This window comes from Felis catus, chromosome D2 (assembly GCF_018350175.1).
Source record: "Felis catus isolate Fca126 chromosome D2, F.catus_Fca126_mat1.0, whole genome shotgun sequence".
Taxonomy (NCBI): domain Eukaryota; kingdom Metazoa; phylum Chordata; class Mammalia; order Carnivora; family Felidae; genus Felis; species Felis catus.
In genome coordinates, this window is record NC_058378.1 from 18,648,996 (window position 1) to 18,721,084 (window position 72,089).

Consider the following 72,089-nt stretch of genomic DNA (forward strand, 5'->3'; position numbering starts at 1 on the left):
GTGGAGGGCGGGGCAAGTTTGCAGAGTTCCCAGACCATGTTCTTTTCACCTTGCTCACTCTTAACATAGTTCTATCCAAACATCCCATTTTTTGATGCGTTAAGGGTGAATTTTCACCGGGGTACACGTGACGCCTTATTGGAACCCGGTTTGTTCCTTCTTTCCCCAGAGTTGTAACTTCTGGTTTGAGGATTGCTTTCTACCCACCTTTCTGAAGCCTGGGGCATGGGAGGGGTGGAGCAGGGGGGCTGCTGCGGGGTGGGGGTGGGGGGCTGGGACTCAACCCTCGCTTTTGAGAGCTTCCGGGATGCCCTGTATTAAATGCCCACTTCCATGGGGCGCCTGGGTGGCGCAGTCAGTTAAGCGTCCGACTTCAGCCAGGTCACGATCTCGCGGTCCGGGAGTTCGAGCCCCGCGTCGGGCTCTGGGCTGATGGCTCGGAGCCTGGAGCCTGATTCTGTGTCTCCCTCTCTCTCTGCCCCTCCCCCGTTCATGCTCTGTCTCTCTCTGTCCCAAAAATAAATAAACGTTGAAAAAAAATTTTTTTTAAATGCCCACTTCCTTAAGCTACAGATACGTCCCATTTCTGTCAGCTTCTGCTCATTCTTCTGACTCGGTCCAGAGCCCTGGGGAGTTTCTGCGTTCTCGCAGTCAGACCGTATTTTATACTCGTCAAGTGAGGAGAGCGTTGGGCATGTCGGACATGGACCCTAGACCTTTTCGGCCTTATCTTCGTCCATTCCACAAACATCTACTAGGCATTTACTCTGTTAAAAGACTTCAACTGGCACGACAGAAAGTTCTCGGGTTTACCGTTGCCTTCACCCCCTTTTCCCTTAGCCCCTTCTCCCCCTTTTCCCTACCTTTCCCACCCTGTGAGTACTCGGTAACCAACAAACTGCAACACTTGTGAAACACAGTTCTTGGAAGTGCTGTTCTTAATGGTACCAGGATGGGACCGCATGAACAATCCTTTCATGCCGAGACGCGTGCAACCTGGGACAATCTTCAACTTCATGTTTCACACCAATAAATGAGCAAAACCTTTACCTGACCCAAATCACCAGGACATGCCCGTGTGCCCTTCCTTCCCCCTATAGAACTCCAACCTTGTTTTGACTAGAAAGTTACCTGGTTGGGGGTGCCTGGGTGGCTCCGTTGGTTAGGCGCTGGACTTCGGCTCAGGTCATGATCTCGCAGTTTGTGAGTTCGAGCCCTGCGTCGGGCTCTGGGCTGACCGCTCAGAGCCTGGAGCCTGCTTCAGATTCTGCTCTTTCCCTCTCTCCCCCTCCCCTGCTCGCGCTCTGTGTCTCTGTGTCTCTCAATAATAATAAATAAACGTTAAAAAAAAAAAGAAAGTTACCTGGTTGTCAGGTGCTTCCTGACATGTGTCAGCCTTCAATCTCGATTAGAGTCCCTCCAGTTATTTTCGTTGGACAACCCATGGAAGCCACATCAGGCATGAGGCATGCAAAGGTGGATAAGACACACTCTGGGTGACGAAGACAAACCTCAATGAATGAAAACAATATAGAAATATGGGAGGATTTTTTTTACCCCTTTCTTTAAGAGTTGACGTACGAATACGCCGACTAATCGGGAAAAAGTGACATCTTCTCAAAAGAATTTCCACAAACCCCAAAGGGCAAAGCATCAGAGACAAGATATGGGATGTAGCTGGGGTCTGTTCCAGACGCTTGGCTGTCTGCGTACTACGTCTGTGGCAACCAGGTGTCCAGGTAAGGTCCCCATAAGTGCCCTTGAGTTCTGTAAGGGAACACTTCCTCGTCGCTGGGACAGAGTCCATGGTTCCTATTTCTGCCATACACCGAACACGCCGAGAGATTGCTTCTCTGTGAAATATCACTTGTCTCCAAGCCGTCTCCACTGACGTGCCCTCGGAGGAGAGCCATGGGTGTGCCCGCAGCAGTCACCACGCTTACAGCGGGTTCTGCCAGATTGTATATCTGTATCTGTAGGGATATCTACATATCCCTTACGGAAATTACGTATTAAGCAAAAGAACGAGACAACGATAAATTCTTCTAAATCCCTTGAGGTATCCCAGCAGTTTACTCACGGGTGGACCGGTTTGTTCTGCTGGATGGCACAGCCCAGTGGTTGCCCACTTAATGTGACACTGCTGGGATCCGGGAAAGGGAGTGATTGGCCCACGAGAGAAACATGGTCCAATTGTGTCTGTGTCGCCATGGATCTCAAAAGCCAGATGCCCTGAAGAGGCTAAGAGGCATAGTTGCTTTGGGCAAGGGGACAGAATGTGATTTTCCTGTGGAGCAAGGAAATAAGCAAAATTTTACCCAAACCAACTCTCAACAAGCTCATAATAGAAGGCACCGTAATTGCCGAAAGAGAGTCTTAGAATTCAATGGTGCAACTAATCACGGCTCCAGCAGAGAAGACATGGCAGCAAACGCTGGCCCAGATCCTTCTCATGCAAGAAAATGGCAGCCGTCCTAGAAATATTCAGAATAGCTGTACTCACTAATCTACTAGGGCTGGTTATCAGATTGGCTACAAGACACCTTAAACACATGAGTAGAATTAGGACCAGTCGGTGGTTAAAGGGCACTTGGCTTCCTTTCTAAGCTAATCAAGAGCCTGCTGACATGCCTTTCAAATGCCATGTAACCGCACTAAATCAGAAGTTTCCTTCTGGGACGAAATGAGCCGCCACCCAGAAGAGTCCATGAGTTTCCTGGAAATGGCGTCCTACCTTCACTTCCCTGGGCAATAGCTTGCAAAATATTATTTAAGTCAACAAATGGCGTGGAAAGGAGGCAAAGTGGACTTCTCTGAAAGGGCATGGGCTGTGGTGGCTCCTGTGTAGGTTTTCAACCCCGACAGAGGCCCCCGCCGCTTCTCAATTCACCCTCCCAGAAGTTCCCAGAGCAGAAACCCCATGACTAATCCAAGTAAAGGGGTGGGGCTGGGCTTGTGAAGATAGAGAGAGCTTGCTGGAATCCTGTTAATATCGAGACCAGATGAGGGTCCCCCTCCTTCTCAGCCCAGTGACTGCACACAGCAACATATGGAACATTGACAACATTTTTTAGCCTGGGGCCCCCAATCTATCTGTGAGGAAGTACTACATTCTGGTTTACGACTCTTTGAGATCCGTGTCTATGGCAGACAGGAGAGGAGAAATGTGATATGTTTGGTGTGGAAGGATGACCATCACATCTTTCGACAGAGAGATTTGTTGCTCTCTTTATGAGCTTTAGGGTAAGAGTGAGCGACAGTAGAACTCAGCTTGGAAATCTTCTCAGAGATGTACCAGTGTTTGCTTATCTCTTGGTGGAAGATCCTTCTTATAGGGCACCATTGAAAAGCGCCTTCTCCTAGACCTTTCTTGGTGTTCTTACATTCTTTCCTTCTCTACTTCTCCACCGCCAAAAATCACCGTGTGCTTAATTTTATAGGAAACACCAGGAAAATATGATGCATCATCCTTGTTCTTGACCTCCTTACTATCTGGTTCGGGATTCAAGAGGGTAACACGGGGGCACCTGAGTGGCTCCGTCGGTTAGGCATCCAACCCTTGATTTCAGGTCATAATCTCATGGTTGTGAGATCGAGCGCCACATCAGGCTCTGCGTGGAGCCTGCTTGGGATTCTCTCCCTCTTCTCTCTCTCCCTCTCTGTCCCTCCACCCACCCCCTCTCCAAAAAAATTAAACAAACATTAAAAAAGAGGATAATACAAATTAACATCTTATGGAATACTCAGCCTGAGGGTTCAGATTTAAGTGCTACCAAATATTAGAAAAGAAAGAGATCACCAGAAATCTGACTGGTGAAATCTGATCATCATAATAGCACTAAGACTGAGGTGAGCATCCATTTACTGAACGCTTTGCATGTGCCAAGGACTCTGCTATTAAATGCCATGTATCTGTCTTAAATTTGAATCGTCACAACAGCATTTGGGAATAACTATTATTATCTTTATTCTAAAGATAAGAATATTTTTTAAATATTTTTATTTATTTTTGAGACAGAGAGAGACAGAGCATGAGCAGGAGAGGGGCAGAGAAAGAGGGGGACACAGACTCCATAGCGGGCTCCAGGCTCGGAGCTGTCAGCACAGAGCCCGATGCAGGGCTCGAACTCACAGACTGTGAGATCATGACCCGAGCTGAAGTCGGACGCTTAACCGACTGAGCCACCCAGGCGCCCCTAGAGATAAGAGTATTGAAGCTCTTAGATGTTACCCAACTTGCCTAAGTAGACCTTGGTTAGATAAGAGAGAAGTGGTCATTCCTAATGGGGAAACTTCTGAACACTGCCCCTTTACTCTCTCTCTCTCTCTCTCTCACACACACACACACACACACACACACACACACACACACAGACTCCTCAGACTCCCAGGGATCAAGGGCACTAGCCTAGCAGGTTCGGAGCTCAGCAGAATTGGGTTAGGCGTTGGTGTCTTGGTAGAGAAAAATCAGAGCTAAAGAGCTAATGCCCAGCTGAAGCTGCCTGGGGAATGACCACGGATGAACTGGAAAATGGAGACAGAAACTGAATACAAGCCACAGTGGACCTAGAGAAAACAGGAAAACGAAGAGAAAACAGGAAAACCCTAGAGAAAACGAAGCAGGGTGAGTTCATGAGTAAAAGATTCTATAGTCAAGCTCTTCCAGTAGAGCGAAAGGGGCAGATGTTAATGGGTCACGCAATCCTTACTGCGTGGGGGACAGGAAGCCAAAGGCAAGGCCAGATCGGGAGGAGCCTTGAACACCAAGAGCTGGGATTCAAAGCACGTGGCTATAGGAGGCCCGTGGAGAGAAATGTGCTTTTGGTTTTTCAACTTCTAAAAATTCATCCTGAGGTGTCTGGGTGGCTCAGTCAGTTAAACAGCTAACTCTTGGTTGCAGCTCAGGGCATGATCTTGGGGTTCATGGGATCGAGCCCTGTGTCAGGCTCTGTGCTGACAGCGTGGGGCCTGCTCTGATTCTCTTTCTCCCTCTCTCTCTGCCCCTCCCTTGCTCACTTGCTCTCTCTCTCTCTCTCTCCCTACCAAAATAAACTTAAAAAAATAAAAAATAGGGGCGCCTGGGTGGCGCAGTCGGTTAAGCGTCCGACTTCAGCCAGGTCATGATCTCGCGGTCCAGGAGTTCGAGCCCCGCGTCAGGCTCTGGGCTGATGGCTCAGAGCCTGGAGCCTGTTTCCAATTCTGTGTCTCCCTCTCTCTCTGCCCCTCCCCCGTTCATGCTCTGTCTCTCTCTGTCCCCAAAATAAATAAACGTTGAAAAAAAAATTTTTTTAATAAAAAATAAAAAATAAATAAAAATGCATCCTGGACCTGTATTTTTGACAGAGTAACCCTCAAGTGTGAAAACATTGCTAATACTCTCAGAATTAAATTTGTTTTGCAGTTTGATCAGTGAACACGAGAGAGACCATTTATCGGCATCAAAACCCAATTTCCTTGTGACTTAACATCTCTAAGTATTAGAGATAGACCAGACTTGATATTCAGATGAGACTTCTACAGCTAATCTTCTGTCACTCTAAAAGTAATTTACTCTCAAGTGGATAAAACTACATATGTTTTTGGATAGGAATTTAAATTGTCAAATTCTCTGCTTGTGTAGTCACTCAAAAACTGCTCATTTCTACTTTCGTGATGTGATCTCTGCTTTAAGTGACCATATGCCACAGATTTCTCCCCCAATATCCTGGGCCATGGTCCACAAAGTAAACTCAACGTAAGAATACACAAAAGTCTTGATTTCAGCTCAGGTCATGATCTCATGGTTTAGGAGATGGAGCCCCATGTCAGGCTCTTTGCTGACAGCACAGAGCCTCTTGGGATTCTCTCTCTCCCTCTCTCTCTGACCCTTCCCTGCTCTCTCCTCTCTCTCTCTCTCTCTCTCAAAATAAGTAAAAACGTTAAAAAAAAAGAATATAGAAAATATGTAAATGATATTCTATCCTGGTCTTGGACGACGAATCCCTAGAAAGCTGGACACTACTAAAAGCTCAAAGCTACCCTTTTTGTGTGTGATGAGTCAAAAATCTGTCCTAGGTCCCCCTGTAGACTCTTCGAGGATATTAACATTTGCACCTTTGATCAGGAGACTTTGGAAGGGCACTTGCCCTTGTGAGAGATGTCCACGCAGGCTTACCAAAGGAAGAAATACTGCTTTGCATCTTTCTCCCCCAGGAGGAACGTGGAAATTTAGGCTTGATGATTGTTCCAGGTTCAGCATGACAAAAAGCTTCGTGGCCCTGTGCTTCTACAGCACCTTCTTCTTTCTTCTCACCTTCAAATCATTTCTGAAAATGTGGGCTTCCCATAAATCTCCTATTTTCTCACCACTTGCTCATGTCTTAACTCTATCCGGTCAGATTTTTGGCCGTGATTCAACGGAGCTCACTTGTGACCTGTGGTCACCGTGTCAATGTGTTGTTTCCCTTCCCCTCCACCTCCTCTCCTCCTTCCCCTCTCCTCCTTCCTGATCTCTAGGCAGCATTTGTCACTCTTCACTGCCTTCTTCATGAAGCTCTCTCCTCTCTGAGCTTCCCGTACCCTCTGTTCCCCCTGGTTCTCATGGGGTCTTCTCCATCCTATAATCCTGGGCGGCTTTACTGACCTCCTTTCCTCTTCTGTATCTATAATAGGGATACTGCCCCCAAGGTTATCTCCTTGTCCTTCCTCTCTTCTTACCCCATCATGTGTTTCTTGCCCATGCCTACAGGTAAGTCCTTTCATGAGGATACCTCCTAAGTCAATAATATTCACTCTCTCTAATCTTGGCAGCTTCATATTTCTTGACTGCCTGACACATATCTCTGCATGGGTTGCCTTTAGGACCTCAAACTCATCACATTCAGCTTGGTCCTGCCTGCAAGATATGCCGGGAGCTCACCTTTAGAAGAAGGCAACCAGAGGGGGCCCTTCTGCAGCAACCATGGAGGGAGGGCTGGCCAGGCCAGTTCGGGCAGGTGCCCTCCTCAGGAGAAGGAGGCAACCCGAAACCCAGTCAAAGCCAACATAGAAAACTCCAGTCGGCTCCAGACCTGCGTTCATAGCCCAGGAAGCTCTGATGTCGCAGATCAACACGTGGTCCGCCCAGGTCCTAAACCAGACAGAATCATCTGGAATAAAGTGAAGGATGCCCAAAGCAAAGTCCAGGCCGGTGCGTAAAGGGGCAGACAGAAACTCCTCAGGGGGACCAGGACACTACAGAAAGCTAGAGCAGAAGAACCACAGGCATTACATATATGGCGGGTGGGTTTAAAGAGACTAACGGGGGGCGCCTGGGTGGCGCAGTCGGTTAAGCGTCCGACTTCAGCCAGGTCACGATCTCGCGGTCCGTGAGTTCGAGCCCCGCGTCAGGCTCTGGGCTGATGGCTCAGAGCCTGGAGCCTGTTTCCGATTCTGTGTCTCCCTCTCTCTCTGCCCCTCCCCCGTTCATGCTCTGTCTCTCTCTGTCCCCCAAAAAATAAATAAAATGTTGAAAAAAAAAATTAAAGAGACTAACGGTCAGTATTTACATAAGAACCCGGACTCTGGGAGGGCAGATCAATTCCGGACACCACTCACTAGGAAGGGGCAGCTTCAGATGGACACCAACCCATTTTCGACTTGCATCGTTCCGGAGTCCAGAGAAGGCTCAGCTTTGCCGGGAGCCGACACCACTTGGCAGCTGGGATTGGCAAGGTCTGGTGAAACTCCCCCTCCCGAAATAGGATTCATGTTCAGAGACAGCCCCACACCAGCCTGCCTCCAGATTCCCTTTCTCTAATGAAGGCTTGGAATCATCTTTGACTCTCCAGAGTCATACCCCTTCCCTCCCTCGGTTGTCAAGGTGCAGCCGCTTGTTAATCTACGCACATCCCACCGTGTTCCAAAGAGGATTTGAAGTAGCTCAAAAACGAGTAAGTGAGGAAAACGGGGAGGGAACATGAGGAAGAGGAAAATAAGATAAAGACAGGAATCTGACACAAAACACGTGTGCCGCGATGCCACTCGCGGGAGATCTGGACACGTAGTTTGGAGATCTGAGCACCCAACACAACGAGGCAGCCGTGCTCCGTGTTACCAATCACCATGGCCCAGAGAGGAAACCAAGGAGTTGTTCAAGAGAAGCATGGCGACCCTTGGTACCGAGACCTAGGACAGGAAGCACTCGTGAAGTTTCAGACCAAAAGCCCGCGACGACATGGGAAAGAATGGGAAGGATCGTAAGGCTACGCCTCACGTCCCTCGGGGTAGGTGCATGACATACGACCAGAGCACTGCTCGGGAAGACGTTCTTCGATTGTAGCTTCTTTCTTTACGTTGACACTTGCCTCCACCTTCACTTTTCATGAATTTCTTCCTTAAGCCACCCCCCACCTGCTCCCCTGGGTCCGTCCTGAACCAGCACCAATAACCCCTTAATCCACGGCACACCGCCTGTCTCCACTTCCTCACAAACATGGCCCCGTGAGGCATACCTCACCCCCTTCACAGGCCTGGTACTCCCCAACCCCCACGCCAGCCTCCCCTCCTGCTGCATGGATCACTCACTCCGCCCAAAACGCCCGCACTGTCTCACTTCGTGAGAAATGTGTAATGGTTGATTTCATGTGTCCGCTTGGCCGGGCCATGGTGCCCAGATGGTTGGTCAAACATTCTCTGGATGCTCCTGTTAAAGTATTCTTTTGGGTAAGATCTACCTTCAAAGCCGTGGACTTTGACTAAAGCAGATTGCTCTACATCGTGTGGGTGGGCCTTATCTAATCAGCTGAAGGTCTTAAGAAAAAGGCTGAGGTCCCCACCCCCCATCACTAAAGAGAGACCCAAACTGCAATTTTTCTTCGGGTCTCCAGCCTTGTTGGCCCTACCCTGCAGATCTCAGATTCACCATCTCCTCCCGCCGCATAAGTGAATTTCTTAAAATCAGTCTCTACCTCTCCCTCCACATACATACACACATCCTATCGGTGCTGTTTCTCTGAAGAACCCAGACTAACACATTCTCCTGGCTCCTTCTCTCTCCAGTACTCCCTTCTACCATTCTTGTTGGTTAAACTCTGATCCATGCTTTTCTGGGGGGGGCACCTCCCGATTCCTTGCGACACGTGTGTGACCAGCCCCCTTTCCCTTCCCAGGATGTCTTGTGCCTCTCTCTGCGATGAGCTACAGTTTATGCTCTGCCTGCCTAAAAATGATCAATTTCTGGCTCACGGCTTTGATGGTGCAGCAGCCCCTTGAAGGCAGAGGTTCTTGGCCCGGAGTTAGGCACCCAGTGAATATACAAAGACACTCAGGAAATTTCCCCAGCAAGAGCCAGTTGCAAGTGTATCTTCCCAGAGCACACATCAACTGTATCCCAAATCTACATTTTGTAAAGGAAATTTAGAGCAAGACAGGCGATGTTCATTTAGCGATTCAGTCGTAAAAATGAATAAAGGACACGGAAATTTCCGACGCATTTTTCGGCACCACTGGGTCATCGTACACGGGGGCAAACTAGGATTTCTTCTTTCGTGGATGAATAAAAACTCTACGTGGCGAGACAAAGAGCATCTGAGAGAACCAAAATTAATTGCTCCCACCAGAAGCCCAGGCAAGGTCCCAGCGTGTGCAGTCACCTAGCGGCCTGCGACACTCCCCCATCCCCCCACCCCACCCCCGCAGGCGGGCCATCAGGAGTCGCCTGGCCGCTGTGCAAACCGCATGCCGATCTTCCTGCTGGAAGAAGGGGAGCCAAGGCAGCGAGCAGCCGTGCAAATCCCCGCCTGGCAGCCGAGCTTGCGGCCTCGCAGCTGCAAGTTCGGCTCAAAGGCTCCTTTCGAAGCGACAGCCTTGGCGCCTCGTGGAGAGTGTGGCCCGCCACGGAGGGCGTGAAATTAACAATGCATACTTAGCATTTAGGTACCACTGTCAGGTCGGCCAAATCAGCAGGACTTGAGTTTCCGATTTCTTCCAGGGGTTGTTTCCCAGAGAGATTTCGCGTGGAGCTGCTGCTGATGAAGCCAGGGCTCAAGGGAAGCGGCGAGGCACGAGTCAGCCTCCTGGCAGGGGCCGAGAACAAAAACCAGCTGGAGTCTGGTCCCAGAGACGCACAACGTGTGCGGCCATCAACGAGCAGGGGAGGGCCGGGGGCTGGCAGTTCCGGGCCCGCCGCCCCTGATCCAGCCTGCTTCTTAACTGAAGATGAAAAGCGTGGACCGTAGGATCTTCAAGTCCCCTTCAGGTCAAACTGAAGTCGCAGGCACTTCCTTTCGGCCGAATGGAAGATTCGGGCAGAGTCCATCAGCTCTCGGGACTGTTTTTCATTCGTGCCTCACGCACCAACCTCAACCGCGAGGTCGCGGCTTCCTTCCTGGGCTCTGAGTGCCCGTGTCCAGGCAGGCGGGACCCCCGAGAAGGGACACGTAGAATTCTAGCACATTCAGGCAGGTCTGGACCCTTTGATTTGCTGTCCGGCCGGCAACAAACAGAAGTGCACCAACAGCTTTCGGATGCTGGTCCTGTGCGTGGAGGGTGTTTATTCTTCATTCAGGTCACCGCTCTCCTGCCGCGCGCCTGGGTCCCTGCTGCCCAGGAAGGACAGGTAAGCTGATAGACACTGACAGCATTTAGGTTCTTTGCAGAGGAGACCATCCGCAGTGGCCGGTCTCCCCCCCTCCCCGCCCCCAGCGCTCCGCACCAGCAGATCTGTGGTTTCCACGGCCTCCCCAATTCCAGGTGGAAACATCGAGACGCCCATCGCTGGGAGGACAAGCCTCAGAAGCACGTAAAGTAGAAAGTCTTTGGAAATGCCTCCTCCCCACCTTCCCCATCGGCGCAGAGAGGAATGACTGTCCCCTGCAAACCCCCACCTCGTCAGATCCGCGAGGACGAGACCACCAGGGCTCCCTCAGACCACAAGCACCATGGTGTGCTAGGGCCGAGGGACTAAGCTCTTGGACCCGAGACATAAATAGAATTGTGTTGAGAAGGACACCTGGGGAGGTTCCTCGAAAGAGAGACAGACCACGGAGCAGAACTCCTTTGCTCTGACTCCCTCTCCCTTCTCCCCGGAAGGTGCATGAGAGCACCGGCGGTCCAGCAGCCCACCTGGGCCACGAGGTGACCTGAAGAATGGGCGCCCACAGTGGGAGGCGCGGCGCTGAAGGCGGGAGGTGCCTCGGCCCTGAGGTCGGTGCCCCAGAGCGGCCTGGCCCCATCTGCCCCTGAACCTCCGTGAGAGGAGAATCAACTTCCATTTGAGAAGATTCACAGTCCATTTGAGTCTTCCGTCAACTGTCACCAAACGCAGTCCTAACCGCTGAGCCACCCGATGCAACGGTCACACGCAGGGGGGCGCGAGCCAGCCCGCCTCTTCTGTGAGCTGGAACGGGTGTTGGTGGCATTCTAAAGGGTCCCCCCACCTGCTCCGCTCCGGGGTGACCCCGACCAGGCCACATCCTGCTCGGGGCTCCTCCACGGCCCCGCCTTCCCCTCCTTCCCAGGCAGGCGGACCCTGAACTCCGTCAGCGCCTGGCTTTTGCCCTGTGTCTTTAGTTTTTACCGGGACGGGTGTGGGCCCCTTGTACAGGCAACAAGAAGGTGCTAGAATCGGAATCGGAACGGAGGTGTGAGAGGCACAAAGCTGGGGCACGCAGGAAGGAGACGGTACACAATAGATGAAGCGGATAAATAAGGCACAGGGGCCCTTTGAAAAAAAATACGCCGCAAGTGACAGGAGGTAAGGATTGTTACCATGGTGACGCGGGGCTTGGGGCTGGGACCGCAGAAGCTCTGGCTGTGAGCATGTGTTGAAAATGCAAAGAGAGGAGGAGCCCAGCAGAGGCTCCCAACCACCCCGAGCTCCCTCCTCTCCCACCTCTGCCTGCCCAAGACAGATTAAGACCCTCGAAGCCCAGCAGGGCGCAGGATACCCTGACCCTTGACCCTCCAGGCCCTTCAGTGAGCACAAGACTGACTTTTGTATGTTTGGAAAAGAGAGGGCCGGGCCAGAGAGTTCCAGCCATGCTCTCCCACCGTGAGCCTCTGGGGTTGGTCTCTTCTGGGTCCGCCATTTGGAATCAGGCTTCCCTCTCTGCCCTACTGCTGGGGAAAGGAATCTCACTCTCCCTGCCTGCCTCCTTATCTTTCCATTTTATTTTTGGCGACAGAGTCCCCGATTATCAAAGGCTGTGCGTCAGGAGTGAAAACTCGGTGAGGACCGGCCTCGGACCCGGAGGTATGAACCGAGGCCTCCTGGGGAACATTCCTCGGGCTCCGTCCCTGGGCATCCCGCTAGCTGCTCAGGTCTGCAGGGGAGAGGCCGCGGCCAGCCCCTCACGCAGTTTGCACCCGGCGGGTCCCTCTCACTCACCTACCCCCATTTCTACCCCCTCAGCCATATACCCCGGTGAGCCCCGGCTCAGGCCACCACCCACAGCCTCTGCTGCGGGGTCACCTCATACCTTGCCACTACAGCTGTTCGGCAGGCTCCCCATGGCTCTCAACATTCAGTTTCCTTCCACCCACAAATGAGCATGCTCCCTAGCTCTCCCTGCCCTGACGCATGATCCTGTTTCTTTAAGGCCATGACCTCCGGATGTTGCCGCAGGCTGCAATTATGTTGCAGAGTCCCATAGACCGACCGGTGGGAGGGGCCCCTCTCCTGCTCTCCTTCGGCCTTCCTGGGATGGCCACCTTTTACCAAGATCTCCCCTGGCTATTTGTCTGGGAGGGAAGAGGCGGGACCCTCATGCTGGATGGTGACTAGCCCTTTGCGTCAAACCAGAGGACTTCCACTCGGCCTTCTGTCTGCAGGGGAGTAGGGATTTACTCTCCGTCATAGCCGCCTCCTCCCCTACCCCAGGGACCTCAGCGGTGTGAATGGTACCCCTTCAGTTTCTCTGGGATTTCTCGTGGCTGAAGCTAGACGGCAGAATGGGCGCAATTTAGGAGGCCACGCAGACATCACAGCCTCTCAAAACTGCTAATAATTTTCTGGGAAGCAATACTGAATCACGATTATAACGCCTATGAATTAAAGGGTCTGTCGTTTAAGAATCCGTACCAGGATTGGCCCATGCCACTAATTCTTTGAACGTCTTACAAACCGGAAACTTTTCTAAACAAATTCCTGTATGTTTATACGGCTAGATACCTTTTGTAAGACACCGAAATCCTACGGGTCTAAACAAGCTGGCTGGGCATATTGGTCAGAAATTCACTTGCTTCTAATGGAAACCTAATTAAAGGGCCTTCAAAAACTCAAAAACGAGTGCTGATGGTGCTCACATATCACAGAGTCTGAGCCTGGGCAGTCCGGGTTGGAGCACCTGCTCAACAAATCTTTGGAGACCAAGTGTCATCCTAACTTCCTCTTTCGCCATCCCCAGCATGTTGATAATTCACCCTTAAGCTTGTTGCCTCTTAGCACAACATGGCTGCAGCACCTCCAGACCTCACACCCATGTTTTTGGCCAGAAACATGAAGGAAGAACAAAAAAGGAAAGAGATGCCAGAATCAGGAAAATAAATCTTTTTAGAAACTCTCAAGAAAAAAATCTTTTTAACCAAACAAAACATTTTTATTTGGCTCATCAGAGCCTAAGTCTGGAAACCACCTGTGGAGAATCATCCCACGGGGCTGGGGACTGATGGTTGACAATTCTAACACTGTCTCTGTGTCAGAAGAGCTGACCATATTGATAGGGTTAAAAATATTCACAGCTCAGAGTAATAGAAATAAAAAGGTGGCCCCCAGGGGGAGAGTACAGAGCTTCCTCGCATCTCTCTAGGTATAAGAAAATCCAGAAACCCAGAAGCGAGGGATCCGGGGCTGGGCCACTGGACAGAACTGTATTGAATGGCTGTTCCTAACAACAAGGAATTCTGAGAAAACAAGTATTTTTAGCTACTGCCCAGAATATAACTAGGATTTATGTAGTTTGAAAAGGGGGAGAGGGAGGGTGATGGGAGGGGGGGATGGGCCATTAGAGGAACAGAATGAATATTGGGTAGGCAGCTAACATTGCCTGCCAGGCGTGGGATTAGGACATATTTTATCTTTCAGGGTCTCGGTTTCTTCAGTTATAAAACGAGTGTTGGGCTAGATATAAAAATACCAACATTTTTCATCCAAGAGCTCCTAACAGTAGATGATACCCAACTCTTTACCCCAGTCCCATTTCAGAGAGAAAGCCCACAAAAGAACCACAGAATTTCACTGAGCGCTCCTATTTAATACCGAGGGGCACCTGGGTGGCTCAGTTGGTTAAGCATCCGACTCTTGATTTCCGCTCAGGTCACAATCTCACAATGGGCGTAGCGCCTGCTTGGGATTCTCTCTCTCCCTCTCCATCTTCCCCTCCCCTGCTCACTGGCTCCCTCTCTCTCTCAAAAAAATAAAATAAAATAAAATAATAAATATTTTTAAAAAAAGGGAAAACTCATGAGCTTTTCATTCTAGGTCGCATGTTAGTATAAATATAATCATAAAATATAAAAATAATGTTTTTAATCTACAAATAAAATGGGCAGATGTTTGTCCTGTGACCTTGCACACACCCCCTGCTCAGGGCACGTGTGCACAAGCTTGAGAAACTCTTAAATGCAATGCTAAGCATGACGGGAGTTTCCAGTTTCCACCATGGAAGGCTTGTGAGCCAGGCATTTGGAGATCAATGTGGAACGGGGGAGAGCGGTTGGCTGGTCCCGCTGAGGTCTGACCTCGAGCTTCCTTTAAAAAAACAATAGACCAGTTGGTCTCGATGGATGCGCACCAAAATACGGCAGCTGTCCTCCGGGTCCCAGAAGTTGGGTCGCCGCCTCATAAACGCCCACCGCTTTGGCTGATGCTCTGTTGGTTGGAGACATCTTGATTTGGTGTCGCAAATAGCGATGGCCTTATTCACCGAATGACCGATGGCCTTGTTCCCCAGCTGCGCGGGTAATACCCAAGAAACACCTGCTCAGGTGTCCTCAAGCCCGGTGTCAGAGAAGCACATCTGAAGGCTCGGCTTCTACTTGGCCCACTCCCTTTAGTTCCTTCCTTCCCATCCACACACCCTGGAGGAATTGTTGCAGGGGGTCCTGGGGACAGGAGTGGGGGGTGAATGCGCCCCTCCCCGGGTGCATTCCGCCTTACCTGATGGAATCAAGTCAAGCTCATCGTGCGAGGCTACCTCAAAACGTAGTCATCTCTCCCCAAGGTGAAGCGTTGTTTAAATACCCATTTTAGGTACTCGTGATGATAAGAAACCATTGATTTTGAGAAGAGGAGGGTCCATGAATATTCTTTGAAACTGTGTTGCACAAGACCATGGGGGAAGGGAAGGAAGAACAAAAAAAAAAAATTTAGAGAGGGAGGGAGCCAAACCATAAGAGACTCTTAGAAACTGGGAACAAACTGAGGGTTGATGGGGGGTCGGAAGGAGGGCAGGGTGGGTGATGGGTATTGAGGAGGGCACCTGTTGGGATGAGCACTGGGTGTTGTATGGAAACCAATTTGACGATAAATTTCATATTAAAAATAATAAATAAGTAAACTGTGTTGCACAGAACATCCGGGAGATGCTAAGAGGATACTGGGGTAGGGTCGGGGGAAGGTACCCTGGGGAGAGGCCCAGAATTCTGTGGAACCCCTCAGGCAGGCTCTCCATGCATATCTTCATGCTAGAGACTCCGAGAAATTCTGTAGGAGGGAGACCTATTTAACTTCAGTGAGCCCAGAATGTCCTAAACTCAGAGAGATGAGCGTGGAACTCTTTTTCGTCGCTCCCCCGTTGACCACAGAAGGAATGTGTTTTTGTGAACCACCGCTTTAGGAGCTACCGCTTAGGCTGGCGGGACTTTTGTGGCCATTGATCCATTGTCACACATGTTGCGCAGGCTCCCACGAAGCCTTCTCTCCTGTCTGAGATTATGAAAGGAAAAGCCACGGGCTGTGTACTTTATTCTCGGCAGATGTTCTGCCGCACAGCGCCTTGCATGAACTCTCTCTTATTTCCCCCCACCTGCAAAGCAAGGGGGCCAATACTCACCGTACCAAAACATAGTGGAAGAAGTTACTTGTAAAGTGTTTTAAGAAGGAAATGCCGATCGCTTATCGAAGGGACGTGTGGCAAAGAAAGAACGAGAGAGAAGCTGGGGCAGACGTCAGTCTCATAGATACACTCGGGCTGTGGGTGACGTACATCCTGGGTTGCCCGGTTCCTAGCTACCTTCTCTGCAGCAACAAAGTGCATATGCGTGGGTTTTTAATGCCCTTTAAAAGTAACAAAAACCAGGGGCGCCTGGGTGGCGCAGTCGGTTAAGCGTCCGACTTCAGCCAGGTCACGATCTCGCGGTCTGTGAGTTCGAGCCCCGCGTCGGGCTCTGGGCTGATGGCTCAGAGCCTGGAGCCTGTTTCCGATTCTGTGTCTCCCTCTCTCTCTGCCCCTCCCCCGTCCATGCTCTGTCCATGCTGTCTCTCTCTGTCCCAAAAATAAATAAACGTTGAAAAAAAAAAAAATTAAAAGGGGCTGAGAGTAACATCAGGTGCTGCTCCGGGTGTGTCAGGAAAGATTCCCCCCACCCCGCAATCCGATCGAATGAGATTGGATGGGGGATGCTCCAGAGGTGCCTGGCAGGGGGGTGCCTCTCAATCTGGGGTGCCGGCAGCAGGAAGCCACCGGGAGGTAGAGGAAAGCAGATGGACGAGGCACAGACAGAGGACAGGGTGATGCTGGTGAGGTCACTGCCCACGGGAATCCCTTCTCCTTTTTCCTGATTTGGAGGGGGGGTAGAAACTAAGAAGTTCTAGTTCATGAAATTTAAGGCAGCCATTTATCTCGGAGCCCTTTCAAGTCCTCTTTTTTTTTTATTCTTTTTTTTTTTAATGTTTATTTATTTTTGAGAGAAAGAGAGAGTGTGTGCGTGTGCGTGGGGAAGGGGCAGAGAGAGACAGAGACACAGAATCCGGGGTCAGGCTCCAGGCTCTGAGCTGTCAGCACAGAGCCGGACGTGGGGCTTGAACTCGAGCCGTGAGATCGTGACCCTGGGCCGAAGGAAATCAGACACTTAACCGACTGAGCCACCCAGGCACCCCTCAAATCCTCTTAAAGCAAAAAGGTCAGGGATGAATGAGTAATAAACACAAGGGACAAAAGGAGCTAGCACGGAAGGGCACGGGACACCAGGTCAGAAGATTTGGGTTCAAACTCGAATCCTGGCAGCGAAATCCTGCCCTGCCTGGGATCCCCACGCTTCCCAAGGCCTCGATTTCCACATCTGTGCCATGAGGGTAATGCACATTTCCCACAGGCTCGTGAAAAGCAGTTGCGATCCCAAGGGCACACATTTACTGTCTCCCCACAGGCTACAGTAAGTGGGGTGAGGGGTTTCCTGTCGCCTCCTTACCTGCTGTTCATCGCCAGACGGAGGTGAGGAAAGCTGCAGTGAGGTTTAAGACACGGCAGCCCTCCCAGGAGTGGTTTACATCGTGTCACATCGCTCGTGGCAACGCCGTCCTGCTGCTAAAGACCATAATCATCTCGACGCTTTTTCTGCTTTTAAACATAAATATTTTAGAATAGGGAACATTACAAGCAGCCAATTCTTTACAGCCTCCCACGTGAGGAAAGCAGCTAGTGAAAGAGATTTGATAACACATGAACTGTGCTGAAAACATTGAAACATAATGAAGCTACCAGCCGCTTCCTGATCTTTCCTACTATGCGGGCTTCTGATTTTACTACTTCCTTTTACGTCGGCTCAATGACAGGCTTAAAAAAAAAAAAAAAAACCCTACATTTTCAAAGATAACTAAGGTTAGCATTTTGATGTATTTCCTTTTCATCAAGAACCAAAGGGAAGGGGTGAGCTAAAGAGCTAAAGAGTTAGCTGATGGGTTGAAGGTGATGTGGTCCTTCCCCGAGAGAACCGGAGTCCCTTTCCTTGGTTCTCCCCCAGGCTCTCTCTTATCTGGAATCAGATAAAAAGCCATTCTATGAGGCCATGGCTTTCAGTTACGATTTCAGGCGATTCTTGAGTCTTCCTCTCCAGCCTCCCCTCTCAGCTCACGCCCGTCCGCCGGCAGATGCTCGACACCTGCCCAATCTCAAAATGACACGCGTCCAGGGTAACACTTTGCTCTCCCGCCGCCAACTCAATCCTCCTCTGGGTATCCAGTCTCAAGTCATCTTCCTGGACATGCCCGAAATCTGACAGTGGTTTTGGAGCCCTTCTTGCCTTCCCCTGGGGAGCGTGGTCTACCCGTAACCAAGTCCTGTTGAGTTTGCTGCCTACCTAGCTTCTGGAATGGTGTGCTTCTTGCCGCTCACACGTATTCCACCCTGGTCCGAGTTGCAATCATGTCTCGCATGGGCCGTTATAAAAGCTTCCTTCAGGGGCGCCTGGGTAGCTCAGTCTGTTGAGCGTCTGACTCTTGATTTCGGTTCAGGTTGTGTGATCCCTGGGTCATGGGATCGAGCCCCACAGCAAGCCCTGCGTCAGGCTCCATGCTGAGCATCGAGCTCCTTGAGATTCTCTCTCTCTCTGCCCCTCTATTCTGCTCATCCTCTCGCTCTCTCTCTCTCTCTAAAATAAAAAAAAAAAAATTAAGCCTCCTTCACTTGCCTTTCTCCACCCAGTAGGTTTCCCTCCATTCCATAGTAGATAACACAGCCATAGCCATCTTTTTTAGAACATAAAATTGTATGATCACATTTTATACACACACACACACACGCACACACACACACACTTAAGAGCCTCCTTTTTTATTGAGGTATAATTAACATACATTATATTAGTTTCAGACATAATGATTCAGTATCTATGTGATCACTGTGGCAAATCTAGTTAATATCCATCAGCATACACAGTTACAAAAAAATGTTTTTTCTTGTGGTAAGAACTTAAAAAATCGACTCTCTTAGCAGCTTCCAAATGCTCAATAGAGCATGATGAACTGTACTCACCATGCTATATATCGCATCCCCAGACTTATTTATTTTCCAGCTGGAAGTTTGTACCTTTTGATTCCCTTCACCCATTTCACAACACCCCGCCCCTGCCTCTGGCAACCACCAATCTATTCTCTGTTATCTATGAACTTGTTGGGATTTTTTTTTTAATGCCACATATGAGTGAGATCATAGGGTTTTTGTCTTTGTCTGACTTATTTAGCAAAATGCCCTCAAGTGGCATCCGTGTGGTCTCAAAGGGCAAGCTTTCATTTCAAGAGCATTTTTCTCTTTGTTCTAATAAAAATTCCTTCCTATTACTCATACGATAAAGACCAAAATCCCTAAGGGGGCTGTGTGGACTCCTTGAGGACACAGATTGAGTCCTTTCTTTTTCTGCCCTGCCCTGTATTCCTAGTACTTGGCACAGGCTGCCACAGTGAAATATTAATGGCAGATATTTCCAAAGGGGGTCGTGTGGCCTTGGGAAGATGTCTGTAGCCCTCTACCGTGGGGCTCAGTTACTCCTTCTGTAAAATGGGCATGTTAACAGTGCTTCCCAGGGGACTGTAATTACAAAAGCTGCGCAGCTCTGTTGTCAATGTTTTCTTGCACAAAAGTTCATGCGATGCACCTGAACCCTTTAAATGTGCTGTTTTTGATTTCTGCATTAAGTGTTTCAACTATATGTATTTTAGCCTTATCGACATTTCGAAGTACCAACTGTGCACCCAGAATTGTCCAACGTGTAATGGTTATGATTTGTGTCCAGGAAACTTACAATCGCGTATAACTGATATTAATCCCAATGGAATCAGATAACAATATTTAGGTCTTCTGAGGTACATACATTTATTTATTATCTACCTCTCTTTTTAAAGTGCCAACCTAGGTAAGAAGTCTCTATTATCTCCACTCTACAGATAGAGAACTGGGAGCAAATAGATGTGGCATGACGTGCCCAAGGGCAGAGTCAGAAACAGAAGAGGGAATGATACTCATAATAATTTGCATTTGTGAAGCGCTCTTCCTCCTGAAAAATCCAAAGCTCTTAGCAACGCACAATGGAATCCGTCATTACAAAAATGCTAGGAGGTTAACCAACAAGTATTGATATCCCTAAGAGAGAAAAGTTTTAAAATGTAGTTGTGTCGCTAACTTCATAACCATGCAGTTAGATTGGATCAAAAAATCGTATTTTGCATCGCACTTGAACAGGGATTATTAGGAACTCAGAGAGAGTTCCAAGGCAGAGTGAATTGCTGAGTCAGGGTTCTGCCAGCTATGTCTCTTGCTTTCTGCTCCCTGAGGTTAAACCAGAACAAAAGACACAGGATATGCATTGAAGGGAATGCATGTGAATTTGGAGTCAGTCAAACATGACTCTTTCTACTTAGCACTGTGATCTTAGGCAAGTAACTTAACCTTGAATAACCTTCTTTTCTCGTTAGAAGGATAGGTGTAATAACTCCACTACATATGGAAATTAAATATGAAAAAGAAAGAAGGCCTCCGGCGTGGTGTCTGGACCAAAGGGTTGTTTAACAGTGGCTGATATTGACACTTGTATCTATCAGTGATAATAAATGGTTTCTTCCATTTTTAAAACGTCGTAAGCAAATGGCCAAGTTAACTAGGCAAGAAATTCTGAAGACTAAACATGTGCATGGAATTCGGGTAGAAGTGAAGATGGGGGTCAGTTGAGACTGATTAGCAAGCTCCCTCCTTCTACGAGCTCCCAAATTTTCATGGGAGGGCCCACTCCAGTTCCAATGGCAGATCTGGGGCCAAAGCTGAAGGGGGCTTTCTCCAGGTTGGACCTCAAAGATAGGGAGCAAACATGGAGAAAGATGGCAGAATCTTTCACGTCAATCCAAAGAATACGTCAAAGAACAAAGCAAGAACAAGTTCTAAACCTTGGGGATCTGCAGGAGATGTCCCTGGGGGAATATTCCTAGGGAGTAATGATTAAAGAAGTAAGAAGCTGAATAAAAATGCTTTTCTGAGAACACTAAAGCCAAACCTTCCCTGGAAGACAACCAGGAAACTTCCACACCACCCAAGATGTAGCACATTGTCTGAATCTCCATCTGTTAGGGAAACTCCTATTAGGCAAACAGAATGCCTCCTTTAAAACACTAAAATCTTTGTTGGGCAGAAGTGGGCACTCTACAGTTTACTGCTTACTGCCAAATAGTTCAATCCCATGCATTTGTCTTAATATCTTGCTGAGAATGGAAGTTTCAGGGAATCAAGTCCAGGAGAAAGAATCACTTTGGAGGTGATGGCACCATTTGGCAGGAGTCCATGGAACCAATACACCTTGAACATCAAGGAGGGAGTCAGTGAAAGCCCAGGAGGCTGCATCACGGACCAGAAACTTCCTTGGAGTATGAAGGACTTTTTCATATAATTTCAGCTGGAAATTGTTTTCTTGTAAAGCAATTAAAGAAGAAATAAGAAAAAGAAATAAAAAGCATCCAAATTAGAAGGGACAAAGTAAAATGATCTCTCTCTCTGCAGATGACACAATCTTATATGCAGAAAACCCTAAAGATTACACACACACACACACACACACACACACACAATTATTAGAATAAATGAATTCAGCAAAGTTGCAGGGTACAAAATCAACACACAAAAATCAGTGGCATTCTTACCTATTAACAATGAGCCATTAAAAAAGGAAATTCAAAAAACAATTCCATTTCCTGTAGTATCAAAAAATAAAATAATATAAAATGCTTAGGAATAAACTTAGCCAACGAGAGTTGTCCACTGAAAACCACAAAATGTCTCTGAAAGATAGTATCTTCTAAAGAAGATACAAATTAGTAGAAAGGTATCCAGTGTTCATGGATTGGAAAGCTTAATATTGTTAATATGACAGTACTAATCGAAGTGATCTACCAGTGCAGTGCAATCACTATCAATCTTCCAATGACAATTTCTGCAGAAATAGATAAATCCGTGCTACAATGCATATGAAAACTCAAGGGACAAAACAGTCTTTAAAAAGAAGAAGGAGGGGCGCCTGGGTGGCTCAGTCGGTTAAGCATCCGACTTCAGTTCAGGTCACGATCTCGCGGTCCGTGGGTTCGAGCCCCGCGTCAGGCTCTGGGCTGATGGCTCAAAGCCTGGAGCCTGTTTCTGATTCTGTGTCTCCCTCTCTCTCTGCCCCTCCCCCGTTCATGCTCTGTCTCTCTCTGTCCCAAAAATAAATAAATGTTAAAAAAAAATTTATAAAAAGAAGAAGGAGGGGCACCTGTGTGGCTCAGTCAGTTAAGCATCTGACCCTTGATTTCAACTCAGTTATGACCTCATGGTTCATGAGTTTGAGCCTTGAGTCAGGCTCTGAGCTGACTCTGCAAAGCCTGCTTGGGATTCTCTCTCTCCCCCTCTCTCTCTGCTCCCCTCCACTTGTGCGTGCACACATGCACATGCACGCTCTCTCTCTCTCTCTTCATCTCAAGTAAATAAATAAACTTCAAAAAACTTTTTTAAAAGAAGAAAATTGGAGGGCTCACACTTTAAAACTTATTACAAAGCGATGGTAATCAAAATAGTATGGTTCTGGCATAAAGACAGACTTACAGACCAATGGAATGGAATAGAGAGCCCAGAAATAAAATCTCGCATATGGGGTCAAATGATTTTCTTTTTTTTTTTTCATGTTTATTTATTTTCAGAGAGAGAGAGAGAGAGAGAGAGAGAGAGAGAGAGAGCACATGAGTGTGAGTGGGTTAAGGGCAGAGAGAAAGAATCCCAAGCAGGCCCCTTGCTGTCAGCACAGAGCCCAACTTGGGGCTCGATCTAATGAATGATGAGATCATAACCAGAGCTGAAATCAAAAGTCAGACACCCAACTGACTGAGCCATCCAGATGCCCTGAGGGCCAAATCACTCTCAGCAAGAATGCCAAGACCATTCCATGAAGAACGGGCAGTCTACAACAAACGGGGCTGGGGAAACTGGATATCCACAGGCAAATGAATGAAGCTGAATCCAGACCTTACAGTGTACTCAAAAATTGACCAAAAATGTACCATAAATGTACCTATAAGAGCTATAAACCATAGAACTCCGAGAAAAGACAGGGGGAAAGCTCATGACATTGTATTTGGTAATGATTTCTTGGCTATGATACCAAAAGCACAGGCAACAAAAGAAAAACCTTAATTGGACCCCATCAAACTTTAAAACTTCTGTGCATTGAAGGATAGAGTCAATAAAATGGAATGCCAACCCTCTCGATGGAGAAAATATTTGCAAATCATATATCTGATAAAGGGTCAGTATTCAGAATATACAAAGAACTCCTGCAACTTAACAACAAAACCAAATAAACTGATTAAAAATGGGCAAAGGATTTCTCCAAAGAAGATAAACAAATGGTCAATAAGCACATGAAAAGATACTCAACTTCACCAACCTCTAGCGAAATGCAAATTGAAACTGCGGTATTTTTATAAAGGAAAAAGAAGGAAGGAAGGAAGGAAGGAAGGAAGGAAGGAAGGAAGGAAGGAAGGAAGGAAGGAAGGAATAACCAATGTTGATGAGGATATGGAAAAATTAGAGCCTTTATGCTCTGCTGGTAAGAACGTAAAATGATGCAGCCACTGTGGAAAACAGTTTTCCTCAAGAAGTTAAACCTAGAATTACTCTATGATCCAGAAATTCCACTTCTGGGTATATAACCAAAAGACATGAAAGCAATAATTTGAACAGATATTTCTACCCACATATCCATAACAGCCTTATTCATAATAGCCAAAGTGTGGAACAACCCCAGTGGCCCTCAGTGCATGCATGGATAAACAACATGTGATATAGGCACGCAATGGAATGCCATTCAGCCTTAAATAGACTCTGAAATGTTGACACTTGCTACAACATGGCTGAATCTTGAAGACATCATGCTAAGTGAAATAAGCCAGTCACAAAAGGACAAATACAATTTGAGTCCACTTATATGAGGTACCTACAGGAGTCAAATTCATAGAAACAATAAAAATCGAATAATGGTTGTTAGGAGCTAGAGGAACAGGGAAATAGGGGGACAATTGTTTAATGGGTACAGAGTTTCAGTTTGAGATGATAAAAATAGTTCTTGAAATAAATAGTGGTCATGGTCACACAACATTGTCCGTGCACTTAATGCCAATAAGTTATGCACTTGAAATGGTAAATTTTATGTTATGTATATTTTATTAGAATAACAAAAAATTTAAGGAAACATTTAGGTGTAAATCTAACTAAACAGGTACAATACTTGTATACTGAAACAACACAATGCTGATGAAAGAAAATTTTAAAACATATAAATATGTAGAGAAATATACTATGTTCATGGATTAGAAGAATCAACACAATAGAGATGTCAATTATCCCCAACCTGATACGTAGATTTATCATAATGCCTATCAAAAGCCCTTCAAGAGTTTTTATAAGTATAGATAAGGTTACTCTAAATTTTACAGAGAAAAGCAAACAAATTTGAAGAACCAACACAATGTTGAAAAAAAAGAATAAAGTTGGAGGAATCAGTCTACCCAATGTCAAGACTTCTAGCTACAGTCATCAAGATTCTGTGGTTTTGGCAGAAGCACAGATCAATGGAGCAAAACAGAGAACTCAGAAATAAACCTATACAAATATGCCCAGCTGGTTTTTGACAAAGGTGCAAAAAGCAATTCAGTGAGGAAGGATAGCTTTTTCACCGAATGATGCTGGAACATTTGGACATATAAGCATTTGAACCACCAGCAAAAAACAAAACAAAACAAAACCAACTCAAAATGGATCACAGATTTAAATGCAAAACACAAAACTATAGGAGAAAACCAGCAGGATCCAGGGCTGTGAGCAAAGATTTCTTAGACTCAACTCAAAAAGCATGATCCATAAACAGAAAAAATTATACCTTTTTAAAAACTTTCAGCAGAATTATAAACGTTTGCTCTGTGAAAGACCTTGTTAAGAAGGTGAAAAGACAAACTTCAGCCTGAGAGAAAATACTTGCAAACCACACGTCTGACCAAAACACCTAGCATCTAGGATATATAAAGAACTCGGAAAAATAAATCACTTTAAGAATGGTCAAAAAATATGAAAACACATTTCACCAAAGAGGATACATGGGTGGCAAATAAACACAAGAAATGCTGTTCGACATCACTAGCAATCAGGGGAGTGCCAATTAAAACCACAATGTGATATCACTCCACATCCATCAGAATGACTAAAAAAAAAAAAAAAAAAAGAAAAAGAAAAAGAAAAAAAGTGGTACAACTGGGTGGCTCAGTCAGTTAAGTATCTGACTGGGGCTCAGGTCATGATTTCACAGTTCGTGAGTTTGAGCCCCGCATTGGGCTGTCTGCTGTCAGCACAGAGCCTGCTTTGGATCTTCTGTCCCCCCACCCCACCCTGCCCTACCCTGCTTGTTCTCTCTCTCTCTTTCAAAATAAATAAATAAACTTTTAACGTTTATTTATTTTTGAGACAGAGACAGAGCATGAACGGGGGAGGGTCAGAAAGAGAGGGAGACACAGAATCTGAAACGGGCTCCAGGCTCTGAGCTGTCAGCACAGAGCCCGACGCGGGGCTCGAACTCACAGAGCGTGAGATCGTGACCTGAGCCAAAGTCAGCCGCTTAACCGACTGAGCCACCCAGGCGCCCCATAAATAAACTTTTAAAAAGTCTATGTATATACTACGTTTTTTCCTACACATTCATCTTACAACAGAGTTTAATTAAAAATTAGGCACCATAAGAGGGGCGCCTGGGTGGCCCCGTCAGTTAAGCGCCCAACTTCGGCTCCTGTCGCGATCTCGCGGTTCGTGGGTTCGAGCCCCGACTCGGGCTCTGTGCTGACAGCTCAGAGCCTGGTGTCTGCTTCGGATTCTGTGTGTGTCTCTCTCTGCTCCTCGCCCACTCACACTCTCTCTCTTTCTCTCTCAAAAATAAACATAAACAAAATTAGGCACCATAAGAAATTAGCAACAGTAATTAATAAAATAAAATAATTATAATAAACTAATAAAAGTTATGTGAATGTGGTCTCTCTCTCTCTCTCTCAAAATATCTTCTTGTACTGCACTCACCCTTCTTGTGAGGATGTGAGATGAGAAAATGCCTGTGTGACGAGATGAAGTGACGTGAGTGACGGAGGCACCGCAGCATTAGGGCTACTATTGACCTGACGATATGTCAAAGAAAGGATCATCTTCTTCCAATCCGCAGTTGGCGGTGGGTAATTGAAACCACAGGAAGTGAAACAGCAGATAAGGCGGGGGCCGGGGGGGGGGGGGGGCGGGTAGTGTCTTACTCAAATTTACCTTGAATAAAAAGAAGAGAGACCTGGAAAAATTCTTTGGCCTGATACTTGTCATATCATCCTGAGTTCCTAGCTCCCTGCTTCATGCGACAACCAATAAATCAATTAGGGCCTGGCCAACAGAAGGGAGTCCTCTCTGATCAGCATTCTCAAAGACAGTCGGCACCCAAACACAGGAAAAGACCTTAATCCTTTCTGCCAAACAACCATCCTCCACCACGGGCGATCAGACGCTTGGAAAGCACTTTTCGATGAAGTCAGCGAGCAGAAAAAATGTGCGGGAGAGGATTTTACTACACGTCTGCACGCCAGCAGAGCGGTGGTGTGCTGAACCAGATCCAAGACAATAGGATACGGGTCTCGTCGCGGTCCTATACAAAGAACAACAATCATGGGGGCTATTCGCCCTCTTGAAGGACGCCGGCCCTGCCGGTCACCTTGGCCGGCAGAGCAGCTGCTCCGGTAGCCTGGGCACCTGTCACTCCGTCGGCCGTTGCTGAGAAGTCCAAGTGGGCACCCTCCTAATGGCAACAATTCTTTAGGCTGGCCTTCGACCCATGACTTGATGAAAAAGAGTTGCCTCCGGTTGCCTCCGCCCCCATGTCTCAGGAATCTGGATTAGGAAACGCTGAGGAAAAGAAGCGATTAGCGGAGGAAGTACAACCCAAAAAGTTCATGATGGCAAAAGATGTGGGGCAGACCCAGGAGGCCACGGGAAAGCCAAAGTTGCCAGCACCTGGAACTCTGGAGCAGCGAGAAGAAAGTGAAGCAGACGGGCAGAGGGAGGTTGGAGGTGCCAGGATTAGAGCCTGGAACCCTGAAGGAAACGGGGGGCTTAGGCAGGCCCTGGCACAGCCCACGGCAGCCTAACAGCTAACCCCTGCCTCGCCTTGTGCCCTCCTTCGGCCTCTAGCAGCTTATCATCACGTTTTCTGGAACAAAGCTCTCTCCCTCAGAGGAATTCTGGTGCCAGCTGTTAATGTGCCTCTTTCTTACCCCCCTACAAATTAAAGCACCGCCTACCCTCTGCCTCTAAGTCCATCAAAGGGATTAAAGGTCTGCTGCTCCGACTACCAAAAAAAAAAAAAAAAAAAAAAAAGCCTACCAAATCGATAACCAGGGTCAATTCAGCACGATCCCGGTTCCCACTGGCCCATCTGACAGAGTGACGGCCTCTGTAATACACAGAAGGTCTCAGTCAGTTGTGGCCACGTACTGAGAACTTCCGTGTCAGCCGAGCATTAGGACTTTGCTTGTGTCAGATCTGTGCCCCCCGTGGGCCCCGTTAACTATGACACCACCTGCACACCAGCGAGGACAAAACACGCCTGCTGTCAGCTCTGTCCAGGTCACAACCTCCCTGGGCCTCAGTGTTCTCGTCGGCAAAACAATGCACTTGGACTAGAACAGCGGGTCCAGAGGAGACACCAGAGAGCCCAGGCAGGGAGCGGGGAAGCCTGCACAGCAGACGAGAGGGAGTGGGGCTGAGTACCCGCCCCACCTGCACCCCCGCTTCTACCAGAGGCAGCTCGACTCTCACCCCTTCTTCACACTGGGCTCCCTGCTCAGAATGCAGTGAACGAAATGTTTCCACTGCTGGAAGTACTTGAAAACCACTTGTCTAGCTGTTCTCTAAATTCCCATCAGCAGCTTCTATTCGGCTACAGTATCGCACTTGTCATTCCAGGAGCGAATGTTTCCGCTACACTTAACAGACCCATATGACTCCAAGTCAGAATGTATATCCAGGAGGATCTGATCCAGGAGGCGGAGAGCTGCTGAAAGGGATTTCAGGGCTAAGGCAAAGCACAGCCAGGTCCACGGCAGCTTGTAGCCCACACGGTCCTTCTGCTAAGAGCGGGCCCCAGCGTGTAACGGGGGAAAGGAGTGCTAACCCTACCCGAACTCCCTCATTATCTCTCAATAGTTACTCCCTCTTCTGCACTAACAGAATCCCATATCGTGTCCACAGGTACCACCCAGGATAAAAGACGACAGGGGCGCCTGGGTGGCTCAGTCGGTTAAGCATCCGATTTCGGCTCAGGTCATGGTCTCTCTATTCACAGGTTCGAGTCCCGTGTCGGGCTCTGGGACAGCTCAGAGCCTGAAGCCTGCTTTGGATTCTGTGTCTCCCTCTCTCTCTGCCCCTCTCCCCCTTCTCTGTCTCTCTCAAAACTAAAAAAAAAAAAAAAAAAAAAAAAAAAAGACATTTCCCAGCCCCCTTGCAGCCACTTGTGGATAGATGAGTGACCAAATTCCAGATGGTGACATTCCAGCAGGAGTATTGTCCGGGACTTCTGGGAGGCTTTTTCAACAAGGGGGATGCGTTTCATGCTCAGCAGCCATCTTAAGTCATGGAGACTGAGGCTAAGAACAACAGGTTAGTGGGAGCCTTGGTCCCCGATGACCTTGGAGGCACCATATCAGCCTGGGCTATGCTTCTAGAGTCGCTATGGGCGAGAGACATAAGCTTTCACCTTCTTTCAGCCACTGTTATTTTGAGTTTGAGGTCACAGTCAGCTTGACCCAATCTGGCAAATAATTAATGCCCCAAAGTCGCAGTCAGTAGGGACGAGAGAGCCTAAAATGTAACAATTTTTGGAGGAGGTCAGGTGGCAGGCGATAACGACACAGATGGTAAGCTGGAAACTGGGTGAGCCTTGTTACGCCGGGACAAAACGTTTGGTAAAACTGTCCCCCGTGGTTCCTTGGGTCAAAGACCACAAGCTGAGATCTGTGCAGAGAAGGATCGATGGAGAGAATTCAGTTGGCAGGTGGTGGCCATTATGGCTTCGTAATGGGCCAACCCGCCCAGGCCCAACTGTTCCCAGAACGCCTGGCCAAAGGCGTCCATTAGGGTGGGTCTGAAACTGTTCCACTTTCCTCTGGATTCCCCTCCAGAGGTAGACCTCCAGCTTCCCGGTGATGCGACCCACGCCAGGCCCTTACTTAGAAGTACCCTGCTCTGGATGCTCGGCTGCTACCATCTTGGAATTCGGAATTTTTGAACAAGAACCCTTGCATTTATTTGCACTTTGCACGGTGTCCGGAAGATTATACAGGCGTTCCTGCTCAGTGATTCTGCACCTCTGGCTAGACCCCGATGCAGTCTTCTATGCTTCCCTTTTAACAGAGTCCTGGGAGAGCGAGCAAGCTCACACAGAGTGATCCAGCCCCAGGCAGAGTAGAGAAGATAGCAAAGCCGAGGGAGGAACTATCTGCCTGCAGTCCCTGCTCTCGGACCCCCAAGGAAGCACGGAAGACAGCCGTCCGAGGAAATGAGATGGTGATCTCCGCACGGGGCTGGTGATCTGCCGGCAAAACCATTAGCCTCACAGCCGAGTGCTCTGTTTCAGATGGCCTCCAACCTGAGACATCAGGTTGGAGGAGAGAGCAAACAGTAAACGACAAGAGTCCGTGGGCTGGAACCCCACAGGTAGGAGGGAAACTTACCTCTGAAAATCCCCTGCAGTTCACCTTTCCCTACTGATGCTTGCTCCACTGGGAAACACCTCTTCTTCTGAAAAAGGAGAAATTGAGCTTTTCTGGAGACCTGTCTTTACCCTGTCGGATCTACAGCTCTTTCTTTTTTCCACGTTCTCCTTCTTTCCGACAGGCAGACTTCCGGGCGTATCGGACATCCTGAGGTTGCGTTGATCACAGGGCCAGATAATCCGTGGACGGGAGGAAACCACGAGGAAGCAGGAAAGGACTTTCCAATTCTCAAAGCCAAGCATTTCTGGAACCAGCTACAGTGAGTGACAACCACAGTAGGTGACGTTGCACCCTGGTGACCAGAACCAGGTCAACAATTTAGCCAAGCAGTGATGATGGCAAGGCTGGTATCAGATGGGGGAGTGGACATGGGTGAACCAATAGTGGTCTTTTGACCCTGAGACTCTGACCTTGGGACTTCTGCATAGCAGGTGGGGACGGGGGCGGGTGCAGATCCTCCCAGAGCCAATCTGGAAAGCACAACTGACAGAAGCCAGATGGTTAACGAAGCTTTCTTTTGGGAAAGCACAGAGAGTGTCGACCTTCCACAGGTCACCAGGTAACTGCCCATGTTCAAGGTAGATCTTTTCTGTTTGCTAGCCCAGGGCAAAGCCTGGGAGGCAGAGAGCTCACATCGATCCTGCTCTTCCTGAAACTCTTGGCACTTCCCCTTCCCAACCTCTAGAGTCAGTGCTACTAATCACCCTCACTGTGATGATTGAGTGTGTGTGTGTGTGTGTGTGTGTGTGTGTGTGTGTGTGTGTGTGTGACAGAGAGAGAGATAGAGACAGAGACAGAAAGAAACATCCACCCAATCTCTCAACTGACCCTGAATCACTAAATGATTTAGAACCTACAAGGAACCATCTCATTCTTTTCTGAATTCTCACTACTAAGAGCAGGACTTGGCATCATACTACTGCTCAGTAGACGTTGAGCCTCGGGTGGCTATCATATCTACAGTATCTCCTCCTCCTCCCTTGAAGATTGGGGTGGGGGGTGGCAGGGTCCTGGCAGCTTACCGGCTCCGCCCCACCTTGTCAGGAGTGACGGCCTGGGGACCCCCTTCTCTTCCCGCTAACTGGGTATAGCCGTGGTTCTTTATCAGCACCGGCCAGGCGGTCCTGGGCCGGGCTCCCACGCTCCAGAAAAATGCAGCATCGTAAGCACACCGTTTGTAATTCAGACATCACAGTTGTGCCTACATTTAAATTGCTGTGTTATAACCAACTTGTATCCTCTTGTTATGATTTAAAGCCTACCAACTTCAACCAATTAAAAAAGCAATCCGGCGGGCTGAGGGGGAAAGTCTTGCGACGTGTTTCGCAGTGGTGCGGTGGGCCCCAAATCTGTGTTTTCTCGGTGATGCTCATGGACACCCCAAGGGTCTGTGCAGTCCCGGAGTCCCGAGAAGTGGTTACTAGACATTTTAGGTCACTGATAGGTAGTCACGTGTGAGGGGAACAAAGGTCTTTTCCTTTGTCACCAGGCCCTTCCTCAGGTACTCTATATGTGCTGAGCGTAAGTGCACCCCCAGCATCTTGCAGAACGGGTGGTCCTAAAACGTGGGCCTGTCTCTCCAGGGGCTTCTAGCTGAGCTCAAGAGAAAAGACAAACCCAGATGCGACGATAGAATTAAGGACTGGGTTGCATGGTAATGACAATAAATGCATTAAACACGGCAACGTTAAAAACAGCGCTTCGCAGGGAGAGGTGAGAGGAAAGCGTTTGCTCACATCACACCGTGCTTAGTGGCAGAGGTAGCACTGAAACTCACATCTCTTTGGCACGTGGGCCGTACAAGTTCAATACTGTCGAGTCACCATATTGTACACCTGAAACCAATCTAACGCCGTCTGTTAACCAGCTGGGGTTGAAACAAAAACTTAAATTAAACCAACAAACCACCAAATGAAAGATCACAGAGCCCAGGTTCAAATCCGGATCTTCCAGCTCTAAGATCTCCGTCCGTTCCACCACAGCATATTTCACGGATGCGTTAGAAATTTAAAGAGCTGCTCTTCATTCCGTTTGGGAGAGGGAAAAAGAGAGTTTCAGCCTTCTTCGATAGGACAGTTACATTCACGGAGTCCACATTTATGGACCAAAAGAGGGAGAGGGTGCCTGGGTGGCTCAGTTGGTTCAGCGTCCAAACTCCTGATTTCAGCCCAGGTGATAATCTCACGGTTTGTGAGTTCAGGCCCCGCATTGGGCTCTCTGCTGTCAGCACAGAGCCCACTTTGAATCCTCTGTCTCCCTCTCTCTCTCTCTGTCTCGTTGCCCCTGCCCCACGCATGCTCTCTCGCTTTCAAAACAAACATTTAAGAAAACATAAAACAAACATTTAAGAAAACATAACATTTTTGTTATGCTACGTCATGTCCCTCACCTCCACCCTCGGGGATGTCCCGAGAAAACAGGAAAACAGCCCCTTCTCTGCAATTTTCTTCTCCCCCAAGGAAGCTTCCATGGGTTGGGTGGAGCAGTCCAGGTTCCGTCTCGTGTGTTCCACTCAGCCAACGACCACACTTCTGTTCTCTCCCTCGGTGCTGATGGCCGTTCTGTTCCTCAGTGTACCAAAGAGTGTTTAGATGACCAGCGGCAAGCCCTGTAAGCCCAGCAGTGAAATGGAAAGTGTGACGTTGGAAGATTCGTTTGGATCTGCCTGAAAATGGTGTGACTTGTTTCCAAAATCTGTGGTTGAGGGCATCCCATTTTTAACCTAAATCTTCCACCTTGTGACCGCTAAAACTTTTCCTTGCAGTCAGAGTTTAAATGGGGACTCTAGTCAAAACTGTTCCTGTGGTTCAGTCTCTCAGCTGATTAACTTTTTCAAAAGCGTATGTCCAAGGGGCAATTCAAGATGTTGTGTTGGCATTAGCTCAGTGTCGGAGGCTGTCTGCTGGTCCCTTATGTGTGCAATAAAAACTTTTATACTGCATGTTCAGAAGGGGAAAAAATAAATTACCCATAATAGGAAATTAAGAGGAATTGCCATGGAATTGCCATCATAAATTAGATGGGCCGTCAGGAAAATATGATGGAATGGGCTGCTATGGAAAAGCTTATTTCTCTGGGCGCATTTATTTTGCATGAGTTTTTATTATTCAGTAGCTTTAGATTCAATCAATGTGCCTCCATCTGTCTTAGATGGCCAGGGTTTTTTCCCAGGGAAGAAATGGGGGAGGCTGCCCACCCAGACTCTGCCTGAAACCACGAAAGGATTTGTAGAGGAATGTTTTAAGAAACCAAAAAAGCATTTGCCTCCAAGAAGTTAGTGCAAAGGCATGTTAATGAACTTCCCAAAGAGCCAAGATGAAATTTAGAAACTTACAGAACTGAAACGTGAAGCCTGTCAATACGGTAACTTTCTTGGCCACTCTAGCCTTGTGCCTCTAGGTCTGGAGCAGTAAGGGAGTGGGCGATCTTCTCTCCTTGGCCTTGGTGAGATTCATCTTATGTTTTCCTGTCTCTGGGAAAGATTGTGCTGTCTTGGGAGACATGGCCACCATTGCTGTCCTCGGGAAGATGCTACCTCGCCGGGACTGGGTATCCAACACTCAGGATGGCTTCTTTATCCTGTCGTAGAAGATATATCATCCCAGCTTGTGAAGGACAGAAAGCAAAAGGCTGCAGATGGAAAAATGGGTTATCGTGGCAACTCTTCCTCCTCGTATGAAAGCTGTCTGACCCACTGAGCTCATGGGGATGGTTGTTCTTGGGTGACCCGACACCCTGAATTTTCATAGAGGTTAATTTTTCCCCCCAGACATTGTACTTGGTGATATTGGGACAAAAATGATAACATAGCCACTGCCTTTAAAGGACTTTGGTACAGAGGCAAATTTTAGATGAAATTCCAAGATATGATAAAAATAGGAAATAAGTACAAAAACAAACTAAAGAGCAATTTTGCCGTTCTCCCCACCCCTTCCTCACATCTTCTCTCTACCCCCATTCCTGGGAAGTCTGGGAGATTTATCTGATGATACTGACAGAGTAACAAAGCCAAAGACCTGGCTTCGGAAGTAGGAGGCTTAGGACCTGGTTCTGACTGTTCTCATTATGGGCCTCTTGGTCCTGGAAAGTCATCCAACAACTCTGGGCCTGGCTCAAAAGTGATTGGTTCTGCAAATAAGTTCTGTGAGGTTTTAATGTTCCTTATACATCTGTGTCAAACCTGTTCTTGCATTGGGCCTTGTGTAACAAAAGGAGGAACACACTTAACCCCTCGTTCATTCATTCATTCATTCATTCATTCATCCAACAAATATTTATTAATCACATAAATTTTTAATAGAAAAAAGAATAGGAGGGGCACCTGGGTGGCTCAGTCGGTTAAGCGGCCGACTTCGGCTCAGGTCCTGATCTCGCAGTCCGTGAGTTCGAGCCCCACGTCGGGCTCTGTGCTGACCGCTCGGAGCCTGGAGCCTGTTTCAGATTCTGTGTCTCCCTCTCTCTCTGACCCTCCCCCGTTCATGCTCTGTCTCTCCCCATCTCAAAAATAAATAAAAGTTAAAAAAAAAACTTTAAAAAAAAAAAGAAAAAAGAATAGGAAAAGAAAGCAGCAGTTATTACAGTCATATAAAGAAAATGTACAGGGGCGCCTGGGTGGCGCAGTCGGTTAAGCGTCCGATTTCAGCCAGGTCACGATCTCACAGTCCGTGAGTTCGAGCCCCGCGTCAGGCTCTGGGCTGATGGCTCAGAGCCTGGAGCCTGTTTCCAATTCTGTGTCTCCCTCTCTCTCTGCCCCTCCCCCGTTCATACTCTGTCTCTCTCTGTCCCAAAAATAAATAAATGTTGAAAAAAAAATTAAAAAAAAAAAAGAAAATGTACAGTAGAAATTGGCAAGGAAGAAGTTAAACTTTTACTCTTCACAGACGCATGATACTCTATGAGAAAAACCTGAGAGACTCTGCCAAAAAATTGCTACAACTAATTCATGAATTCATCAAAGTCACAGGATATAAAATCAAGTACAGAAATCGGTTGCATTTTTAGACACCAATAATGAAGGAGCAGAAAGAAACATAAAGGAATCAATCCCATTAACAATTGCACCAAAAACCATAAGATACCTAGGAATAAACCTAACCAAAGAAGTAAAAGATCTGTACACTGAAAACTGTAGAATACATATGGAAGAAACTGAAGAAGACACAAAGAAATGGAGGAACGTTCCATGCTCATGGATTAGAAGAACAAATGATGTTAAAATGTCTATGCTATCCAAAGTAATTTACACATTCAATGCAATCCCTACAAAATAACGCCATCATTCTTCACAGAGCTAGAACAAACAGTTCTACAACTTGTATGGAACCAGAAAAGACCCCAAATAGCAAAGTAAGGTTGAAAAAGAAAACCAAAGCTGGAGGCATCACAATTCCAGTCTTCAAGCTGTATTACAAAGCTGTAATCATCAAAACAGTATGGTACTGGCACAAAAACAGACACATAGATCATTGGAACAGGATATAGAACTCAGAAATGGACCCACAAATGGATGGCCCGCTAATCTCCAACAAAGCAGGAAATAATATCCAATGGAAAAAAGACAAATGAGGTTGAGAAAACTGGACAGCGACATGCAGAAGAATGAACCTGGACCACTTTCTTACACCATAATAAAATAAACTCAAAATGGATGAAAGACTTAAATGTGAGAAGGCAACTTTCAAAATCCTAGAGGAGAAAACAAGAAGCAGCCTCTTTGACCTCAGCCACAGCAACTTCTTACTAGACATATCTCTGGAGGCAAGGGAAACAAAAGCAAAAATGAACTATTGGGACTTCATCAATATAAAAACTTTCTGCACAGCAAAGGAAACAACCAACAAGACTAACAGGCAACTGATGGAATGGGAGAAGATATTTTCAAATGACATATTGAGTAAAGAGTTAGTATCCAAAATCTGTAAAGAACTTACCGAACTCAGCACCCAAAAACCCCAAATAATCCAGTGAAGAAATGGGCAAAAGACATGAATAGACACTTTTCCAAAGAAGACATCCAGATGGCTAACAGACACATGAAAAGATGCTCAATATCACTCATCATCAGAGAGATACAAATCCAAACCACAGTGAGATACCCCCTCACACCTGTTAGAATGGCTAAAATTAACAACTCAGGAAACAACAGATGTTGGTGAGAATGCAGAGGAAAGGGGAACACTTTTGCACTGCTGGTGCAGCCACTCTGGAAAACAGTGTGGAGGTTCCCCAGAAAGGTAAAAATAGAACTACCTTATGACTCAGCAATTGCACTAGTAGGTATTTATCCAAAGGACACAAAAATGCTGATTCAAAGGGGCACATAGGATCCCAATATTTATAGCCAAAATTATTGGAAAGAGCCAAGTGTCCATCGACAAATGAATAAAGGTGTGGTATATATACACAATGGAATATTACTCAGTGATCAAAAAGAATGACAACTAGAGGCTATTATGCTAAGCGAAATTAGTCAGAGAAAGATAAATATCATACGATTTCACTAATATATGGAATTTAAGAAACAAAACAGATGAACATAGAGGAAGGGAAGGAAAAATAAAGTAAGATAAAAATAGAAAGGGAGGCAAACCATAAGAGACTCTTAAATATAGAGAACAAACTGAGGGTTAATGGAGGGGAGGTGGGTAGAGGATGAGCCAAATGGGTGATGGGCATTGAAAAGGGCATTTGTGATAAGCACTGGGCATTATATGTAAATGATGAATCCCCTGAAACCAATACTACACTATATGTTATCGAACTTGAATCTAAATTTTTAAAAAATGTACAGTAATATCATGATTCACGGTTGCAAACAAAATCTCCACTGAGTTTTATTTTAAAGAAAGGGATTTCTTTGAGGGGTTTATAGACATTCTGCAACCGGGAATTGGCCAGGCAACCCGGAAGGGCTGCTCTAGCAAAGCCTCACCACTTTTCCCAACAACACCTACCTCCATACTGGGCGCCAACTGCACAACTCACATTGTAGGACCATGGGTCAGATGCCAAGAGCTGCCTCAGGACAGGCAGACCTTCCACTGACCCACTCGCCCAATGGTGGCAAATCCCACGGCCAATAAATAAATAGACAAGCGTGCATGAAGATGTCTTTGGGAAATCTTTTGCCAAGAGCCAGTTGTCAATTTTATTTGGAATTCAGTTGGGAGTACCGGAAACTTGTGACACAGTCTTCATCTTTTTAAAAAATTACTATAAGAAACATATTCATTGTTAAGAAAAATAGCAAACAGAACAACATGATATAAAGTAAAAACAACAAAACTATTTCCCATCCCACCCATGTCCACTCCAAGAGTTACATTATTTAAAGAATATTTTATTGTGAAAAGTTTTTAGACTATGTAAAAGTAGACAGTGTAATGAAACAAAATTACAAGCCCGAATTCAACACAATCTATCCTGATTCGTTTAGATTACCACCTATATCTCCTTCCACGCAGCGTATCAATTCACCGGTAAATATATTAGTAGATATCTCTAAAACAGGAGTCAGTTGGCAAAGGGCCCCAGAAGGTATCCGTCATAGCTACTCAAATTGGCCACTGGAGTGCACAAGGGCCACAGACGATAATGTACACAAAGGGGGCCGGCTGTGTTCCAACAAACTTCATTTATATTACATGCTATGGGCCAGATTTGGCCCACAGGCCATAGTTTGCCAACCCCCTGCTCTAAAAGACACAAACTTTTTTCTTTCATACACAACTTTTCTCCGTCATACTAAAAGAAGTTAATAAAGAACTCCAGGGGCACCTGGGTGGCTCGGTTGAGTGTTCGACTTCAGCTCAGGTCGTGATCTCGCAGTCTGTGAGTTCGAGCCCCACGTCGGGCTCTGTGCTGACAGCTCAGAGCCTGGAGCCTGCTTTGGATTCTGTGCCTCCCTCTCTCTCTTCCCCTCCCCTGCTCATGCTCTGTCTCTCTCTGTCTCAAAAATAAAATAAAAACATTAAAAAAATAAAAAAAAATAAAGAACTCCATTCTTTAATATCCTCAGACCTAAAAATGCTAATAATTCCTTACTATTATCAAAGTCGGTCAGTGTTCACTTTTCCTGGATTGTACTGTAATGTTATTTACATTTTGTTTATTTCTGCGTACAGTTCCTTTAAGTCAGAATCAAAATAAGACACACATGTTCCAATTGCTTGTTATATCTTCTAAGTCTCTTCTAACCTCCAATGTATTCCCCATCTCTTTCCTCCCCTTAAGATATTTGTTGAAGAAACAGGGTCTCAATTGTCTTGTAAAGTTTTCCAGTTTGGGTTTTTTGATTATACCTCTGTGGTAACACTTAGCATGTTCCTCTGTCCCTTGTATTTCTTATAAGTCACTAGTAAGATTTAGAGTCTTGATCGGATTTAACTTAATTTTTTTTTTTTTTCTTTTTCCCAGGACTACTTCTTCAGGAGGCACGATTCTGATGGTTTCCTTCTCTGTAATGTCATCAACCACGGATAGTCATTGTCTGGTCATATCTTAAGTTTGCTATCCCTTTTTCACTTATCAGTTAAATTCCTTTAAAGAGGAACTCTACTATTTGGTTATTCTGAAATGCAGATCATACGAGAAACCTGAAATAGTCCTCTGCTTCTTTTCTTTAATGTGCTTGTTTTTAAAATAACGAAATGATTCCCTGAAACCCTCCAAAGATATCCAATGAACGTTTCTCCTTTTTGATGTCATTATGAGCCTATAGATTTAAATACTGCAGTCATGATCCTTATTAATGTTAAAATTGTCCCATCTTTGATTAAGAACTTGTTCAAGTTAGGTCTTCAGTCCTGTGGACATCATTCTAGTATTATTTCATAGCGTCTTTTCTTTCCTGTATGACAAAATTTCCAGGCTCATTTGCACCCCAGACCTAGATGCAGGCATTTCTCTGAAGACTCCTGGTTCCTTCTAGTGACATTTAGAGAACATAATCTAGATTGGAGGGATGCTTACTGCTACCATGTTGTCTTTGTGCCTAGGGTTTGGGATGGATAGAGCTAAAAAACACGTTTTGTGTTGTTGAGGATAAAACGCATTGTGAGTTCATACTGATGTGTCCAATTCAAATTTAGGGCTATGGGGTTTGTACATAACATCGTCAGTTTTACATGTGTGTTTCTTTTCAACCATGCCAAAAAATTTCAACTTTCAACACCACCAGCATAATTACTTCTCCTATAATAACGCACACAAAATCTCCAAATAACAATATCAACCTATCAACAATATGATTACTGAAACAGTATATTGGGGGGTTTCTTATTTGGTTAGGTCCTTTGGCTTGGTGCCTATCCCCAGAAGGGATCTACAGTTAAAATGTTCTGCTTCAGAGTCAATTGGAATAGATCCTTTTCAGAAGTACGTCCCACCCAGGAACAGGTTCATTTGTTTTCCTTTACTTTCAATTTCCAGCAACTCATTTTTTTTTAATTTATTCAGCTTTGTTTTAGAATTCTCCATAATATTTACACAACTCCAAAATTAACTATACAACATGAGGTACATTCAAAGAAGTCTACTTTCTATGCTCTCTCGCTATTGCTTCCCTCTCCTATAGACAACCATTTTTAATGTTTTCCCCTGCCATCCTTTAAAACATACAGAAGCAAACGAATAGCTTTTGCATTTTTTTCTTTTCTTGGTTGAATCGCCTTCTGCGTACATCTACAAGGAAGACAGAGTTGGCAGTCTTCCCCCAAAATCTGATCATGAAACTCTTTTCCAAAGGAGCATCGCACGGGGTAAATATTGGGCAAAACTCATTTGGGAAATGTTGCTACAATGCAGAGAGAAAAGAAAAATAGATAATCTACAGATGCTCCATAAGTACAACTCTTCTGAGAACATAGACCTGCTACTGACAGTTTGCAACTGTGATTGCAAAGTCCTGAGCATTGCAATTTCTTGACTCCTCACACGGCAGGTTGGTTCTCCACTGACATTTTTTCCCCCCTTTACTGCCAGTCACCTCTGAACAGGGTTACTTCCCGGCACTGTGAGCGGTACTCAGTCACCAAAGATCACAAAATAATCCACGAAGGCATTTTCCCGTTGTTTCACCTCTATTCTCTCTTCTTCAATGTCATTAATCCAGTGTTTCCTCCTTGCTCACAGATCCAAGCGCACCTCCTGCTCTGAAGAAGCCACACAGTAGGCCTCTTTGTCAGAGGACTCATTCTTTGTCCCCACGGATTCCTCTTGTGTAGTTCCTTTATCTGTAGTTAAAAGGCTTCTGTCTTTGCTCCAAGCCCCAGTGGTGGTTAGTGTTTGGACAGAAAATAGGAAGATTTGACTCCTCACTGGTGATACATCAAGGGGGAATTAATAAAGGATTCTGAGCAGCACTCAGTCGACCCGAATTCTTGAATTCTTGCGGAGATAGGGCTTTTAGGAACCCTGATGAAGAGATCAACCCCACTCTCTGTTTCTACCGAGCTCTTCACCACAGCACTAAGGCAAGTTGGCCAATATAACAACCCAGCGTGAATGACTACAAAGCTACAATCGTGTCCCTAGAGAGCTCACTGGGATGGAGACGAGTATTTCATGAAAAAGGCTAGATCACTGCAGAGGTAAAGGGTTCATCTAAATCAGTATTTGGAGTTGCCAGTGTGTCAGCCAGCAAAGTGAGGTTTTTATTTTGCTTTGACTCTAGCTATTCTCCTCCAGGGCTTCTCTTGTTCCTGTGTCTGAACCTCTCCCTGTAGGAGGCCTTCAGCCACCTAATCCTGAAGCATACTTTCTATACGGTCTAAGCAGCCTACCAAGGGAAAGTAATTCTTGTGCCCAGTACCCTGTCACCTCTCACACTTTCCTTATTCCTTTACATTCCATCCGGTCCTAAAAGACAAGTGTTTTCTCGTTGGCCCCTGCCCATGTGCCTGGGATCCGTAGCTGGTGTTTGTCCAAGAACAGTCCATATAACGCCTGTATCAAAATCACCTTAGGGTGCCTATTAAAATGCAAACTATGGGGCACCTGCGTGGCTCAGTCAGTTAAGTGTCTGACTTCAGCTCAGGTCATGATCTCACAGTTCCTGAGTTTGAGCCCTACGTTGGACTCTGTTGTCAGCACAGAGCCCGCTTCAGATCCTCACCGCCCTCCTAGAGAGGGCTCACTCCCTCTGTCTCTCACTCCCTCTGTCCCCTGCTCACTCTCTCTGTCTCTCAAAAATAAAGAAACATTTAAAAACATGAAAATGCCAATTATAAGGTCCTATCCTAGACCTTCTGAATCAGGATCGCTTGTAGGAGGCTTGGAACCTGCCTTTTGGCAAACACTTAAATGCTTCTCTTTGCATTAGAGGTTAAGAGTCACTGACCCCGCCCCTCCTATTTGTAGATCTAGCAGCTGGGCATCACCTCAGCTAATCTCTGTTTCTCTAGAAAGCCTTTTATATATTTGCAGAGTAGCCCTATCTGCCTCATGCACATAGGCTCATACTATTAAATACATTGCTGTAAATTTGCTTTACCCCAAACAGTCCCATGAACTTAACACATCAAATCTCTCTAGTCTTATTTAGCTGTCATCAAAAGAGACTTCCAACTATGTTTGTGTGTGTATATATATATATATATATATATATATATATATATGTGTGTGTGTGTGTGTGTATATGTGTGTGTATGTGTATATATATATATATATATATATATATATATATATATATATATAAAGAAAAAGAAGAGTCCAAAATTGCCTTCTCCCATTAAAAAAAAAAAGAAAAAAAAACTGAACAAACTATTTTCAGACCTTGGAAATTGGACTAAATTAGCCCTAGAATAAACACTCTAGACTCTAGACCTAGAACTTAAAAGTGAGCTTGGAAAGGACCAAACTGACCTATGAATATTTGATTGCTTGTCAGATCAAACTCTACCACTCTTTAAAGGAATAAAATAATATTTAGCATTCAATAATAAAAAAATTGCCATGTCCTACAGCCAGTAAAAAAATTACTAGACTTCCAAGGAGAAAAATGTGATACATAATCCGTAAAGATCAGTCCATAGTAAAAGTTTCAGGAATAATAGGGAAAATGGAATAATCAAACAAAAACACTAAAGCAGACATTATAAACGTACGATAGCTCAAAGATTTAAAGGAAAACATGAGTATAATGAGGAGAGAAGTGAAAGGTATAAAAGGGAAGCAAATGAGAAATACAATACCCAAAATGAAAATTTTTCTAAGTGGAATTTACAGATCTGACATCTCAGGAAAAAAAAAAAAAAAAACAGCAAGGAACTTGAATGCAAAATGAAACACAAAAAGAAAAAAAGTACTTAAAAAATGAAAAGAACCTCAGTGATCTGTGGAACATGATCAAGTATATGTATATACATATATATTATATGTATATAACATACATATAATTACAATATAAATATATAATTAGAATCCAAAGAAAAAGTAGGATTGAAAACAAAAATTCTTGAAGAAATAATGTCTGAGGGAGATTTCTGAGAACGTGTCCAAGTAGAAGGACCCTAAATCACCTTGCCCCGTGGACAAACCTAGATAACAGCCACATCAGGGACTCTAACCCAGAAAACGACCCAAAGACCGGCAGAACAGACTTGCCACGGTGAATTGTGAAAGGAGGCCCTGTTGAAAAAGGCAGGAGGGACAGAGACATGGTGAGGAGCTAAACTGGCCAGACGAACCACAAGTGCGTGGGACACCACAAGCACAGAGCAGAGGAGCAGACCCCACACCAAGCACCCCAGACAGCTGCACTGGGAAGTCAAGCCTTCATAACGCTTGGCTTTGAAAGCCAGCAGGGCTTAACTTTGCAAGTTTTCGCAATCAGCAGGGCTTAACTCTGGGTACTTTAAAAGTCAGCAAGCTTAGCTCTGGGGAAGCTGGAAGGCGATAGGAAACTGAGTCCCCACCCTTACAGAGACAGCACAACCAACAACTCAGGAGATACAGCATAGCGGCAGCAGTCTGAAAAGTACCTGGGGTATACATGAAGGAGATTTATTTATTAATCTCAGAACATGTGCTGGAAGGACAAGGACCTTTTTTTTTTAATGTTTATTTTCGAGAGAGAGAGAGAGAGCATGAACAGGGGAGGGGCAGAGAGAGAAAGAGGGAGACACAGAATCTGAAACAGGTTCCAGGCTCTGAGCTGTCAGCACAGAGCCTGACACAGGGCTTGAACTCTGAATGCGCGGGGCTTGAACTCTGAATGTCAAGATCATGGCCTGAGCCGAAGACGGACGCTTAACCGACTGAGCCACCCAGGCGCCCCTGGAGGGGAGAAGGACCTTTAAGAGTGTTCTTCAAGAACGAAACAGCTGGCAGGTGCTATTTCTCTCCCCTCCCCCAGCCTTGGTGGGAACAAGCACAAACAACCTACGTTTACCTTGCCAACACCACACAAACTGCCCCCATGTTCTCCTACGTATCGGCCCCATTCAACCCACCTCACTCAGCAACCATCTCTCCAAAGTGGCTCCTGCTATGTCACATCCAGAAAGCAGCCCTGGCAGGGACCTGAGTCATTCCAAAGTGACTCCTGCCCTGGGGAGAGGGGAATATAACCACACGTACACCAGGTCAACTGCAGCCCCAGCAGACAAGTGATCTGACTGCTGGCCCTGCCCACCAACAAAAACTCTCAGGGGCAGCACAGGGAGAGAGCCTGCAATTGGGTATGACTTCAGCCCCAGCAAATGGGTTGAGGGTAGGCATCTGGTCTCACTGCTGACAATGACCACCTACAAGCCCATGGTAGCTTCAGACTCGTCTCTTAACAGAACAAGGACCAAACCCTGTCCTCAACAGGCAAACTGGGCCATTATAGCCAACTGGACTGAAGGCAAACCCAGCTCAGCCACAACACTCGGGTGCATGCACACCACATAGGAAACACTCCTCAAGTGCCTGGTTCTGGTAAACAGGGGACATTGTGCTACAGGACACCATAGGACCTCTTTTTCATAAGGCCACTACTTCGAGATCAGGAGATATCGCTGATTTACCTAATGCATCAAAACAAACAGAGAGTAAGACAAAATGAAGAGAGAGAGGATCAGGTCCTAAGTGAAAGGACAGCAAAACAGCAGCAAAAGTGCTAACTGAAAAAGATAAGCAATACGCCTGATTAAAAAAAAATCAGAGTAATAGTTGTAAAGATACTCACTGCACTTGGAAAGAGTGGAAGAAAGATCTCACTGGGAACACCAACAAAGAGATAGAAAATATAAAAGAGAACCCATCAGAGACAACGAACTCAGTAACTGAAATTAAAAAATACGCTAGAGGAGGGGCGCCTGGGTGGCGCCGTCGGTTAAGCGTCAGACTTCAGCTCAGGTCACGATCTCGCGGTCCGGGAGTTCGAGCCCCGCGTCGGGCTCTGGGCTGATGGCTCAGAGACTGGAGCCTGTTTCCGATTCTGTGTCTCCCTCTCTCTCTGCCCCTCCCCCGTTCATGCTCTGTCTCTCTCTGTCCCAAAAATAAATAAACGTTGAAAAAAAAATTAAAAAAAAAAATACGCTAGAGGAAATCAACAGCAGATTAGAGGAGAAAGAACGGATCAATGACCTGGAAGAAGAGTAATGGGAAGCAACTAGCTGAACAGCAAAAAGAGAAAAAGACTAGTACCAAAGAAAAATAGGCTAAGGAAATCCAACGACATACCTGCTGAATGGGAGGAGTTATTTGCAAATGATATAGCCAATAAGAAGTTAAGATCCAAAATATCTAAAGAACTAATACAAATCAACATCATAAACACAAACAATCTGATTAAAAACATGAGCAGAGGACCTGAATAGACATTTTCATGCAGCAGATATACAGATGGCCAACAGATACTCGAACATATGCTAAATATCACTAATCATCAGGGAAATGCAAATTAAAACCACAATGAGATACCAGTTTACACCTATCGGAATGGTTAGAACCAAAAAGAGAAGAAACAACAGGTGTTGGTGAGGATGTGGGGAAAAGGAAACCCTCATGCACTATTGGTGGGAATGCAAAATGGTGCAGCCACCATGGAAAACAGTATGGAGGTTCTTCAAAAAATTTAAAACATACATACATACATACATACATACATACATACATACGTACATACATACATACATAAAAATAGAATTCCCATATGACCCAGTAATTCTACTACTGGGACATTTACCCAAAGAAAATGAAAACATTCATTCAAAAAGATACAGGCAGCATTAATGATTGCAGCATTTTTTATGATAGTCAAGATACAGAAGTGACCCAAGTGTCCATCAATAGACCAAAAGTATTAAAAAAAGGAAGAAAGAAAGAAAACCACACCAACGCAAATTATAATCAAACTGAAAACTGTGATAAAGAGAAAAATAATAAAAGTGGTAGCCAGAGAAAAAAGCCACGTTACAAACAAAGGAATAAAGATACTAATTACTACAAACTTCTTGCCAGAAATTATGGAAGCTAGGAGACAATAGAGTAATATATTTTAAGTACTGAAGGGAATAAAGGAAAACTGTCAACTAGAATTCTATGCCCAGTGCAAAAATAAAGGTGAAATAAAGAGTCAGATGAGGAAAAACTGAAAGAAATTTCTCAACAGGCAGACACAGTACAAGAAATACAATTCTTCATGAAGTTCTTCAGGCAGAAGGAAACCAGATGGAACTTGGATCTACACAAAAGAATGAAGAATGCCAGGAATGGTAATATATAGGTAACTATAAGGCATTTTTCTTACTTTTAATTTCCTTGAAAGATAATTGATCATTTAAAGCAAAACAGTGACAATAAATTATAGAAGTTCAACATATTATATAAAAGTAGAATCCATTAAAATGGTAGCATAAAGGATATAAGAAGGAAGCGGAAATACACTGTTGTTAGTTTCTTACACTATACTTGAAGTACTATAATATTATTTGTAAGTAACCTTTGATATGTTAAGAATGCATATTTTATAACTCAGAGCCACAATTAAAAATGAAAGAGAAATATCTAACAAGCCAATAGTGGAGATAATCAATTAATCAAAAGAAAGTAGGAAAAGTAGGGAAAGAACAGTATAGAATAAAAAGAAAACAAATAGAAACATAGCACACTTAATTCCAACAATATCAATAATTATTTAAGTTTATTTTTGAGAGAGAGAGAGCATGGAAGAGGGGCAGAAAGAGAGGAAGAGAGAGAATCGCAAGTAGGCTCCCCACTGTCAGCACAGAACCTGACATGGGGCTAGATTTCACCAACCAAGCGATCATGACCTGAGCTGAAATCAAGAGTCAGAGGTCTAACCAACTGAGACACCCAGGTGTGCCACAATAATTATATTACACAATCTAAACTACTATCAAAAGGCAGTTACTGCTTGACTAGATTTTAAAATTTTTTTTTAATTTTTTGAAAAGTATAACTTAATTATATTCAGCCTATAAGACATTCAGATTAAATATAAAGACACAAGTAGATTAGAAATAAAAGAATGGGAAAATACAAACCATCCAAATACCACCCCCCTCCAAAAAAAAAGCTGACAAGCTGAAGTGACTATATTAATATTATAAAAATAGATCTCAGAACAATAAATACACCAGGAATAAAGAGGGACATTTCACATTGATAGAGGGGGTCACTTCATCAGGAAGAGATAACAATTCTAAATACGTAAGCACCTAAAAAACAAAGCTTAAAAAAACCATAAAGCAAAACTGACAGAGTTGAAACGAGAAATAGACAAACCCACAATTACATTAGGAGATTCCTTCACTCTTCTTCCAGTAATTGTTAGACCAAGTAAACAGAAAATCAATAGATACAAGAGACTTGAACAATACATGAAATAGGATGCTCACTAGGACTGTTGTCTCAGAATTGACACTAGGGTCTATATCTCAAAACAACAGGCTCTAAGTATGTAATATTCTAAAGAAATCTGCCAAGGATTGGAGCCAGCACTGCCTTATTAGGAGACAGCCAAATTAGCCCTACTCCTCCCTCCCATTATTCTAACTAACATCCACCTATCTCATCACCAACCCATATGAGAAAACAACTGTCAAGGGGAAAAATGAAAGTTGTACGTCTCTCTCTTGGGAGGAATCTGAAGTTCACATTTAAGAGGTTTCCCCTAGAACAAAGCTCAATTTTGGGAAGGGACCCCAGGAAAATCCCTTACAGAGCCTGAGAAAGAAAGACTACCATCTCTCCTCTGCCCGGATGCTTGCTGAGCTGTAGAACGGCAGACCCACAATGAGGCAGCCACCAGAATGGAGAATAATGAGAGAATTATTGAGAGAGCTTGATCAGTAGCCCTGGGAGTTGTGTGGCCCTTGTGAGTTTGATAAAGGCACTTTCTTCTCCTCTGGAAATTTCTGGAGGCAAAAAGCTTTGGAGTAGCTAAAGGCAGAGGAAGAAAAAGAAACTGATAGTGGTCAAGACGAGGATTCTTAGCATTATCTCTCAGTTCCTGAGGCAACTGAGAGTCGGAAGAGAGAAACTCAATCCCCATGGCCCCACAGGCAAGGAAGGAGCCTAGAGGATAGAGGAGACAGGGATATGGATGCTAAGGTGATGACCAGCAGCCATGTGCCAAAAAAGTCCACTCTCAAGTCAGGGTCATGAGATCTCTGCCTCTCTTCCTCTTCCAATCCCAACACCACAGGAGCTGGGCTTTGAGAATGGGTAGGAGTTGAGAGGCTGATTCTAAAATCAGACCTCCAAATAAGCCTTCCTTCTAAGCTGGCTGCAGTGAGGAGACTGAAGTACCAGCCCACATCCTCACCCTCTTAAGTGAGGCCCCTGGGCTCTGCTGAGGCTGGGTGGGAGAAAAGGATGTCGATTTCAGATTGAGATCAGATCTAAGCCTGGAGTTTGAATAGCTGAAAGTCCCTGGAAACCCATGGGATTGGCCAAAAGTGTTGCTAATGTAAAAAAAGGGGGGGGGGGGGACTCAACAGAGCACAGAGATTGGAAAAACATTAAACTATTTCATGTTAATATCCCACTGAGTTCCTAGTGCTGAACAAAATCAGACTGAGCATTTCTGTGTATCCAAACAGTGCACACATTTGTCAACTTAAATGGCTTTTCATCATATTGGTATGTATTACATTATATTTATAGGCCATGATGTGCTTAATAATGTACCCATTATTGAACATTCGGGTTATTTCCATTTTTTTCCTCTTAGGAAAGAGGTTGCTATAAACGTCTTGGTATAAATTGCTCTATTTTTCTTCTTAGCTCTTTCCTTAGGTATATGCCTCAGGACTCCCTTCCTATGCAATGCCCAGACTCACTTCTTCCCCCCGTTACTCCATGTGACATCCCGTCAGTACACCAAATGTGTATGAGTTGACTTCCCTTCTGTTGTAGGTGACAGCCTGCGATTCAGACTGGCTCGTACATGAAAGAGAACTTACTGGCTGACACAACTGAAAGTCCGAGGAGAGAGCTGGCTGCAGGTCCTTCAATCCAGAGGCTCAGAGGACACCATCCATTTCTCTAATTGTTTTTGCTCTGCCTTTCTCTAGAAGTCGATTTCATCCTCCCGCTGACATGCCCCCGGGAATCGTGATGGCGGCAGCAGCTCAAAACCTCACACCTTCATAATACAGGAGAAAGAAACATAGTATTTTCAGAAAGCCCGGCAACCATCTTTATTCATCTCATTGGCTCCACACGAGTTATGTGCCATCTCCGAACCAATCACAGAGGCCAGAAGGGTAAAATACAAGAATAGACTTATATTTGTAGGTATGGATGGGTGAGTGGTCAATTCATTCACATGGTAGAAATGAGGAAAGATGTTTCCTAAGGACGATTTGGACTATTGTTATCAGAAAATGGAAATACGGGGGTGCCTGGGTGGCTCAGTTGGTTGAGCGTCCAACTTCCACTCAGGTCATGATCTCACGGCTGGTGAGTTCGAGCCCCGCGTTGGGCTCTGTGCTGATGGCTCAGAGCCTGGAGTCTGCTTCAGATTCTGTGTCCCTCTCTCGCTGTGCCCCTCCCTCACTCATGCTCTCTCTTTCTCTCAAGAATCAACAAAACATTTTTTAAAAATTAAAAAAAGAAAACGGAAATATGGACACTCGGTACCAAATAATATATGTCCCTTACACTCATGACTGTGTCTGTTTTTCCCTCTAAGACTGTAAGCTTTGAGGACAAGGATGATGTGGACATCAATCGCCACTGTGTTCACCACACCCAGAACTTTCATTTATCAAAGGTAAATGTTTAGTGACTATTCATTGAACGAGTAAATTCACCAAACTAGAATAACCAGGTTGAGGAAATAAAAGATCTTATTGCACGTTGCCACATTCTTCTCCAGAAATAAAAAAAAAAAAAAAAGTGTCGATGTATAATAAAATTGTAATAAAACAATAGTATAATGGTAATGTATATTAGGATAGCTATTTCCCCAAAATATTGCCAACATTGAGTAATATCATTTTGATTCATTTCTAGTAATACAGTAAGTCTTCAGCATATTTTTTAAGCTGCTTTATTTTAGATGCATTTAGTCGTTAACACAGTTGATCATTTGCCCAGCACTAAAATATTATATATAAATTTGGTCTGTAAGCTTTCAAAAGACATTCAGTGAGATTTTATAAATCCCTTTTCCCACGTTCCATCTTCCAGTATATTTTCACAGTGATTGATCGATGAAGATGTTTTAAGTTGCTGTAACATACACATAATATACAATTTACCATCTTAACTATTTTTAAGTGTAAAGTCCGTAGTGTTAAGTACCTCCACCTTGTTATGAAGCCAACCTCCAGAACTCTTCTCAACTTGCAAAACTAAAATTTTATACCTATGAAACAACTCTCTATTCCCCTGCCCACCCAGCATCTGGTGACCACCATTCTACCTTCCATCCCTACGCGCTTGACCACTCTACGTACCTCAGATCAGCGGAATCGTACTGGGTTTGTCTTTTGAGGCTGGCTTATTTCACTTAGCACAATGTTCTCAAGGTTCATCAATGTTGTAACATGTATCAGTTTCCTTCCCTTTTCAGGCTGAAAAATATTCCATTGTATGCATATGTCAACATTTTATTTCTTTATTCATCCATCGGTGAACACGGGGGCTGTTTCTACCTTTTGGCTGTTGTAAATAATGCTGCTACGAATGTGAGCGTGCAAACATCTCTACAAGACTCTGTTTTCCATCGTGACTACACCGTTTCACATTCACATCCCACCAACAGCGCATAAGGATTCCAATTTCTCCTGATCCTTGCCTACGCTTGTTGTTTTCTGGTTGTTGTTGTGGTGGTGGTGGTGGTGGTGGTTTTATTTTACTATAGCCATCCTAATGGGTGTGATCCGAGTCGTTGATATCCCATAAAGATGTGGAACACAAGGTGGGTAGCAATGTGTTAAAGGTGGTAAGAGGGAATTTCTGCCAAGAAAGCAGACAATGATGGTCTCTCCTCAGCAGCCAGGTGGGGCCCTCTCCCACATTTACATGCGAATTCTTTTTTCTAAAAAAAAGAACCATTCCTGTTCTTGTTCTCAGGAACTAGAAAATCCTGGAGAAGTATGGGTTGTGTCCTGTTGGAATTACATTCCTGATGTCATTGCCGGGAAGCCAGACATTTTCTGGAGATCAGAAAGAGAGTAAGCGAGAGGAGCGAGAGTAGCAAAGAGAGCATAACGGGAAAGAGAAAACAAACAAGAGGGTAAATGATAGGAAATATCACACATTTCAAGGGGCTGTTCCTATTTTATACAAAAAGATGAGGAAAGGATCCTCTGTGACAGTAACGTTTGAGCATAGATCTGAAGGAAGGGAGAGAATGAGAGGCGGTGTGCCGTGCAGATATCCGGGGGAAGAAATCCAGGCAAAAGAAAGAGAATGTGCAAAAGGCCTGGGGCAGAAAGCAGCTTAAGCATGTTGGAGGGATAGTAAGGAGACCAGTGTGGCTTAGAGGGATGGGCGAGGAGAACGTGATGGGAATGGTGCCGGTGAGTAGGAGGGTGCCAAGCCATGCTAGGGACGTTGGCTCTGATTCTGAGTGAGCTGGCAAGACATTAGGGAGTTGGAATGGAGAAGACGTGTGACCTGATATAGGTTTTTTAAATATCATTTAGTCCAAATATCATTTGGACCAGAAGAGAAGACTGTCTAGGGCTGGATTAGAAGCGGAAAAAACTGTTGGGAGGTGACTGCCATCATCCAGGACAGATGGTAGCTGGGACAAGGGCAGAAGTGATGGCTGCAAAAGGAAGCTGTCAGAGCTCAGCATGTCTTGAAGACTGAGCTGTCAACACTGGGTGATGGCTTAGATGGGCGGTAGGAAGGAGGGGGGTTCAAGGAAGAGTCTGGACTTCTGTCTGAGCAACTGGCAGGACTGGGTCACCATTTGCTGAGAAGATGAGAGGAGGAGCAGGCCTGGTGAGAGAAACCGGGAGTTGACTGGATGTATGGCGGTTGGATAGGCAACTGGACGCAAAAGCAGGCCACCCAGGGGGAAGGTCAGGGCTGGAAAAGCAGCCCAAGACGCAGCCCCAGCCACCTGGGACTGTGAACTGTTGCCAGCAACCTGCATGAGAAACGCTGGAGGCTAGAGCACGACTCACATCCTTTACATTTATGTGTTCTAAGGTATCCAACTTACTTGCAGAAGTTCAAAGCTCAGAATTTGGTAACAATTATATATACATGTTCTATATAAGGGAACAAAATATTTCCGAGGAATAGCTTCCAGTAAAGACTAGATTCTCCATGTGAGCCACACCTTGCCTGCCTCTCCACCCTCTTCTCTGGGCACGCCATTCATATTGTCTTCCTGCTGGCTCCTCAAATTCCCCATGTTTATTCTCACCACAGGGCCTTTGCACATGCTGCACTCGCCACCCAGAGCCTCACTGGCCAGGAAACTCCTCCTGCTCATCCTTCAGATCTCCGTTCCTTCTCCGTCTCTTCCTTAAGAAGCCTCACCCACACCGTTAGCTTATGCCAGGTCCCTGCACTCTAGGCCACCTCGGAAGTGCCTTCCCTCTTTCCAATGGTAGCTTAATTATAGTCGTTCATTAATTACTCGAGTAATATCCCTCTCCCTCATTAGAATGTAAGCATCGTGTAGGATTTTATTCACAACAGTTTCTCTAGGAAATTGCCTCTCTCTGGCACACTCAATTATTGTTGAATCAATGAGTAAAAAGGAAGAGAGTCAGACAATAAGATTGTTCCCTTAATGGTTTGAGAAATACAAAGAACAAATGTGGTTGCTAAGGTCTAAGTCCTTTACTTTAATACTAACAGTCCCTGAAAAACAACACTGAAGTAAAAAATATGAAAACTGCTAATGCCTTTACACGTTATGAGAGGCTTATATTTCCAAGGAGATGAGAAATTGTAAAGTAGCTCGTTACACCAGGCCTTTTTGACTTGATATTTGATGACATTTTCAGCATTCTGCACAGACTTCTAAATTTTGTCCTTTTTCATTCACAGTTGAACACATCCTCAACTAGCTTAACTCTAAAGAACATCCAACTGAGACTTAAGTTTCCCCTGTCAGCATATCTAGTGATTTGCTTCATCGTTGCAGTCAAATTAAGTTTGTTAGGTCTATACTCCTGTCTGTATCTAATAGTCTGTTTCAACCAACTGGTGGTTGCTAAAGGCAGCTGGGGGGGGGGTCGGGGGAGGGGGCAATACAGTGAAGGGGATCAAGAGGTACAAACTTCCGGTTATAAAATACATAAGTCTTGGAAATGAAAAGTACAGCCTATGGGGTATGGTCAGTAAGAGGGTAACAACATTGTACGGTGAAAGATAATGACTATGCTTACCATGGCGAGCACCGAGTCCTGTACAGAATTGTTAAATCACTATATTGCACTCCTGAAACTAACATAACACTGTATCTCAGCTAACTCTCAATCATAAATTTTTTTAAAGATCTCTCCTCTTTATCACTATGGTTGATTTTCATGTTCCTTCCGCTTTTATAAAAATAATAAGGACCAATGCAATAAAATATTTAAATACATATGCCGTTGGCACAAAAACAGACACATAGACCAATGGAATAGAATAGAAACTCCAGAACTAGACCCACAAACGTATGGCCAACTCATCTTTGACAAAGCAGGAAAGAACATCCAATGGAAAAAAGACAGCCTCTTTAACAAATGGTGCTGGGAGAACTGGACAGCAACATGCAGAAGGTTGAAACTAGACCACTTTCTCACACCATTCACAAAAATAAACTCAAAATGGATAAAGGACCTAAATGTGAGACAGGAAACCATCAAAACCTTAGAGGAGAAAGCAGGAAAAGACCTCTCTGACCTCAGCCGTAGCAATCTCTTACTCGACACATCCCCAAAGGCAAGGGAATTAAAAGCAAAAGTGAATTACTGGGACCTTATGAAGATAAAAAGCTTCTGCACAGCAAAGGAAACAACCAACAAAACTAAAAGACAACCAACGGAATGGGAAAAGATATTCGCAAATGACATATCGGACAAAGGGCTAGTATCCAAAATCTATAAAGAGCTCACCAAACTCCACACCTGAGAAACAAATAACCCAGTAAAGAAATGGGCAGAAAACATGAATAGACACTTCTCTAAAGAAGACATCCGGATGGCCAACAGGCACATGAAAAGATGTTCAGCGTCGCTCCTTATCAGGGAAATACAAATCAAAACCACACTCAGGTATCACCTCACGCCAGTCAGAGTGGCCAAAATGAACAAATCAGGAGACTCTAGATGCTGGAGAGGATGTGGAGAAACGGGAACCCTCTTGCACTGTTGGTGGGAATGCAAATTGGTGCAGCCGCTCTGGAAAGCAGTGTGGAGGTTCCTCAGAAAATTAAAAATAGACCTACCCTATGACCCAGCAATAGCACTGCTAGGAATTTATCCAAGGGATACAGGAGTACTGATGCATAGGGCCACTTGTACCCCAATGTTCATAGCAGCACTCTCAACAATAGCCAAATTATGGAAAGAGCCTAAATGTCCATCAACTGATGAATGGATAAAGAAATTGTGGTTTATATACACAATGGAATATTACGTGGCAATGAGAAAAAATGAAATATGGCCTTTTGTAGCAACGTGGATGGAACTGGAGAGTGTGATGCTAAGTGAAATAAGCCATACAGAGAAAGACAGATACCATATGGTTTCACTCTTATGTGGATCCTGAGAAACTTAACAGGAACCCATGGGGGAGGGGAAGGAAAAAAAAAAGAGAGGTTAGAGTGCGAGAGAGCCAAAGCATAAAAGACTGTTAAAAACTGAGAACAAACTGAGGGTTGATGGGGGGTGGGAGGGAGGAGAGAGTGGGTGATGCGTATTGAGGAGGGCACCTTTTGGGATGAGCACTGGGTGGTGCATGGAAACCAATTTGTCAATAAATTTCATATAAAAAAAAATACATATGCCGTTGCACAGACAGAAATGGTGACAGGGCCCGCGTGTGGCTGTTGGTCTCCAGACCAGGTCCTGCTGAGCTGAAGACCAAACTGTGGTTTGGAACCCTATCATGGAACATCAGAGCAAGGGGAAAAGGTAAGATAAAGGCACTGGGTAGGTTTTTTTTGTGAACGACTGTATCCTTTAGAGATCGTAAATGTTTTCATTATACAGCAAATCCAAAATGTATGTGAATATTTACTTTCAAATGTTTTTGAGTATAGCTGACATGCGATGTTACATTAGTCTCGATCCTATGCTCCCCACAAGCATAGCTTCCATCTGTCGCCATACAACACTATTACAATACCATTGAATATATTCCCAATGCTGTCACTTTTGTGCCCCAGATTGATTCCTTCCATAGCCGGAAGCCTGTACCTCCCCCTCCCCTTCGCTGATTTTGCCCATCTCCCCCACCCCCCTCCCTCCTGGCAACCATCAGTTTGCCCTCTATGTTTATTTTTTTTTTTAACGTTTTTATTTATTTTTGCGACAGAGAGAGACAGAACATGAGCAGGGGAGGGCCAGAGAGAAAGGGAGACACAGAATCGGAAGCAGGCTCCAGGCTCTGAGCTGTCAGCAAAGAGCCCGACGCAGGGCTCGAACCCACAGACTGTGAGATCGTGACCTGAGCCGAAGTCGGGCGCTTAACCGACGAGCCACCCAGGCGCCCCTGTCCTCTATGTTTATAGGCATGACTCTGATTTAAAAACCAACAAACAAGCACTAATTGCTAAGAACAAAAGAATTAAATATATACATAAATTGGATAAAAATCTCATAAATAATAAAAAATATATATATACTAATAATCCGGTGGTGGAGTAAGTATACAAAAATAAATGTGAAACAAAGACCACACGAAAGTGCTAAGCGGTTTTTCGGGGAAAGGGATTCTAAGCTGACTGATCATAAAAAGTCACTTAAGTGGAATTTAAACGAGGTGGTGGAAAAAAGTGGAAAAAAGTGGACACAGTAATAGCAGGAAGAGATCAACCCAGGAATGACATCTTGGAAGAGAGCATAGGAAGCTCCAGAAATCCCTCTTTCCACCCATACAACCATTGAACTGGCTGCAACTGTCTGAAGTTAACTATTTTGGAACTCTGTGTCCAGTCGAACACTCGGAGCATTTGTAGCAAGACCTTGATGAAGAGGCTGGTAAATTTCAGTGACTTTCAGCCTGTTTGCCTGGCAGAGACTGTCAGCCACAGTGGCAAGCCTCTGGGGGGATGGCTAGCCTAGGTTTCTTAGGTGGCTTGTTGGAGCTAAGGATGACCAACAGCACCAAGTCCTCCAAATATCAAGACTGTGTGTTCCGATTGCTGACTGCTTCTTTTGAGAACTGAGGGGCTGGCAGCCATCGTTTTAATCCTCATGGGCTGGAGTGGCTTCCAGGGAATTTAAAGAGACTCCTCAGCTGACACAGAAAAAGCATGCCAGCACGCTTTTGTGATAAAATAACAGTCAGCAAACTAGTAAAAGAAGGAAACGTTCTCAACATAATAAAGTCCACATATGAAAAACTCGCACCTAACATGACGTTTGATGCTAAAAGACCGAAAGTTTCTCCCCTCAGATCCAGAACAAGACAAGGATGTCCGCTTCACAACTACTATTCAGCGTATTACTGAAAGTTCTAGCCAGAGCCAATAGGCAAGAACAAGAAATGTAAAGCAGCTAAATTGGAAAGGAAGAAGTAAAATTACTTCTGTCCACAGATGACATGATCTAATAGGTAGAAAACCCTGAAGACTCCACCAGAAGGAAAGAGAGAAAAAGAGACAGAGACAGAGACAGAGACAGAGAGGAAGGAAGGAAGGAAGGAAGGAAGGAAGGAAGGAAGGAAGGAAGGAAAAGAAATTGTTAGAGCCAATAAATGAATTCAGAAAACTTTCAGCATACAAAATCAATGTTCGAAAATTAACTGCATTTCTATATCTAGTAATGAACAACTCAAAAAGGAAGCCAAGAAACTATTCCATTTATAATGCCATCAAAGAGAATTAAATACTTAGGAATAAATTTAACCAAGAAGGCAAAAGACTTGCACACTGAAAACCATTGCCAAAATACATTTTTAAACACTCAAATAAATGGAAAGGTACACCATGGTCATAGATTAGAAGACTTGATACTCATAATACTCATATTCTATAGATTCAATGTAAACCCTATTAAAATTCCAATGGTGTTTTTTGCAGAAATAGAAAAACCCATCCCAAAATTCATATGTAATCTCAAATAACACTGAATAGCCAAGTCAATCTTTATTTTTTTAATTTTTTAAATGTTTATTTATTCATTTATTTATTTAATTTTTAATATGAAATTTATTGTCAATTGGTTTCCATACAACACCCAGTGCTCATCCCAGCAGGTGCCCTCCTCAATACCCATCACCCACCCACCCCTCCCTCCCACCCCCCATAAACCCTCAGTTTGTTCTCAGTTTTTAGGAGTCTCTTATGTTTTGTCTCCCTCCCTCTCTAACCATTTTTTTTCCTTCCCCTCCGCCATGGTCTTCCGCTAAGTTTCTCAGGATCCAGAAGTCAATCTTTAAAAAGAAGAATGAACTTAGAGGACTTCCACGTCTCGATTTCACAACTAAGTACGAAACAGCACTAATCAAAATAGAATGGCACTGGCATAAGGGTAGATATAGAGACCAATTGAGTAGAATAGAGAGCCCAGAAATAAACTCTCTTACATACGGTCAATTGCCGACAAGATTGCCAAGACAAGTACTGGATATTTAACTCAAAGGAAATGAAAACACAACTTGAAAAGATATATGTCCCCTATGTTTGTTGCAGCATTATTTACAATAGCCGGGATAGGGAAGCCAACGCAGTGTCCAGCAATAGGGATAAAGAAGGGATAAAGAAGACGTGGTTATATATACACAAAGGAATATTACTCAGCCATCAAAGGGAGTGAGATTTTGCCATCTGCAACCACATGGAAGGACCTAGACAGTATTCTGCCAAGCGAATTCAGAGAAAAACAAATACCATAGGATTTCACTTATATGTGCAATCTAAAAGCCAAAACAAATGAACAAACAAAGAAAGCAGAAACAGACTCCCAAATACAGGGAACAGACTGGTGGTTGCCAGAGGGGAGAGGCCCAGAGGGGTGGGCAAAACAAGTGAAGGGGAGCGTGAGGTCCAGGCTTCCAGTCTGGGAATGAATAAGTCACGGGGATGAAATATATAACAGAGGGATAGAATCAATGGTGTTGTGATAGTGATGAATGATGACAGATGTGCTACACTTACAGTGAGCACAGCATACAGAGCTGTTGAATCACGATGTTGTACCTGGAATGAATGTAACACTGCGCAAACTATACTTCAATGTAAAAATTTTAAAAAGTAAATTTTTTTAATAAAAACTTTTTTTATTTTTTTATTTTTTATTTTTTTTCAACGTTTTTTATTTATTTTGGGGACAGGGAGAGACAGAGCATGAACGGGGGAGGGGCAGAGAGAGAGGGAGACACAGAATCGGAAGCAGGCTCCAGGCTCTGAGCCATCAGCCCAGAGCCCGATGCGGGGCTCGAACTCACGGACTGCGAGATCATGACCTGGCTGAAGTCGGACGCTTAACCGACTGCGCCACCCAGTCGCCCCTAAAAAGTTTTTTTAAAAAAAAGATGCCAAGGCTATTCAACGGGGAAAAGACAGCCTTTCCGAAAAGAGGTGCTGGGAAAACAGGATATTCACATGCGAAAACAACGTAGTTGGACCCAAACCTCATACTATAAAAAGTTACTATACAAAAACTAACTCAAAATGAATCGAAGACCTAACGTTAAAAGCCAAAATCATGGAAGAAAAGCTTTGTGACACGGGATTCAGTAATTTCGTGGAAATGACACCGAAAGTCCGGGCAACAAAAGAAAAAAATTGATAAATTGGACTTCATCAAAATTTTTTAAAAGATGTTTTAAGTGTTCATTTAGTTTTGAGAGAGAGAGAAAGAGACATAGTGTGAACAGAGGAGGAGCAGAGAAAGAGGGAGACAGAGAATCCGAAGTAGGCTCCAGGCTCTGAGCTATCAGCACAGAGCCCGACGCGGGGCTTAAATCCATCAACTGTGGGATCATGACCTGAGCTGAAGGCAGTTGCTTAACCAGCCAAACCACCCACGCATCCCAGACTTCATCAGAGTTTTTTTTTTTTTTTTTTTTTTAATGTTTACTTATTTTTGAGACAGAGAGAGACAGAGCATGAATGGGGGAGGGGCAGAGAGAGAGGGAGACACAGAATCGGAAACAGGCTCCAGGCTCTGAGCCATCAGCCCAGAGCCTGACGCGGGGCTTGAACTCACGAACCGCGAGATCGTGACCTGAGCCGAAGTCCGACGCTCAACCGACTGAGCCACCCAGGCGCCCCTTCATCAGAGTTTCACACTGTGAATCAAAGGATGCTGTCAACAGAGTGACAGGACAATGCACAAAATGAAAGAGAAGATTCCAAATCACGTATCTGATAAGTGGTTAATATAGAGAATATGGAAAGATCTCGTGAAACTCAACTTCAGCAGCAAAAACCCATTTCGAAACGGGCAGAGGGATTTGGAAAAAACATTTCTCCAAAAGAGACATACGGTAACACATAAAAAAGATGTCAACATCCTTAGTCATTCGAGAAATGCAAATCTAAACCATGATAAGACGCCATTTCACACCCATTAGGATGGCTATTGTAGAAAATCAGAAAATAACAAGTCTTGGTGAGGATGTGAAGAGACTGGAACTCTCATGCACTGCTGGTAGGAATGTAAAATGACGCGGCCACTGTGGAACACAGTTCGGTGGCTCCTCAAAAAGTTAAACCTAGAGGTACCATAGGATCAAACAATTCTACTCCCAGGGATATATATGCCCAAAGAACTGCAAGCAGGTACTCAAATAGACACGAATACACCAATCTTTAGAGCAGCATGATTTACAACAGCCAAAAGGTAGAAATAACCCAAATGTCCATCAACAGATGAATGGATACAGAAAATGTGGCTTGCCCATACCATGGAATTAACTAGACACAAAATAAAGAAAAATCCTGATACCTGCTACAACATGGGTAAGCCCTGAAAACACAATGCTGGATAAAATTAGCCGGGCACAAAAGGGTAAATACAGTATGATTCCACTTATAGGAGGTACACAGAATAGGCAAGTCCAGAACGGCGTAAAGGAGAATGGAAGTAACCTGGGGTTGCCAGGGATAGAGAGTTATTGTTTAATGGATACAGAGTTTCTCTTTGGGATGATGAAAATTTCTGGAGATGGGTCACGATGATGGTGGCAAAAACATTGCCATTGAATTGTTCACTTAAAATAGTTAAACTAGGGTTTGCCTGGGTGGCTCAGTCAGTTAAGCTTCTGACTTTGGCTCAGGTCATGAACTCACGGTTTGTGAGTTCGAGCCCCACACGGGGGTCTGTGCAGACAGCTCAGAGTCTGGAGCCTGCTTCGGTTCTGTGTCTCCCTCTCTCTCTGCTCCTCCCCCACTCGTGCTCTGTCTCTTTCTCAAAAATAAATAAATATTTTTTTTTAATTTTTTTTTTCAACATTTATTTATTTTTGGGACAGAGAGAGACAGAGCATGAACGGGGGAGGGGCAGAGAGAGAGGGAGACACAGAATCGGAAGCAGGCTCCAGGCTCTGAGCCATCAGCCCAGAGCCCGACGCGGGGCTCGAACTCACGGACCGCGAGATCGCGAGATCGTGACCTGGCTGAAGTCGGACGCTTAACCGACTGCGCCACCCAGGCGCCCCAATAAATATTTTTTAAAAACGGTTCAACTAGTAAATTTTATGGTTTGGTATTTTACCACCATAGGTAAAATAAAATAGAATAGAATAGAATAGAATAGAATAAAATAGAATAAAATAGAATAAAATAGATAAAATAAAATAAAATAAAATAGATAAAATAAAATAAAATAGAATAGAATAGATAAAATAAAATAAAATAGAATAGATAAAATAAAATAAAATAGAATAGAATAGAATAAAATAAAATAAAATAAAATAAAATAGATAAAATAAAATAGAATAGAATAGATAAAATAAAATAGAATAGAATAGAATAAAATAAAATAAATAAAATAAAATAAAATAGATAAAATAAAATAAAATAGAATAGAATAGATAAAATAAAATAAAATAGAATAGATAGAATAGAATAGAATAGAATAAATAAAATAAAATAGATAAAATAAAATAAAATAGAATAGAATAGAATAGATAAAATAAAATAGAATAGAATAGAATAGAATAGAATAGAATAGAATAAAATAAAATAAAATAAAATAAAATAAAATAATAGGGGATCAACCCAGGCAGAAGACTGAAGGATGATACTCCTTTCCAGCACCATGAAGAACACGTATGTCTGGATGCCCCCTTGAATTTCAGAAGCAGTGCCCTGCTTGGCGGAGGGAGGAGAGCCGCAGCGGCCTGTGGAGGTAGCCTGCTGCCTGGAAGTTACAGCCACGAAGAGCTGAGCCTGTCTAGAGCATCAGGGCCACAGCAGGGAATCAGGCACAACACCAAACTGTAGGCTCTAGGAGGACAGACATCCTCTCTGCCTGTCATCATTTTATCACTAGCCCCTGACGCCTAATAGACATTCAATAGGTATGTGTTGAATGAATGGGTGGATGAATCCATCAACTATACAGTGACATTGCTTTCAAACTACATCATAATGTATGATATCAGAATGTATCTGCAGGTATCAGAATCCCTGGAGGGCTTGTCAAAACACAGATTGCTGGGCCCAGAGCTTCTGATCCCATAGAATGGGGATGGGGCCTGAGAATTCACATTTTTTACCAGTTCCCAGGTTATGCTGACACTGCTGTTCTGGGACCACACGCTGAGAACCACTGATTTAGAAGAAACAATTACCATAATTGAAAGCCCAGATCCCTGCTCACATCTCTATGTAAATGTGTTAACTCTTAGATTATTTTTAAAAACCTAGGGGCGCCTGGGTGGGCCAGGTGGTTACGCATCTGACTCTTGGCTTTGGCTCAGATCATGATCTCACAGTTAGTGGGTTCAAGCCCTGCATCAGGCTCTGTGCTGACGGCATGGAGCCTGCTTGGGATTCTGTCTTCCTCTCTCTCTGCCCCTCCTCTGCTTGCTCTCTCTCTCTCCCTCTCAAAAACAAATAAATAAACATTAAAAAAAATTTTTTTTTAAAGCCTAGGCTGAGAAGCCCAAAACACGATTGAGATTGAATTTCTTGCTACCCTGGGTAGGGCTTGCTGAAAGTCAAATTTAATTAGATTTGAGAAAAAGAAGGGGCACCTGGGTGGCTCATGATCTCGCCATTCCTGAGTTTGAGCCTCACGTCAGGCTCTGTGCTGACAGCTCAGAGCCTAGAGCCTATTTTAGATTCTGTGTCTCCCTGTCCCTCTGCCCCTCCCTTGCTCGCGCTCTGTCTCTCTCTCTTTCTAAAATAAATATTAAAAGAAAAAGAAATATGGCTTTTCCTGTGTGTGATTGCTAAAATTTTACTCAGTAGGGTGCCTGGGTGGGTCAGTCTGTTAAGCGTCCAACCTTGGCTCAGATCATGATCTCACGGTCTGTGGGCTCGAGCCCCACGTAAGGCTCTGTGCTAATAGCTCAGAGCCTAGAGCCTGCTTCAGATTCTGTGTCTCCCCTTTCTCTCTGCCCCTCCCCACTTGTGCTCTGTCTCTGTCTCTCAAAAATAAATAAACATTAAACAAATTTTTTTAATTTTACTCAATAAAACAGGTGAAGAAACCAGTTCATGATGCAAGCTAATCCTCAATGAGACCTGTATAGGCAAATAGAGAAGTGGATTGAATTTTTGAACATGCTGCTCACTAGCTGTGTGACTTCGGTGAAATATCCGACCTCTCTGGATTTCAAATACTGAACCTATCAAGCAGAGATGATTGTAGCAAACTCATGGGCTTATCATAAAGATCACATGAGACAGAGTAAGTTAAATATAGGAGAAACTCTCTTACCCAATTTCTCCTTAAACAACTTGCTGGTTTAACCATCTTTCCTCCTGATGCAAGCCCGTTGGTCAAGGCCAGCAGCAGGCTCACAGCCACCTGTGAGCCTTCCCTGCACTTCTGTTCCCACCATCGGAGTGAAAGACATTCCAAAGTCAGGTGCATCGACTCTCAAACCTTCATACTCTATGTAACTCAACTAAAAATACTTAACTCCTTGAAACATGCATGCAAAAAGAACAAAATAACTTGAATGCTTTGGAAAGTCTCCATAAAGGCAAGTTGTTAAAATAAATTACTATCAGATTACGTGCAAATGAGACGTCTTGTAGAAGAGTAGGCAGGAATAGTAAAAATCTAGAAAGATTGTGTTCGACTGCTCCCAACATACTTTTCAGTCTTTGCTCCACTTTAAAGAATCCTAACCTGGAAACCTTAGGTAACAGATCGCAGACGTGGTTTATGGAAGAATAAGGATCTGGAATGCGGTCAAGTACCATCCTCAAAGAAGGGATCTCGGCCATAAATCAATAGGTTGGCAAAGAAATGTACAGAGTTATGCTTTAAGTTAAAGCAGAAGTTTAAGGTTGAGTACAACACGTTGTATGATTCCCTGCTTCCACTGACTTTTTAACAGACCAAAATACCCGTCCTAGTCACATCGGATTAGCAGTGCTCAGGGCGCTTGGCACTCATTAAATGTTCCTTCTCCCGCCACCACCTTGAAAGGTTGCACTGGTTTCACACCCAAATGCCATTCCTGTTTTTTAACATTTCATCAGTAGATACACACTACCGAAGTGCTTCATGTTGCACCAAACCAGCTATTTGCAGAGAAGGTTTGCAGCCCAGGACATTTCTGTTTTACACGTTCCAGAAGCCTTACCCCCAGCACTCAGCAGAATCCGGGGAAGGTGAGGGGCAGAGAGCGCTCATGAATAGTCATGCAACTTTTCAGAAAAATAACAACACCTCGCCTTTCCAGGGCACTCTAATGAGGATGAGCCCTTCGGAGATGTAGGTTAATCTCCTGGCACCCCTCCGAGCTGGGTCAGTGTTATTCCTGCCACTTAGAACGTCAGGGGGTAGAATGCTGGCAGGTTAATTGACTTGCTAAGTCAGCACTACAGGTTAACAGGAGGGATGGAGTGGGACCTCGGGCTGCGCAGGTTGTCAGCTGTCTGCCCTTGGCCTCTGGGTTTTTGGTTTGGTTCCTTTCCCAAAAGCTTACATGTGTTTTCTGACCTCAGTAACACCTTTATGTAAAATGTGTGTGTGTGTGTGTGTGTGTGTGTGTGTGTGTGTGTGCGCGCGCGCGCACGCGTATGTGCGTCTGCATATATGTATGTGTGTCTCCTCCTTCAGAAGCAAGCCTGGAAAGGAAACAGCGTGGGCTATGTTTCTTCCTGCTTCATTTTCTGCAGTCCCTCGGCTGACCTGACCGGAAGGAGCTCAGCCCTCCCCCAGCCTTTCTGCATTCACTGATAACTTGCTTCTGAGAGAAAGAAGCAGAAGCCAGGGCCACTGCGAGCACCTTCCCAGGCCACCCGCAGCAATGAGAAAAGCCTGGAGAAACAGCCTAATCCAGGTGAAGGACTACAGCCTACAGACAAACTCCCCAGAAGTCCCCGGCTATCTTGCCCTCAGCAATCCCCTTCATTCTTTCTCATTGTCAAGTAGTATTCCATTGTATATATAAACCTATACTTCAAACATCCTATTGTGTGAACATAGGATTCCTTGGTGCCTATCAACGTCCCTACCCACTCTTCCCAGGCCGCCGTTCTGACGCTTAGAGAGGCTGGTTGTAACCTGTGACAGTGGCATGTAAGTTATTGGCATGGTATAAGGGCTTTTTTTGCAGGAAGTTATGCAAACATCAGCTCAGCCTGAGGAGTAACAGGTTGGTCACAGACAGGGTATAATCAGGGAAGACTGATAAGATCCTACTGTGTCTTCCAGGGCCAATCCTGTGAGCCTCCGGGAACAACATTCATTCACCTACAAACGTCTATCGAGCAACTACAGTGCCCTGGGCACCAGTGTATCTTCTGCCACTCAGGAAGAAACCCTACTCACCAGAAGAAGTAGGAAAGAAGGGGACAGGAATAGACTAGTAAAAAAGTGAGGAGGGGTGCCTGGGTGGCTCAGTTGGTTGAGCGTCCAACTCTTGGTTTCAGCTCAGCTCATGATCTCAAGGTTCATAAGTTCAAGCCCCGCAAGGGACTCCATGGTGACCGCACGGGGCCTGCTTGGGATTCTCTCTCTCCCTCTCTCTCTCAAAACAAATAAGCTTTAAAAAAAAAAGGAAGAAAAAAATTAAAAACAAAATGAGGAGGAGATTGAAGGTGACACATGACCTCAGTAGTCTCTGTGGCTGCCTAGCACCGACCGGCCATCACTCAGGCTGGGAAGTCACTGGGTGCCATCCCGGGGCTCTACCCACTGTCCAGTGCAACCTCTCCCCTGCTCCTGGGTTTCCTGCTTCCAAACTTTAGAGGTCCTCCAAGGGTGATAGCCTTGCCCCACAAGGACGGCAGGGCTCTTAACAGAACCAGCAGGAACTTAATAAAATCCCTCATTTTAGTATAGGTCGAGTGGGAAATTGGGAAGGAACTTCAACTACTTTGTTTCTCAATGAAGTCTGATTTTCTAGGCCACACATGGGCCCAGAAACCCATCAGGTGATCATTCTCCACTTGTAGCTTGAGATGGATTTCAAGGAAGTCATATCACTATCAGCAAAAAGACCAGAGAAAAGGGAGCCCTTGTGCACTGTCGGTGGGAATGCAAACCAGAGCAGCTACTGCGGAGGTGCCTCAAAAAATTACAAATAGAACTACCATATGATCCAGGAATTCCTCTTCTGGGTATTTATCCAAAGGAAACGAAACGACTACCTTGAAGAGATAGCTACGCCCCCGTGCACTACAGCACCTTTCGTAACAGCTAAGACCTGCAAACAACCTAAGTGGATAAAGAAAATGTGATTATATATTATGATTATATATATATGATTTTTTTATAAAAACATGGTTTTGTATATGTATATACACATATATATGTATACACATAGGTAGGCACACACACAACCATCATAAAGAATGCAATTCTTGGGGCGCCTGGGTGGCTCAGTCGGTTAAGCGTCCGACTTCAGCCAGGTCACGATCTCGCGGTCCGTGAGTTCGAGCCCCGCGTCGGGCTCTGGGCTGATGGCTCAGAGCCTGGAGCCTGTTTCCGATTCTGTGTCTCCCTCTCTCTCTGCCCCTCCCCCGTTCATGCTCTGTCTCTCTCTGTCCCAAAAATAAATAAACGTTAAAAAAAATAAAATTAAAAAAAAAAAAGAATGCAATTCTGCCACTTGCAACAACATGGACGGACCTTGAGGGCATTAGGCTAAGTGAAATACATCAGACCAAGAAACGCAGATACTATATGATCCCACTCATACGTGGAATCTAAAAAAAGCTGAACTCACAGAAGCAGAGAGTAGCCTGGGGCTTGCCGGGGGCTAGGGGCTGGGGGAAAAGGGGAGAGTCTGGCCAAGGGCACAGACTTCCACTTCGAAGATAAATAGCTCTGGAGAGCTAATGTATGGCCTGGTGACCACATTAACAATGCTAGATTGTATATCTGAGTAGATCTTAAGTGTTCCCACCACACACACACACACACACACACAAAGGTCGTTATGTGAGATGGCTAAAAAAAAAAAATAAGAATAACCATTCTTTATTACATTAACCAGAACCATTTTCTAAACTCTGCTCTACACAAAAAGCTAGCAGTCAGTGAGATGGTAAATAAACACCCACACTGATCCTGTCTCGTTCACGTAGAGGAGGCAACCGCCCTGTGATGGAGGCCACGGGTCCCCAGGTGCCCCCTCAGCACCCAGGCTGCAGGAGGCTGGCCACGAGCCCCACCTGAGGTCCTCTTTGAGAACTGCCCCTTCTTGAAGACAGTGCCAAGGCACCCAGGTTACACTTTCCCCCTCGGGGACAGCCTCGTTGTGTGGGAGTCCAAGGGCCCAGTCCCCTGGCCTCAACGGAGGACAATTCAGAGGACCGCCCCAGCTGCAGAGTCCCGGCGAGACGTACGAGGCCTTTGGTAGGATTCCGTCGCTGTCCAGCTTGCTCCTCTGTTTCCCTTCCTCCCCTCACTGGGGCTGTTCCCCCGGCACGCACCCCCCCCCCCGTTACCCTCCCCTCGACCCCCCCCCCCCCCCCGCGTGCTGTCTCCACCTCCCAGTCTGTCTCTCGGCAAAGGACCTGAGACAGCCACCCACCCACACCCACACCCACACCCAGCCCTGCCTTAAAGCAAAACTTGGTTCAAACATTTTAGAGTGACAGACAACAGGCACCCTTCAGGCCACAGCTTTCAATGAAAGGATGACTAACCACTTTCTATGTTCAGGTTGGGGTGTGTGTGTGTGTGTGTGTGTGTGTGTGTGTGTGTGTGTTAATCCATTCCAGAAGAACCAGAACAAACTGGGTGATGTCCTATATGTAATTGACTATGGGATTAGGTCAGCTTGGCTAATTAAGACTCACTCACTGCCATCTCCTGAGATGAAAGCTACCGTGGGGCTGGCATAGAAAACAATTAGCCCCTGCTAGAGTTCAAACAGCTTCTGTGCGCCCAGAGAGCCCATGTTCCCTTCTGGAGCCCTTAATTAGTGAGTCGACTGCTTTCCCCCATCCCTTATTCTTGTCATAACTTCTTTCACTGGTGGCCTCAATTGTCATTCTGCGCAATTCCCCAACTGACAGCGCAAATGCAAATTTGGGGAGAATATCACAGGAAGAGGGCACACTGTGCCCGGGGACGTGAACATCTGTTTCTGTGGAGATGCTCCTTTTGCTCGGGAGCGTATCACAGCCTAGCTAATGCGAGGAGCTGTGGTCTTGAAAGACACCAGCAAGAAACCCAGAGGCACTGAAAATCCTCACTAATATAAATGAGTGTGGCTCACATTCGGCAGGGGTAAGAAAACAGTGTGTTTTGAAATGAGAAGAACTGAAGCACTGTAGGTAAAATGAGAGGCCTCCCCTCACAGGTAGGGATGTGTACCACTCAGATCCTGGTGATGAATGCTAGAGGCTTGTAATTACCCGCCCCAGCAGCTCTTTTGAATTGACCTGGTTATTTGCAAACAAGGTTACACTGACTGTCGCTTTCATTTGCACTGTTGCCAAAAGAGATGCACGGCTTTCTAAGGGTGCCTTTTTTTCCCTCTGTACCTGGGGTCGTGATGCGAGGTTTCTCCAAAGCTGTAATGGAGAACAAAGAGAGAAGTTGGAAGGCTAGTTCAGCTGGAGATTTCTAGGGAGTCTGCAGACATCAGATCAGTCTTGAGGGGAACTAAGTCATGCCAGCCAAGGCCGTGGGAGACCGAGCTGTAAAGCAGACGCCTGATGGACAGCTAGGGAGTGAGAGTGAGGTGGGAGGAAGGAGAGACACATTTGTATGGACTGGAGCATTCAGAGGAAGCTGACACTTCCTCACCGAGCAAGTTATCTGGAATAGTAATTGGGAGATTAAGCAGAGAATCAGAGCAAAGGGAGTTTTGTAGGTTATTTTATCCAGTCTAGGGAAGGCTGTGAAGAACGATCTCAATGCTCCCCTAGAGGTGACTGTTGTAACTATAATTTTAATCTCTTCTAAGTTCAGAGTCCCTTTCTCTCCCCCATTAGACAGTGCTAAACACAAATGCTTTGCTTCTGAGCTCTTCTTTTTTTTTTTTATGCTCCATATAAACTACCACCCTAGAGTTGGCATTTACCATAAGAATGTTGCAATTACTAAGATGACTATTTATCATCTACAGTTGACCTTTGAATAACATGGATTTTGAACTGCATGGGTCCACTTATACATAGATTGTTTTTTCAATGACTATAGGGCAGTACTGTGAACGTATTTTCTCTTCCTTATGACTTTCTCAATAACCTTTTCTTTTCCCTAGCTTACTTTATAATAAGAATATAATATGTAATATATGTAACATACAAAATAAGTGTTAATCAACTGTTTATGTTATCAGTAAGTTCTCCAGTCAACAGTAGGCTCTTAGTAGTTACGTTTTGGGGGAGCCAAAAGTTACATACGGATTTTCAACCGCACAGAGGATTGGTGCCTTGAACCCCTGCATTGTTCAAGGATCAGCTGGAATAACTAATACACTGACTTTGAATGGTGACAATATCTGTCCTTGTTCTTCAGTTATGAGAGTTTACCTGTGTGATGTCTCTCCATGAAACCAAACCCACCCAGATTCTTTTTCTAGATTGAACCATTGGGACCCACGTGGTAGTCTTTAAAATTAGAGAGTACTATTAAAATGATCAGGACGCAAGAAGGGACAGCATAGCAAAAAAGGAGGGTGGAGGAAGGAAGAATGGACAGATCAGTGGGTATATGGTTGAGGAAGTGAGCCAAGACTTGCACTCGCATGTAAAAGGAGTTTGAAGGACAGAATAAAGAGTGAAGAGTGAGGAAATCCTTGGGGTGGCCAACCTGGCAGCTGTAATTACTAAGCCCAAGGCCCCTTACCCCCAAATTCCATCTATTATCACAGTAGATTCCCACACATTTCTTAGAATGGAGTTTAGAGCCATGCACACTTTTGCCCCAAATCCCTATCGTATTTCCTATACTAGAGAACTAGGCTGTAGCCTCCCTAGATTAAGAGCCAATTACTGGTTCCACATTTCCTTTCTCCAAGGAAGAGTCCTTGTTTCCACATGGCTTTCTAAGATGATGGGAAAAGAGGAAGCACTTCTGGACTGGCAAAGTTAAGGACTTCCAAAATCCTGCCCCTTTATAAAACAACTAGAAGAGTGTCAAAGCAACAATAACAACAACAAAACAAAACAAACAAACCCACACGGATCAATGTTTTAAACCTCTGGAAAATAACTAAAGACTTGAAACAATCCAATGACTATTTATTCAAGAAAAACACCTGAATATTAGGAGGAAGAATAAGCTTTGTAGCACTTTAACTTATCCTAATTCCACTATCACCTTCTGAGATCCACAATAATGTCCTTGAACACCAACAGCCTAACAATACAGTAGCTGTGATAAATCAGCAGCCTAACAGTCACTGGAGGGGGCAGAGTGGAATTGGAGCGCCGTCAAAGCCCTATCCCCAGAGAATTATCACTATGTAAAGAGACTGATGGCTCAAAAGCCCCATTTTCAGGATTTGTCTTTACGTGACCTGACTCAGAGCTCACTCAGTGCAGGCAGCTTTATTCCCAGGGTATTCGTCAAAAACCATCAGCAGCAACTGTTTAATATCTTAGCTGCCTGAGTCAGCATTGCCAGTTGGAACTGACAGTAGGCTGACCAAAACACTTAAAAGGAAAAACGGGAGAATGAAATATTTGTAAGGGGCACTGAAATTTTCTAATATAATACTGGGAATCTGGAAGGCCACACACATATGCAGGGTTATATGCATGCCCAGGAAATATTGGGAGTGCCCTAATTTCTTTCTTCTGGCTAATTTCAGGCTTAGCACAAGCAAGAAGTGAAGACTAAGGAAGAGTTGTAAACTGCTTCATAGTACCATTGATGGCATACCTCAACGCACACACACACACACAGAGCCACACGGCAAAGGCTGGGAGTCATATTAGATCAAAGCTTTTAAAGAAATCTCTGTCCAATCATTAGCTGACCACTAAGCTAACCAAACACAGACCTCAATGGTTTCACATAACAAAGAATACAGATTTTACAGATTTAGTCTAGAAAAATCAATAAACAAATAGCAATAACAACAAACAGAAACAATAAACCCTGGGAAATAGAAAGAATATTATTTCCGGAGTTACCACATTATATTATTTAATGTCCAGTTTCAAAGAAAAAAAATTATAAGACATGTAGAGAAACAGGAGAGTATGGCTTGTATACAGTTAAAATAAACAATATCTATAAATTTGGACTTACTAGAAAAAGCTTAAATATTGGACTTACTAGAAAAAGATCTTAGATGGGATATTATTAATATGTTCAAAGAACAAAAGGAAACTATGCCTTAGAATTTTTAAAAATCATGAGAATAATGTCTCACCAAATAGAGATTATTTATAACTAGATAGAAATTATTGTTTAAAGGACCAAAAAGTTCTTGAGTTGAAATGTTCAAAAATTGAAATGAAAATTCACTAGAGAGGTTCAACAGAAGATTTGACCTGGCCGAATAAAGAATCAGTGAACTTGAAGTCAGGCCGATCGAGATCATCTAGTCTGTGGATGAGAAAGATAAAAGAATGAAGAAAAATGAATACAGCCTGTTAGACATCATCAAGCATACTAACATACACATGAGAGAGAAGAGAGAAAAAGAAGAGAAAGAATATTGGAAGAAATAATGGCTAAATACTCACACTTGATTAAAACAACTAATTGGCATATCTAAAATCTCAAACTCCAAGTAAGAAATATCAAGAGTTTCACACTGAGACACACTACAGTCAAACTGTGAAAAGACAAGATAAAGAGAGAATCTTAAAGGCAGCAAGAGAAGCAAGCAACTGATCACATACAAGGGATCTCCAATAAGATTAACACCTGAATTCTCACCAGGAAACATGGAAGCCAGATGATAGTAGGATGACATATTCAAAGTGCTGACATAAAAAAGACAATGAAGAATTTCACATCCAGAAAAACTACCCTTTGAAAAACAAAGAAGAAATTCGGCTATTTCCAGAAAAACAAAAACTGGGAGAATTCATCACTAGCAGACTGGCCCTATAAAAAATTCTAAAGGAAATTCTTCAGGATAAAATGAAAGACGCTAGACAATAACTTAAATTCACGTGAAAAAATAAAGAGCACTAATAATAATAACTACCCAGGTAAATATGATAATATGAATGTATTTTGTTTGTAACTGTTTTCTTCTCCTATCTGATTTAAAAGTCAGCAGCACAAAGCAGCAATAATAAAACCGTATTGATGGGCTAACAATGAATAAGGACGTAATTTGTATTACAATAACAGTACAAAGGAATGGGGGACACAGACCTATACTGGAACAAAGTTTTTGTATATTATTGTAATTGAACAAATTTTAATCTGAACCATATTGTTTCAACTTAAGATGTTAATTGTAATCCCCAGGACACCACGAAAAAATAACTAAAAAATAGAAAGAAAGACTAGAAGGAATAGAAATAACATATTAGAAAATACCTAACTAAAAAGAAGGCAGTAATGAAGGAATATAAAAACAAAAAATACATAAGACATACCAAAAAATATAAAAACAAAAAATACATAAGACATACCAAAAACAAATAACAAAATAGGAGATATCAATTCTACCTCATCAGTAATTATATTAAAAGCAAATGGACTTGGCACAAAAACAGACACATAGACCAATGGAATAGAATAGAAACCCCAGAACTAGACCCACAAACGTATGGCCAACTCATCTTTGACAAAGCAGGAAAGAACATCCAATGGAAAAAAGACAGCCTCTTTAACAAATGGTGCTGGGAGAACTGGACAGCAACACGCAGAAGGTTGAAACTAGACCACTTTCTCACACCATTCACAAAAATAAACTCAAAATGGATAAAGGACCTAAATGTGAGACAGGAAACCATCAAAACCTTAGAGGAGAAAGCAGGAAAAGACCTCTCTGACCTCAGCCGTAGCAATCTCTTCCTCGACACATCCCCAAAGGCAAGGGAATTAAAAGCAAAAGTGAATTCCTGGGACCTTATGAAGATAAAAAGCTTCTGCACAGCAAAGGAAACAACCAACAAAACTAAAAGGCAACCAACGGAATGGGAAAAGATATTCGCAAAGGACATATCGGACAAAGGGCTAGTATCCAA

General features: G+C 44.6%; 2 long non-coding RNA genes across 12 annotated transcripts; both read right to left on the bottom strand.

Annotated features, from left to right (window-relative positions):
- Window positions 1–13,532: 13,532 nt before the first annotated feature.
- LOC109492437 lies at window positions 13,533–18,474 on the bottom strand. Of its 4 annotated transcripts, none has more exons than XR_006586920.1 (4): window positions 18,256–18,474; window positions 17,368–17,513; window positions 15,580–15,883; window positions 13,533–15,272 (listed from the first exon to the last, which is right to left on the bottom strand). It is a non-coding gene; the product is annotated as an uncharacterized LOC109492437 (long non-coding RNA). The 4 variants fall into 4 exon arrangements; XR_006586917.1 differs by having other exon boundaries at window positions 13,533–14,909; window positions 15,116–15,883; XR_006586919.1 differs by lacking the exon at window positions 15,580–15,883.
- Window positions 18,475–18,489: 15 nt separating this feature from the next.
- On the bottom strand, window positions 18,490–49,786 carry LOC109492436. 8 transcript variants are annotated; one of them, XR_002736769.2, is made up of 7 exons: window positions 49,666–49,786; window positions 48,166–48,347; window positions 36,703–36,961; window positions 33,084–33,379; window positions 29,708–32,357; window positions 26,256–26,882; window positions 18,490–18,546 (listed from the first exon to the last, which is right to left on the bottom strand). It is a non-coding gene; the product is annotated as an uncharacterized LOC109492436 (long non-coding RNA). The 8 variants fall into 8 exon arrangements; XR_002736770.2 differs by lacking the exon at window positions 18,490–18,546 and having other exon boundaries at window positions 25,892–26,882; window positions 29,708–29,774; window positions 32,139–32,357; XR_002736773.2 differs by lacking the exons at window positions 18,490–18,546; window positions 26,256–26,882 and adding an exon at window positions 28,463–28,988 and having other exon boundaries at window positions 29,708–29,774; window positions 32,139–32,357.
- Window positions 49,787–72,089: the final 22,303 nt, after the last annotated feature.